The sequence below is a fragment of the Geotrypetes seraphini genome, chromosome 2 (assembly GCF_902459505.1).
Source record: "Geotrypetes seraphini chromosome 2, aGeoSer1.1, whole genome shotgun sequence".
Taxonomy (NCBI): Eukaryota; Metazoa; Chordata; class Amphibia; order Gymnophiona; family Dermophiidae; genus Geotrypetes; species Geotrypetes seraphini.
Genome location: NC_047085.1, coordinates 508314699 through 508386787, shown reverse-complemented (window position 1 = coordinate 508386787; position 72089 = coordinate 508314699). Strand labels below are relative to the sequence as shown.

At 44.4% G+C, this 72089-nt stretch overlaps 1 protein-coding gene across 1 annotated transcript; it reads right to left on the bottom strand.

The window, feature by feature from the left end:
- Positions 1 to 40581: 40581 nt before the first annotated feature.
- LOC117354601 (zinc finger protein 493-like) lies at positions 40582 to 65322 on the bottom strand. Its single transcript, XM_033932387.1, has 5 exons — positions 65176 to 65322; positions 59274 to 59400; positions 52569 to 52685; positions 44851 to 45213; positions 40582 to 42975 (listed from the first exon to the last, which is right to left on the bottom strand). Exons 1-5 carry the CDS (start codon positions 65197 to 65199, stop codon positions 40883 to 40885), a joined length of 2724 nt encoding a protein of 907 aa, XP_033788278.1. The 5' UTR covers positions 65200 to 65322; the 3' UTR covers positions 40582 to 40882.
- Positions 65323 to 72089: the final 6767 nt, after the last annotated feature.

Sequence of the window (72089 nt, the reverse complement as noted above, 5' to 3'; positions counted from 1 at the left end):
TGCTGCCGAACTCCCCGCTGGACTTAGGTATGGCAGGAGGGATGTCCACTCCCTCCTGCCATTGGTCCCCCTCCTGCCGAACTCCCCGCTGAACTTAGGTATGGCAGGAGGAATGCCCACTCCCTCCTGCCATTGGTCCCCCTCCTGCCGAACTCCCCACTGAACTTAGATATGGCAGGAGGGATGCCCACTCCCTTCTGCCAGATGTCTCCCACCACCGCCAATCTTAAATATGGCAGGAGGGATGCCCACTCCCTCCTGCTGTTGGGCCCCTCTCCCTCCTGTCAACCTCCCCATGCCTTTAAGTCAGGAGCAGAAGGGGTGCCTAGTCAGACCCTCCTGCTCCTCTGGCCTGCTCCTGTGCAATGTGGGCCTTAGGCCCCTTCCCGGTGCACTTCCAGGCACTTCAGGCTCATCTGGGTGGCAAGAGGGAGTGGGCATCCCTCTCCTGGCATTTTTTGGGTTTTGGGGAGGGGGCGCTGTCGGGAGGCTTTTTTTTTTTTTAAATACATGCAAAATACACGTAATACATGCAAAATATCTGTACCATTAAAAAAATAAAACCCCAAAACGGCAGAAGCCCTACCAGCAGCGAGAGGCTGCTTCTCCTGTCAATACTGTCAGGGCTAATACAGGGTATTCCTCAAAGAGATCGAGAGTATAAAGTTTCCAACTCTTCCGTAAACATCTGAAAACCTGGTTATTTTCAAAAATGTAACTCTTCCTCTCTCTGGTTACTCTGTCCTAAATTTTCTCTTCATTTTGTCTTTTCCCTTCACTGGAGTTCCTTTCTACCCTAACCCTTGTTGACCGTGTCGAGCTTTGCGAATGTAGAGATGATGCGGTATACAAACCTAAGGTTTAGTTTAGTTTAGTTTAGATATACTGCTTTATTTGAGAAATCCTGAGACAACCATTCCTTGCTTATTTGATTGAGAAATTTGGAAAATTCTCACGATACAAGATAAATTGGAGTAAATCAGAAATTCTTCCACTTAATGTCCATTGTACAAAAGGTTTGTTTGATTCATTTCCCTTTCTTAAGCATTTGGATCAAAAATACGCTGGAAGAAACACTGAAAATAAATGAAAAATTTTTATTACAGAAGGTAACAGAAATGTGTGAGCAATGGAATCCTTTACATCTTTCGTGGTGGGGTAGAGTCCAAACTATTAAAATGATGATTTTGCCAGTGGTTTGTTATCAGATGGGTATGTTGCCATTTTTTTTTCAAGGGTCCTTTTATCAAAAATTAAATAGCATTCTTACAAAATTTATTTGGCTGGGTAAAACTCCTAGAGTTGCTTTGATATCTTTACAAAAGCCAATTTCAGAGGGAGGGGTAAATTTTCCCAATTTTTATAGGTACCATCAATCCTATATTTTACGCCAGGGTCCTCTCAGAGCTCCCAGATTGGTTGTGGTTAGAATGGCAACTCATGTCTCCTATACGTCTTTACAACAAAGAACTTTTGCTTCAGGCCACCTTAAAAGTTAACGTGTCCTGAAAACGTGCTGGCTAAGTAATTTGATTTATTTAACCAACGTGGGGTGAATTTTTTCTAGCCCAGCGTAGTGTGTTCTACTACGAACCTACGACCCTTGAATTGGGTGGCTCCGGCTGGAGGTTTAGAGTATTAAGCTTCACATTCACGGAGTTTTAATTATGCTAATTTTTCCATTCACGTTTATTGTTTGACACATTCTGCATTTAGTTTGGACACTCAGATAAAGACTTTGTTCACTTTTTAACATCATTATTGGGATATGGACATTGATATGGGTTCTCTCATGGACTATGATTCTCTAACGGACGTTTTTTGAGTGTGTGATTTTTTTGATTATTACTTTCGTTCCTACTTTTTGATTTTTGATATTTTTTTTAGCCTTGTTTAATTTTTCCTCATTTTTGTTTGAGTGTTCTTCCGGAAGGGCTTTTTCTTTAACTTCATAGAAACATAGAAATAGACTACAGATAAGGGCCACGGCCCATCTAGTCTGCCCACCCCAATGACCCTCCCCTACCTTTCTCTGTGAATAGATCCCACGTGTCTTTCCCATTTGGTCTTAAAATCAGGCATGCTGCTGGCCTCAATAACCTGAAGTGGAAGACTATTCCAGCGATCAACCACCCTTTCAGTGAAAAAGAATTTCCTGGTGTCCCCGTGCAGTTTCCCGCCCCTGATTTTCCACGGATGACCCCTTGATGCCGCGGGACCCTTGAAAAAGAAGATAGCTAGATTGGCCATTGCCTCTCTGTGGAATCAGGTGCTCCCTCCCACGTGGGCCCTGGTGGAGCAACGCTTACTTAATTGGCAGAACCGTTATCACTTAACAGCTTTGCGTCATGGTAAATTACATGGCTATGCTCATATTTGGCGTAGTTTTCGGGCTTCTGTGGGGGTTTGTGGTAGGGGTGGCTAGGGGCTCTGGGTTTGTTTTGGAGTAGGACTGGATGGGCGATACTTGGGGGGATCCCATAACCATATTCCTTTTCACGTTTTGGTTTCTGTTTGGAATAGATTGTTTCTCAACCTTATTGAGAGATGTTGGTATTGTGCTCTGTCCCTAGGGGGGTGGGTGGGGGGGTATGGGCTGTGATTTGGTGGGTATTTTTGATTGCTCTTATTAGTCTGTGGGAATTTCACGTTTCTGTTGTTATTTTCGAGCGAGGTATTTTGCTCTATATATCTTTGTTCCTGCGTTTCCTGTGAAATTGTACTGTTTGGAGTGTATTTCAATAAAAGCCTTTCATTGAAAAAAAAAAGAAAAAGAAGATATCTTCTTCCACCTCGATGCGGCCCATGAGATACTTGAATGTCTTGATCATGTCACCCCTCTCTCTGCGTTCCTCGAGTGAGTACAGCTGCAACTTATCCAGCCGTTCCTCGTACGGGAGATCCTTGAGTCCTGAGACCATCCGGGTGGCCATTCTCTGGACCGACTCCAGTCTCAGCACATCCTTACGGTAATGCGGCCTCCAGAATTGCACTGTTACTCTTATATTTTCTCCCCATGGTCCACTCCGGATGTGTGTTTGCACTTCATTTTTACCAGCTTATTTATTTATAGATTTGAAGGTACAATGATGTACGGGACAGGATTCATTTAGACTCTGGTCTAAGTGCTTGTCACTTCATGAATACCTGGCCGGAGCTGTTGGTTACTGCGAGGGATGAATTAGGCCCGTATTGATTATTGCCTTTTGCTTCTTTAAAATATATATTTTTTCCTGGTGCTGGTGGTGCATTCTTCACGCCGTTGTTGTTCTGGTTAGAAGAACAATATATTGTAGTACCAATTTTTGTGACGTGGGTCCTTTAAAACAGGACATGAGACACCATATTTGTTTGTTGCTTGGAACCAACGGAGACGTGAGGTAAATAGTAGGGTGTGTGTGGATTTGAATAGTAGAGGTTTTAAACTGAATAGTAATTCTTAGCTTCTCTCGTAGGGTTGCAAAAAAATATATCCCTGATGCAGCGGGTTGTAAGCGAGTCCCGCAAAACGTAGGCCTTGTTGGAAGACTATAATTAATCTCAGCAACGGCTGCTGTTTAAAAAGAGAATATATTCGAGTGGATCTAAGCTAAGTAGATGAGAACACAGATTTGATTTTCTCAATCGCTAACATGAATTGATACTATTAACTGTGATAAATTGAAGTATTCTGCATATCCTTAACAGTACATCAAAAGCACATAGAAAGCAACTTATGAATTAAGTTATTTAATGAATTTAAGCATTGGGAGCACTTTATGAAATGAACGAAGATGAATTGCGATGGAATGAATTGAGAGAAATTGAGATTAAATGAATTGAGATGAACAGAAGTTTTTTATATATCTTGAGTAGTATGCTAAAGTACAAAAAAGCACTTTTAAGCATTGATACACTTTAATATTAAGCCCTTTAAAAGTTTTTATAATTTAGTTTTGTACAGCATTCTGATGGTCCCGAGTATTAGATTGGCAGGTAGATATGTATAAGGAAGATATGCATTAGATATTATTAAATTAAAATCTTTTTCAGAATATGTTTTAAAACTTTGAATTAAATAAATAGCTAATAAGATAAATTTAAAATTGAAGGAAATATAAAGAAGGAATATAGTAAGTTAAACGAATTAAATTAAGTTATTTGGTAGGGAGGTGGGTCGCAAGCCTATAATGTTAAAAGGAGTACAAGAGAGGATGGTTTCTTCTTTTTGGAGAAGTCCCCAAAAAATGGGAAAGATTGACTCCATGTTCTGAGGCTTGCCCCCATTGTTAAAATCTTAAATCTAAATTACTATAGGAATTTAATTTAGGGTCTACCCACCAGTCTAAGTATTTAATGGTTATATATACTAGTGTTAAAGCCCGTTATATTAACGGGTGCTAGAAAGCAGCCTCCTTTCCCTCTCCCCCTCCAGTTCCTCTGACTGTCTCTCCGTGGCTCCCCTTCTGTCTTCCTTCCAGCACACCCCTCCCCCAAAGCAACCCCCTTTCCCTCTCCCCCTCCAGTTCCTCCCTGGCTGTCTCTCCGTGGCCCCCCTTCTGTCTTCCCGCCCCCATGCAAAGCTGTCTGCCTCCCAGCACACCCCTCCCCCAAAGCAGCCACCTTTCCCTCTCCCCCTCCAGTTCCTCCCTGGCTGTCTCTCCGTTTCCCCCCCTTCTGTTTTCCCCCCTTCTGTCTTCCCGCCCCCCCCAAGTAAAGCTGTCTACCTCCCAGCACACCCCTCCCCCAAAAGGAGCCCTATTTCCCTCTCCCCCTCCCTGTCTCTCCGTAGCCCCGTTCTGTCTTCCTGCCCCCCCCAAGCAAAGCTGTCTGCCTCCCAGCACACCTCTCCTCCAAAGGAGCCCCCTTTCCCTCTCCCCCTCCAGTTCTTCCCTGACTGCCTCTGTGGCTCCCCCTTCTGTTTTCCCGCGCCCTCCAAGCAAAGCTGTCTGCCTCCCAGCACACCCCTCCCCCAAAGCAGCCCCCTTTCCCTCTCCCCCTCCAGTTCCTCCTTGACTGTGTCTCCATGGCCCCCCTTCTGTCTTCCCCCCCCCAGAAAAGCTGTCTGCCTCCCAGCACACCCCTCCTCCAAAGCAGCCCCCTTTCCCTCTCCAGTTCCTCCCTGACTCTCTCTCCGTGGCCCCCTTCTGTCTTCCCGCCCCCCCAAGCAAAGCTGTCTGCCTCCCAGCACACCCCTCCCACAAAGCAGCCCCCTTTCCCTCCCCTCGAACCCTCCCTTCCCGCAGTGTGGCCGGCTCCCTTAGTCCCTTGCTGCACCCTTCCCGCGGTCCCAACAAATGTCCTGACTCCAGCAGCAGCCACAGCACTCTAAACACGCTGCTTCGCGGCCTTCTACTGGCCTGATTTGCTTTGCCGTTTTGCATCCAAACTTGATAGTGAATCGATCGCTGTTTGAAAATGGGTCAATAGCGATTGAGTCGCTATCTTTAGTAAATCTGGGCCTTTGTATGTATGCTGTGTGATTGTTTGTTGGGGGTCAGCCAAAACTTTCATTGTATGTTCTATCTTTCTTCTCTGGTACTCTGAATGAAAGAAGGAAAAAAATATAGTGATGTGAGTGTTATTTTGGCCCCCTGTGGCCACGAACTCAATAACTGAACCTTCTGAATGGTTGGTTCTAGTGACCTGAGGCGGAGCCAAGGGCGAACGCGGTGCAATAGCATCAGGCAGGAGGAGCAGCAGAAGCAAAGAGGAAAGCAAGAGAGTCAGCAGGAGAAAGGGAGAAAAGCAGTTTTAAAGCTGTTTTAAGGCAGAGGAGGGAGACAGAGAAGAGCAGGAGGCTAGGGGCAGGGCGAGAGTTAGCTCCGCCCACCCCCACCGCGTCGGAGAGTCAGAAACCGAACTCCCTCATAAAAGGGGGCGGCGCCAATGGCGCCTTAGCGAGAGCGCCTTTGCGAAGGGCCTCAAGAAGGGCCAAGTCACTACACCCAAGAGCACAGGGAAGGACTGAAAGGTAAAGAAGCGGCAAGCACAGAAGGTAAGAATAAGCAGGAGCAGAAGGGACTAACACATTCAAGCAGCAGTAAGGTAAGGAAGAGAAAGGACAGCACACACAAGAAGGCATCAAGGCAAAAAGCAGATATAGAAGGAACAACCACACACAAGCAAAAGTTAGGCAAGGTTGTGCAAAGGCAGCAGGCACAGAAGGAACACGTAAACTTAACTGTTTTCTTAAAGTAGTAACCCCGATGGAAGCAGAAGGTAACCAGAAGATGAGCTTTCCAGTGTTCTGCGCGGACTGTCATATGTATGACTACCTCCCCTCGGGGAGACAGTCATACGTATGCAGTCGGTGTCAGGAGCTGAAAAGCTTGAGGAAAGAAGTCAAGCGACTTGAGGACAAGATACAGGAGCTAGAAGGAATGCACACCACAGAGGACCCTACCAGGGTATTTGAAGACTTCAAGAGTGAGAGACACATCGAGAAGGAAGTCAGGGAACTTGAGGAATTCATTGAGGAAGCATACAGGAGGAGGGTGGAAGAGAACGAACTCCAGAGGAGAGATGAAGTTACACCAACACCAACTTGGAAGGGGGAGCAAGAAGCAGGTGACCTCATAGAAGACACTCACAGAAGAATACCGCACGAGGGGGAAGAATTGGCTAGTCGATGCCCATAAGAAGAGAGAGTGAAGCACGCTGAGGACATTGACCTGAGACCGAAACGAAAATTGAAGAAGGGAAAGTCAACGATCCTGGTGGGAGACTCGATACTGAGGCATGTGGACAGCCACATAGCAGGAGGGAGAGAGGTTCGACTGGTGACCTGCCTCCCAGGAGCGAGAACCAAGGACATCGTGGACAAAATTGGGATGATCCTGGATGGAGCGGAGACGGAAGAGACCGCAGTAATGATCCACATTGGGACGAATGATGTCAGCAGGAGAGACTACAGAAGAGGCACGCTGATAGAACAGTTCAAGATTCTGGGAAGGAAGCTGAAGATGAGGGCCCAGAAGATAGTATTCTCAGAGATCCTACCGGTACCGAGGGCAGATGTGAAAAGGCAGGAAGAACTACAATCAATAAATGCGTGGATGAGGAGATGGTGTGAGGAAGAAGGATTCCTCTTCGTGAGAAACTGGACAACGTTCTGGGGCAAGAGCAAGCTCTACAGGAGAGATGGACTGCACCTGAGCGCGGCGGGAACAAGACTTCTAGCAAACAACATCAAGAGAGGAATAGAACAGGCTTTAAACTAAGAGAAAGGGGAAAGCCGACAGTCGACCTAGCGTCGATGATTCGGAAGAAGGTAGCCCGTGAAGATACTGAGGGGAAAAAAGGCAGGGAAGAAACAAGAGACAAATTACAGGAGTCAACTAACCCAGAAGAGGAGGTTAGAAAGATTGTAGCAAAAGAGAAGACACCAAAGACTGAAGCACAGGGAAAAGAAATGAAGACGACAAAATGCCAGGATCTAAACTGCATATATACTAATGCAAGGAGTTTAAGAAACAAAATGGGGGAGCTAGAAGCCATGGCCAATGCAGAGGACATAGACATCATTGGAATCTCTGAAACGTGGTGGAATGAGGAAAACAAATGGGATACAGCACTGCCGGGGTACAAGCTCTATCGCCGGGATAGGTCAGGTCAGAAAGGAGGAGGAATAGCCCTATACGTAAAAGAAAGCATACAATTGACAAGAATGGACACAGCGGAGATGATCAACAAACTGGAATCGCTATGGGTTAAAATACCGGGTAGGAAAGGGCATGAAATAAAGATGGGCCTATACTATCGCCCACCCGGGCAAACCGGAGATAGTGATAAAGAAATGGATGCCGAGATGAAGCGAGAATGCAAAAGCGGTTACACAGTTGTTATGGGAGACTTCAACTATCCTGGGATAGACTGGAGTCTTGGAAGCTCAAGATGCGCTAGGGAGACAGAATTCCTGGAGGCTATACAAGATTGCTTCATGGAGCAGCTTGTTAGAGAACCGACGAGAGGAAATGCCACTCTGGATTTAATCCTAAATGGACTAAGGGGACCTGCAAAGGAAGTGGAAGTAGTGGGACCGTTGGGAAACAGTGATCATAATATGATCAAGTTCAAGGTTGAAGTAGGCATACCGAACGGAAAGAGAACCATAGCGACATCTTTCAACTTCAGGAAAGGAAACTATGAAGCAATGAGGGAAATGGTAAGGAAGAAACTTAGGAACACTTCCAAAAAATGGCAAATAGTAGAACATGCCTGGTCTTTTTTCAAAGACACAGTGAGTGAGGCACAAAATCTGCACATCCCCAGATTCAGAAAGGGGTGCAAAAAGGGTCGAACAAAAGACCCAGTATGGATGACTAAAATAGTGAAGGAAGCGATAGGCAATAAGAAAAATTCATTCAGGGAATGGAAAAAGGACAAAAACTGAAGGGAACCAGAAGGAGCACAGGAAGTATGAAAAAGAATGTCACCGTGTGGTTCGAAAAGCCAAAAGAGAGTATGAAGAGAGGCTAGCCAGGGAGGCACGAAATTTCAAACCGTTCTTCAGATATGTTAAAGGGAAACAGCCAGCTAGGGAGGAGGTAGGACCGCTGGACGAAGGAGGCAGGAAGGGAGCGGTGAAGGAGGAGAAAGAAGTCGCAGAAAGACTCAACATGTTCTTCTCGTCTGTATTTACAAACGAAGACACAACCAACATACCGGAACCTGAACAAATCTTCAATGGAAATCAAGCAGAAAAATTAACATCAATGGAAGTGAGCCTTGATGATGTACACAGGCAGATAGAAAAACTTAAAACTGACAAATCCCCGGGTCCGGACAGAATCCATCCCAGGGTTCTGAAGGAATTAAAGGAGGAGATAGCGGAACTACTGCAGCAAATTTGCAACCTATCCTTGAAAACAGGCATGATCCCGGAGGATTGGAAGATAGCCAATGTCACGCCCATCTTTAAAAAGGGATCAAGAGGTGACCCGGGAAACTACAGACCAGTGAGTTTGACCTCGGTTCCGGGGAAACTGACGGAAGCACTGATTAAAGAACACATCGATGAACATCTGGAAAGAAACAAACTTTTGAAAACAACCCAACATGGTTTCTGCAGGGGGAGATCGTGCCTAACGAACTTATTGCACTTCTTCGAAGGAATTAACAAACAGATGGACAGAGGAGACCCCATAGACATCATATACCTTGATTTCCAAAAAGCCTTTGACAAGGTGCCTCACGAACGTCTACTCTGGAAACTGAAGAACCATGGAGTGGACGGAGACGTACATAGATGGATCAGAAACTGGTTGGCGGGTAGGAAACAGAGGGTAGGGGTGAAGGGCCACTACTCGGACTAGATGGGGGTCACGAGTGGTGTTCCGCAGGGCTCAGTGCTCGGGCCGCTGCTATTTAATATATTCATAAATGATCTAGAAACAGGCACGAAGTGTGAGATAATAAAATTTGCGGACGATACAAAACTATTTAGTGGAGCTGGGACTAAAGAGGAATGCGAAGAATTGCAAAGGGACTTGAACAAATTGGGGGAATGGGCGGCGAGATGGCAGATGAAGTTCAACGTTGAGAAATGTAAAGTATTGCATGTTGGAAACAGAAACCCGAGGTACAACTATACGATGGGAGGGATATTATTGAATGAGAGCAACCAAGAAAGGGACTTGGGGGTAATGGTGGACATGACAATGAAGCCGACGGCACAGTGCGCAACAGCCGCTAAGAAAGCAAATAGAATGCTAGGCATAATCAAGAAGGGTATTACAACAAGGACAAAAGAAGTTATCCTGCCATTGTATCGGGCGATGGTGCGCCCGCATCTGGAATACTGCGTCCAATATTGGTCTCCGTACCTTAGGAAGGATATGGCGTTACTCGAGAGGGTTCAGAGGAGAGCGACACGCTTGATAAAAGGGATGGAAAACCTCTCATACGCTGAGAGATTGGAGAAACTGGGTCTCTTTTCCCTGGAGAAGAGGAGACTTAGAGGGGATATGATAGAGACTTACAAGATCATGAAGGGCATAGAGAGAGTAGAGAAGGACAGATTCTTCAAACTTTCGAAAAATAAAAGAACAAGAGGACACTTGGAAAAGTTGAAAGGGGACAGATTTAAAACGAATGCTAGGAAGTTCTTCTTTACCCAACGAGTGGTGGACACCTGGAATGCGCTTCCAGAGGGAGTAATAGGGCAGAGTACAGTACAGGGGTTTAAGAAAGGATTGGACAATTTCCTGCTGGAAAATGGGATAGAGGGGTATAAATAGAGGATTACTGCACAGGTCCTGGACCTGTTGGGCCACCGCGTGAGCGGACTGCTGGGCATGATGGACCTCAGGTCTGACCCAGCAGAGGCATTGCTTATGTTCTTATGTCTCTTGAGCCTTCTGATTGTGTGTCTTGTGTCCTCTTTAGTGTTTCCTTATTGCCAGACTGGTAAGTTACATGAATGTAAGGGTTAGAGCCTCCTGCTTCTGACCCCCATAGGAGGCACCCTACAGTATAGATAAAAAGACTTTGGAGGAGAATATGAACCTGTTTCTATGTGGTTTTGATGAAGAGGTTACCATTACGAGCAGTTGGTTTCAAACTTCCAGGGTGTGGAGGACATTTCAACAAATCAGGATGCCAGTATGGGACAAACCTCCACAGCTATTTGTTAAATTTGTGACTGAGCAAGATGGGGGATGTGACTGTCTTCTTTCAGTTTCCTGTACTAGAAGTAGGGGTTACCGTGAAGGAACAACATGGGTGACCCTAGTTTTGTTAGTTGGTTGGTAAAGGGGAAATAGCATCACTTGTAGAATACACAGTTTATAGCCTTTAATGTGGGTTTTCTGGGAGGGGTTTGCAGCATGTAATATAATATGTGATTTATGGATTGAATAAATAGAACTCAAATATATTTTCACATAAAACAGACCTTTGCCCCATATATAAAGACCCGAGTATCTCTAGCACGCTCCGATGAAGATGAGCCAGGTTTGGAAATTAAGATTACAACTCCCCCCCTCATCTCAGCAGTTTTACCCCGTCCCCCTTATTACTGCACTCACCTGAGCAGCTGCTTCTCCCAGGTTCTCTTTCCTCTGATCCTGGCTCTTCCCTGATGTACGGCTCTTCCCCCCATTCAATGTGGGATATAATATCAGGAGTGACGGGAAGACTGCCTGTTCCTAGGGAAAGAACATTTTGATTTAGGTCTCCCAAAAGTATATACAGTACTCCCCCGTGAATTCATGGTCCACGGTCATTCACGGTATTTCCTGACCGTGAAGGGGAGGCAGGAGAGGGCAGCTGGAGTGCTGGCAAGTGAAGGAAATCACTTGCTGTATGCTCCGACCGTCTCTTCCTGTACTAAAGTTGGGCCTCACCAATCAGGAGCTGCGTGTCAAAGCAGCTCGATTGGTGAGGCCCGACTTTAGTATAGAACGAGGCGGTCGGAGCACACGGTGAGTGATTTCCTTCATTCGCCAGCGCTCCGGTTGCCTTCTCCTGCCTCTCTTGTCTCCCCTGCCTAAAAACCATATTCATGATTTTTCAACTTTCACGAGGGTTCCTGGAACGGAACTTCCCGCGAATATCAGGAGAGTACTGTATTATTGGATTCCCTTCATTCGCCAGCGCTCCGGCTGCCTTCTCCTGCCTCTCTTGTCTCCCCTGCCTAAAAACCATATTCATGATTTTTCAACTTTCACGAGGGTTCCTGGAACGGAGAGTACTGTATTATTGGATTCCCTGAAATTCAAGACTTAACACAATTTCCAGCCTAAAAGATTTCACCAACTTCAAAATACAAAAACACTCAAACTTTTAGACCCTGCAAATCTCAGTAAAATCACATAAACCCTCTTTATTCATCATCTTGATAGTGTTGTATATTGAGATCAGGCTTATTTCAATATGTGTGAGCTTCCTTATCCTTTATATAACAAGCAGGTCTCCATCTAATCCAGAACATCTGGAATAAGATGAAATAAACGCCCAGATAATGTTCAGACCAATATGAACACAGAGTGAGCAGGAAGGAAAAATGAATTTCCTATGTCCCAGAAAGCAATGTTACTTATCGTAACAATTGTTATCCAGGGACAGCAGGCAGCTATTCTCACTAATGGGTGATGTGATCCAACGGAGCCCCGATGCGGACGCTTCTTTGAAGAAAACTCGAAGTTTCAAGTTGCTCGCACCGCGCAAGCGCGCGTCTCCTCAGTTCAGATAGCTAGCAGAGAAGCCAACCCAGGGGAGGTGGGTGGGACGTGAGAATAGCTGTCTGCTGTCCCTGGATAACAACTGTTACGGTAAGTAACATTGCTTTATCCCAGGACAAACAGGCAGGTATTCTCACTAATGGGTGACCTCCAAGCTAACCATAGTGGGATGGTGGAAGAGTTGGCAACTTAGGAGAATAAATTTTGTAATACTGTTTGGCCAAACTGTCCATCCCGTCTGGAGAAAGTATCCAGGCAATAGTGAGAGGTGAAGGTATGAACCGAGGACCAAGTGGCAGCTTTACAAATCTCCTCAATCGGTGTCGATCTGAAGAAAGCTTCAGAAGCTGCCATAGCTCTGACCTTATGGGCTGTGATTTTTTTGTCAAGGGGCAATCCAGCCTGGGCATAGCAAAATGAGATGCAAGCCACCATCCAGTTGGAGATGGTGCGCTTAGACACGGGACGTCCCAACTTGTTCGGATCGAAGGAGGTGAAAAGTTGAGGAGCAGTTCTGTGAGGTTTGGTGCGTTCTAGGTAGAAAGCCAAAGCATGCTTACAGTCCAGAGTATGAAGAGCAGATTCTCCAGGGTGAAAATGTGGCTTCGGGAAGAACACTGGAAGAACAATGGATTAACTGAGATGAAATTCTGAGACAACTTTAGGAAGGAATTTCGGATGAGTGCGGAGAACCACCTTGTCATGATGGAATACTGTGAAAGGTGGGTCCGCAACCAAGGCTTGTAGCTTACTTACTTGGCGAGTGGAAGTGAGGCCAATGAGGAACACCGCTTTCCAAGTGAGATTCATCAGATGAGCCTTGTGAAGAGGCTCAAATGGAGGTTTCATAAGCTGAGAAAGAACAACATTGAGATCCCAAATCACTGGAGGTTTGAGGGGAGGATTAACATGGAAAAGTCCTTTCATGAATCTGGACAACACAGGGTGAGCAGAGAGGGGTTTCCCTTGAAGAGGCTGATGGAAAGCAGCAATTGCACTGAGGTGGACTCGTATGGAAGAAGACTTGAGGCCAGAATGAGACAGGTGCAAAAGATAGTCCAAAACCGAAGACAAGGGGGAGTGTTGGGGCTCCTGGTGCTGAGAAACACACCAAACAGAGAATCTAGTCCATTTTTGGTGGTAGCATTGCCTACTAGCAGGCTTCCGTGAAGCTTCCAGTACATCCCTCACAGGTTGTGAAAACTGTAGAGGGGTTACGTTGAGAGGAACCAAGCTGTCAGGTGTAGAGACTGCAGGTTGGCGTGAAGCAGAGATCCCTGATGCTGTGTAAGCAGAGATGGAAAAACTGGTAGAAGGTATGGCTCCCTGCTGCTGAGTTGAAGTAGAAGGGAGTACCAAGGTTTTCTGGGCCACCGTGGGGCAATCAGGATCATGGTGGCATGGGCTGACTTCAGCTTGACCAGAGTCTTTTGAATGAGAGGAAACGGAGGAAACGCATATAGAAAGAGATTCGTCCAGTCCAGAAGGAATGCATCTGCCTCGAGGCACTGGGGGGTGTAGATCCTGGAGCAGAACTGAGGCAGTTTGAAGTTGTGGGGGGCTGCAAAGAGGTCTATCTGAGGCGTCCCCCACAGAGAGAAGATGTGACGAAGGGGCGTGGAGTTGAAAGTCCACTTGTGAGGTTGCAGATGACGGCTCAAGCTGTCTGCTAAGGCATTGTCCGCCCCCTGAATGTAGACTGCTCTGAGGAAACTGTTGTTGCGAGTCGCCCAGTCCCACACCTTCAGAGCTTCCTGGCAGAGGGAGCCCGATCCCGTGCCTCCCTGCTTGTTCACATAGTACATGGCGACCTGGTTGTCTGTGCGAATGAGGACAACCTGGTCGCGAAGGAGATGTTGAAAGGTCTGGAGAGAATTTGAGATCGCCCTGAGTTCCAGATTGATGTGGCACTGACGGTCCATGCTGGTCCAGTGCCCCTGGGTATGGAGGCAGTCCAGGTGAGCCCCACAAGCATAAGTCGACGAGTCGGTCGTGAGGACTTTCTGATGGTGGGGGGTGTGGAACAACAAACCTCTGGATAGATTGGAGGAGAGCATCCACCAGTGAAGAGACTGTTGCAAAGCAGGAGTGACCCGGATGAGATGAGTCAGAGGGTCGGACGTTTGGGATACTGGGAAGCCAGGGTCCATTGAGGGATCCTGAGGTGAAGTCTGGCAAACGGAACCACTTGAACTGTAGAGGCCATGTGGCCTAGCAGGACCATCATTTGTCTCGCCGAGATGGACGGGCGAGAGGACACTGAGTGGCAGAGGTGAAGGAGAGCATCCCTGCCTGGAGGAGGGAGGAACGCTCTGAGTTGGGTAGTATCCAGAATCGCTCCAATGAAGGGAAGAGTCTGGGAGGGTTGCAGATGGGATTTTGGGAAGTTGATCTCGAATCCCAGATGTTGCAATAACCAAATTGTCTTCTGGGTCGCGAGAGCGACTCCCTGAGATGTGGAGTCCTTGATGAGCCAGTCGTCAAGGTAAGGAAACACCTGGAGGCCATGGTTCCTGAGTGCTGCGGCCACCACAACCAGGCATTTGGTGAAGACTCTGGGTGACGAGGCCAGGCCGAAGGGGAGCACTCGGTATTTTAGATGAAGGTGTCCCTCCCTGAATCTGAGATATTGACAGGAGGCCGGATGAATTGGAATATTGGTGTAGGCCTCCTTGAGATCCAGAGAGCATAACCAGTCATTCTGCTCGAGAAGGGGATACAGTGATGCCAGGGTCAACATGCAAAACTTTTCTTTGACCAGAAACTTGTTGAGAACCCTGAGGTCCAAAATGGGTCACAGATCGCCCATCTTTTTCGGTTCAAGGAAGTATCGGGAGTAAAACCCCTTGTTCTGTTGGTCCCGGGGGACCAGTTCGACAGTCCCCAGCTGTAACAAGGCCTGGGCTTCCTAAAGAAGAAGGGCGGTCTGGGTCAAGTTGGAAGGATACTCTCTTGGAGGGTACTCCAGAGGAACTTGGTGGAACTGAAGAGAATATCCTTCCTTTACAATGGAAAGGACCCAGAGGTCTATGGTGATAGTCGTCCATCGGTGGTAAAAAAGATGGAGACGACCTACGATGGATGGATTTATTGAGAAGGGCAAAACGATGGAGGTTATGTCCTCTTTGAGACAGTCAAAAGGTCTGAGGGGCCTTAGGTGCAGTAGATGGTTGAGGCTTATGCTGGTGTTTCTGCGGGTGCTGTCCCTTCTCAGGCTGTCTGCTGGGGGGGAGCCTGTTTTGGAGGATAACGCCGCTGGTATATCAACGGAGGGCGTGATTGACAAGGAGGAGCAGGCCTGGGCTTCGGACGTAAGATGGACTGGAAGGATTTCTCATGGTCTGAGAGCTTCTTGGTCACTGCCTCGACGGACTCGTCGAATAGGTCGGTGCCAGCGCATGGGATGTTTGCAAGCCTGACCTGGAGGTTGGGGTCCATGTCGATGGTCCTCAGCCATGCTAATCGTCGCATGGCTACTGAACATGCTGTTGCCAGAGCCACGAGCTCAAAGGCGTCGTAGGACTGCATCAACTGTACCCAGAGCTGGGATAGCGAGGCCAGCGCCTCTTGGTACTCGAATTGTGCCCTCGGGTCCACCTAGGGCCTAACTTCTGGAACACAGACAGGAGGATGTTGTGAAGTGGAAGTTGTAGTTCAGAACTCTCGAGGCCATCATGGAGTTCTGGTAAACTCCCCTGCTGAATCGGTCCATGGTTTTCCCCTCTCTGCCAGGCGGGACAGCGGTGTAGACTAGAGAATGACACGGTGGCGGTTTACCCGCGGCCACCGCATTTTAGCCGCGGGTCACCCGCCGAAAACGGGGAAGAAAACTAGCAGTCGCTGCGGCGACGGGGACAAGGCCATTCACCGTCCGCGGGGCGGTGAATGGTCTTGTCCCCACAGTGAGGCATGAAGGATCGCGCGGTCCCCGCAGCTCACACCCGCCTGCCCAATCGATTCTAGTGTTTAGCCAGCTCTCTCCCTTCTCCTCACCTTAGTTTGTAGATTTTCTTTTTCGGCGACCCGCACACTATCAGAGAGCCTCGCTCCCGCTGCTGCTCAGTTTCGATCTTCTGCTCTGACGCAACCGGAAACAGGAAGTTGCAGCAGAGCAGAAGAATGAACACTGAGCAGCCGCGCGTGCGCGGCTCTTTGGGAAAGCGTGCAGGTCGCCGAAAAAGAAAACCTATAAACTAAGGTGAGGAGAAAGGAGAGAGCTGGCTAAACACTAGGATCGATTGGGCAGGCAGGTAGTGGCTGCGGGGACCGTGCGATCGCTAGTGTTCCCGGCTCAAATTGGAAGGAGGGAGTGAAAGGGAAAAGGATTCTGGGCCAAGGGGATGAAGTCGGAAAGAAAAACCCACAGCAGGAAAGAAAGGGAAGGACTGGCAGGTGAGCCAGATGCTAGAAGCAGGGGGGGGGGGAAGAAAGAGGGAAAAAAGCTAGATGGGGTTGAAAAGAAGAGAAACACTGGTATGGAAGAGGAAGATAGGGGAAATCTGGACACAGGAAGGTAACAGAAAGAGGGGAAATTATGTGCATGGGGCATAGGGACAGAGACATAAAGGGGACATGCCATGGGGATGGTATATGGACACAGGGGGGGGGCAATGGCAGATACATAGGGGAGATATTAGAAATGGGGAAAATAGGAGCACAGAAGCGAGATGGTTTGTGGGGATGGGACAGGGACCGAGCTCGCAGGCTCCAGTGGCTTGCACAAATTACATTGTAACGTGCCATGAAAATAAGAGGGAGGAAGGTAGATAGATAGGCCACGCGAGAGGAGCTGAAGGGTGGTAGAAAGGAACAGATGGTAAAGGAGGGAGGGAAGGGTGGTGGTGGAAAGGAATAGAACAGACAATGAAGGAGGGTGGAGAGCAACAGACCCCCAAGGGAAATGTGGAAGACAGAGTGGGAAGAAGACAGATGCCAGACTATGCGAGAGCGGAGGGAAGAAGATGGGTGCTAGACCAATTGGGGGGGGGGGGTTTAAGGGAGAGGCACAGTAATAGCAAATGGAAGACGCAGAGAGAAGACACACAGTGGATGGAAGGAATTCAATGAGAAGATGTGGAAAGCAGAAACCAGACAACAAAGGTAGAAAAAAAAATTATATTTATTTATTTATTTTTTGCTTTAGGATAAAATAGTATATTAGTTGTGTTGATAAAAATTTATAAACAAAGCCCTGCCAGCTGAACATCTCTTTCTCTAGTTCAGCAGCAGGAACTTTGATTTATAAGAAAGGAATAAGCTAAATATTACAGTACTAAGGCTTATATGGATGCAGCGGGGACGGTGACGGGGCGGTGAATGGGATGGCAGTGGCGGTGACGGGGCGGTGAAAGGGATGGCGGTGACGGTGACGGGGCGGTGAAGGGAACGGCGGTGACGGGGCGGTGCAGAGGATGGTGGGCCGGTGACGGGGCGGTGACGGGGACAGATTTTTTCCCCGTGTCATTCTCTAGCGTAGACCTGGGAGGGGTGGGCCTACTTCAATGAGGACTGGTGGGAGAGCTGAGAGACGTCAAACTCTTTATGATGGACCGTGTGGTACCTGGTGTCCAATTTACTCAGCACAGCAGGGATGGAATAAAGTGTCTCGAGGCATCAAGGGAAGGTCTGGTCCAGGAGCTTGTGTAAGGGAAGCTTAAGGGACTCAGCAGGTGGTTGAGGGAGGCGCATAGTCTCCAGGTATTCCTTCAAAAATTTGGACCTTGTATCCAGGGGGATGTCCATGTCATCAGCCATCTGCCGAAGGAATGAGGAGAAGGACAGTTGGTCTGCTGTCGCCGGGCCTCTTGATGGACTGGATGAGGTCGAGGCCTCTGGGTCCAATGGGGACAGGGATCGAGATGGTGAGATAGATCCCATCGTGACCTCGAGCTCTGGCATGATTCAAGGTCTTCCTTAATATACCTCCAACAATTTGATCCACCCTATCACTGTGATATAATTTTTACCCTTTTATCTCAGTGTCCCATTGGTTATCTTCCTTCTACAAGTCTCAGAGATGCCTATCATATCTATCATTTCGTTCTATGCAATATATTCTAACTCTCCTATCTTATTTCTTAGACTTCTGGCATTTGCTTACAAACATTTCAAAAAATGTCATTTCTATTTACAACTTGCTCAGCAGTTGACATGGATAATTTGCAAACTTTAAAATTAGTCACACCTGGTCTGCTGTGGTCTCTATTGGAGCCTCGCTAACAGGATGTCCTGTCTTCCTTATTATCGTGATATCTTTTAAAGATATCTTGTTCGGAACAACAAACTTTTGCGTGACAGTAAGCCTTGCCCAGTTTCTAATTTAAAAGCTGTTCTATCTCCTCTTTAAATGTTGATGGCAGCAAACTGGCTTCACTCTGGTTAAGGTGGAGCCCATCTTTGGCAGCATAGACTCCCCCTTTCCCACAAGGTCATCCAGTTCCTAACAAATCTAGATCCCTCCTCCCTGAACCATTGCTTCAACCATGCATTGAGACTCTGGAGCTCTGCCTGTCCCTCCAGGTTCAGGATGTGAGCTTTCTAACTAAGAACTTAAATTTGGTTTCCAAAACATCCCTCCTACACAGTGACATGATAATGGGGGGGGGGCCGCCCTGCCCCAGTTGCCATCTTGATAGGGGCGTCAGCACCCATTCTCCTCTCTGCTTCTCCCACACCCCCACTACTGTGCACGCCCCTTCCCTTCCCCCGTATTTCTTTAACGTTCGGTGTGACATCAGAGGAAGAGCCATCGCTGGTGCGAGCAGCAGGCTGGGTTTGCTGCTCACACCCCGAACGTTAACAAGATGTGAGGGAAGAGAAAGGGTGCGTGTGTGTGCGGCAGAAGGGGAAGGTGCAGATGGGGTGGGAGGGTGGAAAAGAGAGAAGGGGAGGGGGTGCCAATCACCCTACAGGAAAGGGGTGCGAGTGTGCAAGGAAGGAGGGGCAAAGGAGCAGATGGGATTAGAAGGTGAAGAAGAGAGCATGGGCGCCAATCAATCTGGGCGCCGCTGCTCCCACATTTTCCTATGTCACTGGTACCCATATGTACCATGACAACATGCTCCTCCCCAGCACTATCAAAAATCCAATCTAGATGACGCATGAAGTCCATCAACTTCACTTTAGGAGTATAAAGATTTATCCAAAACTAGGCTCCTTTTACTAAGCCACGTTAGGGCATTAATGCACAGAATAGCGCGCGCTATATTACCACACGCGCTAGACACTAACGCCAGCATTGAGCTGGCGTTAGTTCTAGCCGCATAGCGCAGGTTTAACGTGCGCTAAAAACGCTAACACAAATTAGTAAAAGGAGCCCTAGGTGTAGACTGAAATATCTTGACTTTTAATCCGTCACTCCATTTGAGATATTTGTTCCAGTAGGTGTTGGTGAATAGGTTATAAGAGTGCTTTGAATGTACCGACCACCTCAAATAATATTTTTTAACGGTGATCTGTTCTGGAGTAAGTCCAAAATTCTGGGAATTTGTGTTGATTTCATTCTTTGCTTGCAAGCTCATGTTAGAAATGTTGCTTGGATTTATTTTGTTAAAATTGTACATTTAGAGTTGCAGTGAAAAACATATTTTAATATTCGGTAGAATACAAATAATGAAAACTATTTGGTTGAATACCGAATACAAACACTGGGTATTGAGCATTAAAATAACAAATAAAAAGAAGCAAAGTGAAATCAGAGGTGAAGTGTTTATTTTAGTAGGATTTAGCAAAGTAGATTTGATGATCATTTTAGTCCAGCCCTTCATTCAAAGATCCATTCAGCCTGGCATCGTGATTGCTGCCAAGACCTCATCACTGACCTTTAAAATGTTACTTTTGGGGTCACCACAACATTTAGATGATAAAATTATATTCCACCAAGGCCTCTGTTTTCCCGTTTCAGTGGTGTTTAGGGGGTAAAGAACTTATGTGAATGACAGAAGAGCGGGACTTGGGTGTGATTGTATGTGATGATCTTAAGGTGGCCAAACAGGTTGAAAAGGTGACAGCAAAAGCTAGAAGGATGCTAGATTGCATAGGGAGAGGAATGGCCAGTAGGAAAACAGAGGTATTGATGCCTCTGTATAAGACTCTGGGGTGAGACCTCATTTAGAATATTGTGTACAATTCTGCAGGCCACACCTTCAAAAAGATATAAAAAGGATGGAATTGGTCCAGAGGAAGGCTACTAAAATGGTGTGTGGTCTTCATGATAAGGCATTTGGGGACAGACTTAAAGATCCGGGAGATTAAAGGCTGGTAAGCTTGACTTGAGTGAGACAGAGTCAGCATAGGTTCAGCCGAAGGAGATCTTGTCTCACCAACTTGCTTGACTTCTGTGAAGATATAAATAAACATGTGGATAAAGGTGAGCCGGTTGATGTAGTGTATTTAGATTTTCAGAAAGCTTTTGACAAAGTTTCTCATGAGAGGCTCCTGAGAAAATTAAAAAGTCATGGGATAGGTGGCAAAGTTCAGTTGTGGATTAGGAATTGGTTATCGGATCAAAAACAGAGGGTAGGGTTAATTGGTAATTTTTCTCAATGGAGGAGCGTAACAGTGGAGTGCCGCAGGGGTTGGTACCGAGACTGGTGCTATTTAACTTATTTATAAATGATCTGGAAACTGGAACAACAAGTGAGATGATTAAATTTACAGATGACACTAAACTGTTCAAAGTTGTTAAATGCATGCGGATTGTGAAAAATTGCAGGCAGACTTTATAAAATTGGAAGACTGGGCGTCCAAGAGGCAGATGAAATTTAATGTGAACAAATGCAAAGTGATGCACATTGGGAAGAATAACCTGAATCACAGTTACCGGATGCTAGGATCCACCTTGGGGATTAGCGCCCAAGAAAAGGATCTGGGTGTCATCGTAGACAATACGATTAAATCTTCTGCCCAATGTGTGGCAGCGACCAAAAAAGCAAACAAGATGCTAGGAATTATTGAAAAAAAAAAGAGATGGTTACAAGACTAAGAATGTTATAATGCCTCTGTATTGCTCCATGGTTTGCCCTCATCTGGAGTATTGTGTTCAATTCTGGTCTGCTTATCTCACAGTTGCTAATGCAAGGAAACAGACCTTTTGATACTTTCCCCCAATTCAAACCTAGGCCAGGGCTCTGAAAGTCCTCGTATCGGGTGAGGATAGTATATTTAGGTAAAGTCTGCACGTATGACCTAGTTTAAGGATTAGTGTTACTACTGCCCAATGCCTGGTGTCAGGTAATACTGAAGCTGTCTTCAAGCGATTGAACGCCTTGATTAGTAAAGGGGCTAGAAGCTCTTGTAAGGGCCATTAGTAAAGCCGTCCAATTCTGGAGAGGTGCCTACATGAAGGCTCTCCGACTTATTCTACCTCTAGTTGTGTAATCAGGAGAGAGAGCTGTGAGTGTTTCCCTTCTGAGCTAAAAAACAGTCTCATCTCAAACTCGGATGTCGTCGTGTCCTCTGCCCTATACACCCTTTTATAATAGGCTAAACCAGCCTTTCCAATAAACTTTGATAAGGACAAGATTTTCCCCTCACTATCTGAGATATGATAAATCATGTGCTATGCTTTTTGATATTAGAAGCCAATAGGCTTCTGGCTGCCCATAATCGAAAGAATCAAGTTTAAATTAGGAATCACTGCCTTTAAGATTCTGAAAAGCAAAACAGAAAAAAATGATTAACATAGCATTATCTGTGAATATGGATAAAGTTGGGTTTGAAAGTATTTCCATTATTTATGTAGTCTAAGCATCTGTGACTGATAGGTACCAATTTATGAAGGGAGACTGTCAATTGCTGTTTTTTCACTGATGTGATCAACTGAGTGTGCCGGTGCTTCTACATAACATTATTTTTGAGCATTACCATAACAAATTTTTTTGCTGTGTGATTTTTTTCATCTTTCTGCATTTGCTTTTTGGCTTTATAATGATGTCTCATTACTGATTTTAAAAAAATGTAATATCATCCCTTACCCAGTGAGATCAGGGTCTGATAATTCTCCTTCATCACCTCCCTGTAGAGCTCCTTCTGCTCTTCATTTAAATACTCCCACTCCTCCTGGGAGAAAGAGACAGCGATGTCCTCAAACTTTACAGGCATCTGAAATACAAAGCGGAAACACACTCAGAATCTTCAGCATTGCACAGACCTCCAGATCTCCCAATGCTGGTGCCCATTGGGTTAGGGAAAAGTTTGCATAAGACACTGTCCCATAATGGGGTTACATTTCAGATCCCCCCAGGACTGGGGCTCAGCAGAGCAGAAGAACATATTTTTGTGAGTATATAATTCAGTGTCACATAACACAGGCTCAGAGTAGGGTGATATTTATTTGAAGAGAGATTTGTGTCCCAGAAAAGGAGCAGAGCAACTAGACAAGAGGCCCAAAGTGCCAGTGTCCAGCCCCAGGACTGCTTAGGATCCCAGATGAGAAAAGTGCAGCAGGGGCAGGATGTTAGGGCCAGTCTCCTACCTGCGCAGAAGCTCCTGCAGGCATTTTCAAGACCTGGAGGCTCTTTTTCTGGCCTCTTGCAGCGCTGGAGTGAGGGAGAGAAAGGCAGAAACTGTGATATGGAGCTGGAGATCTTCGGTTTATCTGCAAACGAAAGGAACAAAGAACGAAACACGAGGTTTCCTGTTGGGTAGAGACTCGTTCTCACTGGGGGCTGAGTGACGCACGGTCTCCAATCGCTTTCAGTGCTGATTGGTCAGAATGGTCCCTGGGCGGGGAGAGTCATAGAAGGGTCCGCCCTCTAACTCTGATTGGGGGAGAGGAGAAAAGAAGGCGTCACTCTCAGCTCCTTCTGCTACTCATAACCAGGGCTGGACATGTTGCTGTGCAGATGGGCGGGAAAATGGCTGCAGGGTCAGCCCTCTAGCCCTAATTGGAGGAGGGGAGAAAAGAAGGCGTCACTCTCAGGTCCTGCTGCTCATAGCTAGGGCGGGAGGAGGAGCCAGGGCTGGACATGGAGCTGTGCAGATGGGCGGGAAGCAGATACAGAAGCAATCATAGTGGCAGGAAATGGGCAGCAGTTTCCCCTCAGGTGAACTCAAAGGCTTTGGTCACTTTCTCAGACCATAAATGCACAATTATATCCCCTGAGTTAAACATCAGGATTCACATCTGCTGCTGAAAAGTTCTCAGCCCAACCAAGAAGAGAATCATGTAGAGCCATGAAACATACAAGGTATTCCATACTTTTCCTGACACGTTTCATTTCATATCACTGAAACGAAAAGTTTGGAATAACTTGTACGTTTCTTGGTTCCATATGATTCTCTTCTTGGTTGGGCTGAGAATTTTCAAGCCACCCCTCCTATAAAGATATTCATTTTGTGTAGCATTTTCTACTGGAGGGATTAGTGGAGGTCACCCCTTAATTTCTCAAAGCTTTTTGTCCCTGTCCCTCAGAAAGCAATACTGGCTCTTTGACAGCTTGGGGGAAAACACAGGTCTGGCAGACAAACATGTATATTTGCAAAATGGGTGCTGCCTAAGGTGACCATACGTCCTGTTTTCAACAGGACTGTCCCGTCATTGGACCGACCGTCCCGTTGTCCCGACCCACCACTTCGGGATGCCAAAATGTCCCATTTTCAGGGACAGCGTCCCAAAGCTGTGCATGGGGACAACGGACCAGCGATTGCTACCCCTCCCTGCCGCGCTAAAGCATCCCTCCCTCCAGCGCTGATTCAGCCTCCCCCTCCCCCACCCCCACAGCCACCTGTATCGTCACCGCACGCGTCTGGAATTCCCATCTCGTGTAACAATGCCCCGTAGAACGGAGCTTGTACGGTAGCTTTAAGAAGTGGAATGGCGGTGACACCAAGGACTGGTAATTGAGTGAACCCTTCCTTTTCCTGGCCTGCCACGGCGTCGTGTCTTCTTTTTCATCCAGCTCCAGCTGCACCACCATTCTTGGGAGAATGGCAGCGTCGGTGGTGGAGAAGTCTTCCAATAAGAAGAAGACAGAGAAGAAATCTGCGGCGCAGGAAGAAACGAAGTTGGGGCCAGCTTCATGGGGGTGATGAACAGCATGCGCAAACAAGTGAGATGGCTCTGGCGGGGGTGGAAGGGCAATTTGTCATCTTTCATGTATGGCCTGAATAATAAAAGCCGTTCCGAAGAAATTAGAGATCTGACTGCCCACACCGCATTTGTCATCCAGAGAGCCCATTCGCTGTAAACCCTTCTTCTGTGTAGTGTTAGTTTGGCTTTAGTCTCGGAGTCCTATTGTAGGAGAGGTCTGGAGAGGGTCGTACTCTTATCTTGAATACACTCACTTTCTCTTATGTTTTGATGTTCAGACCTCGCTCCTGGTCCCGTACCATAGATCTCATTGGGTGTAAGATACAGATAATTCATTTAAATCGTAACATAAGAACATAAGAATTGCCACTGCTGAGTCAGACCAGTGGTCCATCATGCCCAACAGTCCGCTCACGCAGTGGCCCTCTGGTCTAAGACCAGCACCCTAACTGAGACTAGCCCTACCAGCAATTGAAGGGACAATGCTTCACAACGTTGTTGTTGTTCATGTGAGCCATGGTAGAAGGATGGCACTCCCTGGTGCTGTGTCTGATTGATTTTAAAGCAAAGTGCAAATGAATATGGCTTTCTTCCCTGCCACTGTATGTTCCTATAATGTAGGTGATTGTGTTGGGGAAGGGGTACAGAGACGTGGGCACTACTGGGGTCTGAAATGGGTCACTGGTTATTCACAGTATGTTTGTATTGAAGGGGGGGGAGAGGAGTGCTGACTGCAGTGTTATATATAGCATAACTGGGATATGTCGACATCTCTGTCTGAAAGCTCAGCCAAGACAAGCCGATCCTTAGATTGAAAACGATTGGGAGAGGAGAGAAAAAAAAAAAAGTCTGATATTGGTGTTATCTTCCTTCATCCCCTGACCCAGATCTACTTCTCTACACCAGAAAATTTTACAAATATCTAGCCACCAACCCCCCCCCGATCTCCTGCAGCCACTGCTTCTTGACCCTTCCCAACGTCAATTCTGATGTTAGAAAGGAAGTTCCGGCCCAGCCAGGCCGCGATTGGCTGGCCCAGAACTTCCTCTCCGATGTCAGAATTGACATCAGGAAGAAGGCTTCTAGATGGCAAGAAGCAGTGGCTGCAACGGACCCGGGGAGGGGGGTTGAATCAGCACGGCAGGGAGGTAGGCAGGCTTTGGCACGGCAGTCAGGTAGGTAGGCTTAGGGAGACAGGGTAGGACAAAGGCTGGAGGCACAGAGGGCACTAAGGACATAGGAAGGAGACACTGGGGGCACTAAGAACATAGGAAGGAGCCACTGGGGGCACTAAGGACATAGGAAGGAGAGAATAGAAAGGGACAATTGTTGGTCCTGAGTACAGAAAAAAAGAAAGAAATGAAAGAAAGGATGCACAGTCAGAAGGAAGTGCAACCAGAGACTCATGAAATCACCAGACAACAAAGGTAGGAAAAATTATTTTATTTTAAATTTAGTGATCAAAATGTCACTAATAAGAAACCCTAACTGGATCATAGCCAATAAAATCCAAAAAGTAATTAGGGTGCAAAGAAATTGGCTAACTCACCTGATCCTTGGGGTGAAAAAGTCTAAGGAGATGGGGCGAATCTACAGATTAGTAAATAAATAAATAAATAATGGACATCAGTATGAGCCCTTCGTACATAAACGAACGTAAACCTCTGGCTCGGGCAGTATCTCAAGAGGTGACCAGCACCAGACCGCAGTCTAATTGAGAATAGCCTCATACATCATATAGTCCATATGTGTCTGAAAATGCAAACTGCATTACACCATCTCCCAAAACTAAATAGACTTTTTTACACCAAGGAAAAGGGGTTTAGATGGGCAACACATACATACTGTCCCTGAATACACACCTTGTGAGAGAACATATACACACAACAATAAATATAATAAATACTATGAATATTGTGACAAAACCAGGTCTGTTTCGGGTTTTGGCCAAAACAAACCCGAATCCGTACCGGGTTTTGCCCCAGTGATCAGGAGTATTCACAGTGCACCTAGATGCAGGAGGGCTGATCAGGTGACCTGCCAATTGATTGATGAAGCTGACTTCTGCTCTGATTCTGACATGTAGGTAGAAGAGACAGGGCAGGATAAGATTAGGAGAAAAAAAACAAAACCTACACTCCATGCAGACCTGCCACTGTCAGAAAGCTTATTCAGTTTGAACAGCCTGTTAAAATCAGGGCTAGGGAGAAACCTGCCTGTAATAGCAGGAAGCAAGCCGGTGTGTGGAAAACCCTTCCCCCCACCTTCTCAGAGGGGGAGTGGTTATCCACAGGATATAACGAGGCACAGGGGACACATGAGGGGGAGAGAGGAGAGACGGGAGAATGGGAAGCTGAGAGGAGGCAGTCTCTCACAGACTGTCCTATGCTTGAGGCAGATGAGTTACCTCCTGTCTGGGACACTGGAGTACAGCCAGAAGGGGCAGGAAAGCTGTGTAGGAGCTGACACTCTGCCAACACCCATGGAGACCCAGTAAGCCTAAGATTGGGATTTAATTTCTTTATGCTGCAAGCTTGCCTCTTACCCGTTTGAAGCCAGTGAAGCTCTCCTGGGAAGCCACATTTTTGAGGTTTTCTGTAAAGCAGGAATGTGTGTGTTTTCTGACAAACCCTTTTGAATGTATTTCCTGTATGATGATTCAGCTGGGAAATCTCGATGGTCCTGCACAGCTGTGCCTGATTGCTACAGCAACGTTTAGAGGGAAACGTTTGCTTGATTTTGAACTCTGAATAATGCTGTGATTCTTATGTGTTCTGGACTGTTGGATAAAAGCATTACTTATCTGATTATTACTGCTCTGGTGAATAGAACTGTATTTCTTGACTGATTAAAGTTCAGAAGCAGGGGACTGTACACAAGGCAGTGCTGACCCAGATTCAACTGCCTGATTATATTATTTTGATCCTTTGTATTTCATGCAATATCAGTCCATCTTGAACTACAAGGCTGTTGCCTATATTTTTGATTTATTCAACCAGTGGTTGAAATAAAGTTTATTTTTGCTTTGCCATTTCTGACTAAGATGCCTTTATACCTTGCATGCTGATAAGTTTAGAATGTGCCTGTTTTAAAGACCTGAAGGATCCCTTAGTGAAAAGGGACATGCCGGGTTCCAGCTTCGGTCACATTCCCAGGTGCTCGCTGCGCCTTACAGGAGCCCGGGGTGTGACAATATACGTATAAAAGAATATATGAGAGATGTAACAGAGTCTGTGTGTAAAGTGCGAATGAGAAAGATAAATACGTAAATGCTCAATAAATAATTAATAAATAATGGTGCAAGGTGCTTCATAAAGTGCAAAGTGTGTGACTAAAAACAGACATAAAGTGCAAGTGCAACCTATAGCACCATAATGAAAAATACCTGGTCAATAGATGTCACAAAAATATATATAAAGTGCAAAAAATATGGCAAAAATAGAACATAAAGTGCAAATACAGTCTATAGCACCAAATAAACACTTATACATACGAAGAGGAATCTAAATATAAAGTACAAATACAGATCCCACTGTTTAGAATGCAAGTGCAGTTTCTCGCTAACTATAAGTTATAAGCACCACAAACACACACACAGAGGCACCAAGCAAAAATAATAAATGATGGATACTTAACTGGCAAAATGCTAAACATTCACACATGTGCCACACAAATACACAAGTACACTCACTCATACACCGGCTCAGATGGAGCCCAATCAAACAAATGTATCACTACTTAAGAAATCACTCATGAATATCACCACTCGACAAATGTGTCAGTTTTGAGAAGTTATATCTGCTGTGTATATTTTGCACTATATTTGTCTATTTTTCTATAGTTACTGAGGTGACATTGCATATTTTAAAGTCATCTGCCTTGACATCTTTGAAACCCCTCTAAATATAAATGATAATTAACATTTTCGTATAGTGTGCTTTGTGGGTTTTTTAATTTTATGATTACCATTATGAATTAATAAGATATTATGTGTACATGAAAAATGAATGGAAGAAATTGGGGGCGGGACTGACAATTAATTGATGAAAAAAATAAATGTTCAAGTTAGTGCTGCCTCCACATGTAGCCAGCACATAAATGTTCATTCCACACATGCTCTAAAAAAAGACTCTACATTGGTGGATATACTAGTAATGAAATGGCGTGGTGTCCATATTAGTCCACTTTCCAAGGTAATATATAAACCCCCCCAAAAAAAAACAAAGGAAATAAGGTAATACCTTTTTTATTGGACTAACTCAATGCATTTTATGATCAGCTTTCAAAGGTAACACTTCTTCAGATCAGAAAATACTAGGAGACATTTATACATCCTGACCTGGATGTCTCAATGTCAATTTGCAGGCGGACCTTAGGAAATTTGAAGATTGGGTGTCCAAATGCCAGATGAAATTTAATGTGGACAAATGCAAAGTGATGCACATTGGGAAGAATAATCTGAATCACAGTTACCGGATGCTAGGGTCCACCTTGGAGATTAGCGCCCAAGAAAAGGATCTGGGTGTCATTGTAGACAATGCGATGAAACCTTCCGCCCCATGTGCAGCGGCAGCCAAAAGAGCAAACAGGATGCTAGGAATTATTAAAAAAGGGATGGTTAATAAGACTAAGAATGTTATAATGGCCCTGTATCGCTCCATGATGCGACCTCATCTGGAGTATTGCGTTCAATTCTGGTCTCCTTATCTCATGAAAGATATAGTGGTGCTAGAAAAGGTTCAAAGAAGAGTGACCAAGATGGTAAAGGGGATCGAACTCCTCTCGTATGAGGAAAGACTAAAATGGATAGGGCTCTTCAGCTTGGAAAAGAGATGGCTGAGGGGAGATATGATTGAAGTCTACAAAATCCTGAGTGGAGTAGAACGGGTACAAGAGGATCAATTTTTCACTCCGTCAAAAATTACAAAGACTAGGGGACACTCGATGAAGTTACAGGGGAATACTTTTAAAACCAATAGGAGGAAATTTTTTTTCACTCAGAGAGCTCTGGAACGTGTTGCCAGAGGATGTGGTAAGAGCAGATAGAGTAGCTGGTTTTAAGAAACGTTTGGACAAGTTCCTGGAGGAAAAGTCCAGTCTGTTATTGAGAAGGACATGGGGGAAGCCACCGCTTGCATGGAATATTGCTATACCTTGGGTTTTCACCAGGTACTGTGACCTGCATTGGCCACCGTGAGAACGGGCTACTGAGCTTGATGGACCATTGGTATGACCCAATAGGGCCATTCTTATGTTATAATTATTCAGACCTCATACATCCTGGACATTACTCAAATCACTTTCATGCCCATTGCTGGGATAGTATAGTCATCATCGGTCTGCTGTGCATTGACATAAAGATGTGCATTTAAAGTAGTGTAAATATGAAGAAGTGCTTAACTTAAGCGGTGACCTGTCAAAAACGTGCCAACAATCCCACGGCAACATTTGCGCACAGGACTAATGCACGCCGCCGCTTCTGCCGGTTTCAGGCCTTCAGGTTTGCGCTCTGAGGGGGGGTGTTGAGGGGAACCCCCAATACACTTAGAATTCCTTATGCTCCCGTTGGGGGGGGACCCCCCACTACACTGAAAATTCCCATTCTCCTTCAGGAGTTTTCAGTGTAGTAGAGGGGTTCCCCTCCAAGCCCTCCCCCCCCAACGGGAGCGCCAGGACTTCTAAGTGTACTGGTGGGGGGTTTCTCCCCCAACACCCCCCCTTAGAGCGCAAGCCTGAAACCAGCAGAAGAGGTGGCGCGCATTAGTCCTGCATCCAAATGTCGCCACGGGTTTGTTGGCACGCCAGTGTCTGGCGCGCTTTAGTTATGGTACCAACTTAAGCCCGACGGTTACTCAATCATTTCTCATTAGTTTCCTCAGAGGCCGTGCCACTTCATTCACAAGAGTTCTTCATCACACCGCACATCAGCCCTTAATTTACATTTGCAGAGCGTGGCCGGTTGAGACAGGAGGGATGACCACAATATACAGGGACAGATCCAAACAGAGCAGTTAGGTAGAGCTCCAAATTCCAGAACATTTCCATCATTTTAGATATCAACCAAACCCACCCCCGCACGCTCCCAGTACGCACAAAATAATGACCAACAGCCAAAATTAAAGAAAGTTCAGAACTCTGCTTCATGCAAGATGTGGCATAGAGTCCCGGAAAGGTTCCCAAGCCTGTTGAAACAGTTGTCGTTTCGAGGAAGGCAGGGACTTTAACATCCTGTCGTTCCAGTGTCAAGAGCGCTTTCACACAAGTACGCCATACGCTTTACTGAGATACACGAGTAGTCAACCAGTCGAGTAAGATCACTTTCTTCCCTACTGTCGCAGCTTTATAAAGGAATCTTTGCAAGCCTTTAGAGATGGGCCTTATTCCGCCAGAAGACCCACACAGGAGAGCAAGGGACTCCACCAGTCTACATTTCCAGTGCTGGTGTATAAAAACTAGCATAGCAGACCAAAAGCCCAAACCGCTCAGCAGTGCCAGAACATATGACACAGCAACAGGAGTCACTAGGTTGGTAGGAAGCCACATAAGCTTGACAAAGTGATATATACCATCACCATGACGACTTTGTATTGTATTGCCCACCTAAGGGAGCCATCTGGGATAGCGCAAGCACACATACCTGAACAAAATCTGGGATCTCTCCTGGTGCAATGGCTGCAAAAAGAACTGCCGCTGCCAGCTGGCATGGGTCCATTGTGCCTGGAGCGTGCACAAGGAATAGGCTGCCAAAATGACGATCGGCTGAGACTTCGTGTCGAGGTAGTGGAAGTCTACAACTACCTCCACAAAGCTGATTGCTACACAGCTATCGGGCGACATGGGATGTTTTATATTATGAGGATGGTCCCATTAAGATCTTTTAGGATTATTCTCCTGCCCTGCAGGCCCATTAGAGGACATTTCACCTACTGTGTTCCTCTCTTGTTGAAAGGAAAATTTGAGGTTTTCTTTCTGCACCCTGCACAGGTGGGGAGGTAAAAGGAAGGGAGAAGGCCTGCTGGATAGGGGAGGCAGTGATGGGGTGCTGCTGGACAGGTATTGATGGACAGGGGGAGCAGGGAAGAGATGCTGCTGGACAGGGGGGAGGTTAAAGTAAGGTAGAAGGGCTACTGCTGGAAAGGGGGAGCAGGGAAGGGGTGGTGGTGGACAGTCGAGGAAAGAGAAAGAAAGAAAGACAGACAGCAGCCAAGGAGAGAGAGAGAAAGACAGACACACACATCTATTCTAGCACCCGTTAATGTAACGGGCTTAAAGACTAGTGTATTAATAATGCTCTTACTGAAAAAAATTATCTCTATTAGGGTGTCACACAATGTATTGGAACCTCTTATTCTGGCTATTGAGCAATCATGTAGCATTATAGGAATATCTTACAGAAATGGTTTGTACAACATCTCGGCTTATGCTAATGATCTTTTATTGTATCTTACGGAGCCAGAAATATCTGTACCAGCGTTAGTAGTTGATTGATGCCTTTGGAACCTTTTCCGGGTATAAGATCAATTGGAGTAAATCTGTAGTTTTGCCATTAAATGTTCATTGTGTGAAATCTCTATTAGATCCACATCCATTCATCTGGAAACCTAAAGGCATTAAATATTTAGGAGTAATGCTTTTGCTAACTGTGGGTGACACTATGTCCACTCATGAAAACTGTCTTCTTTCTCAAATAGAAGGGTTGTGTGAGAAATGGTGCCCTTTGCATCTCTCCTGATGGGGTAGGCTTCACACTGTGAAAATGATACAGTACCATATGAGAAGAGCACCTAGGATTCCACTTGCAACATTACAGAAAGCTAAAGAGTTGGGGGGCGTCAACTTTCCTAATTTCAGATTATACCATCGTGCTTATATATCGAGACAAGGTGTGGAGGTGCCAGATGATTACTCTCCTGCTGTAGAAGCGTCGGGATGTGCTGGACTTCTCCTCGCTCCTGGGCCACTTTTTTCAGTGCACCTGGGAGCCCTTCTGGACTACTATGACTTCAGTGGTTCGTAGCCGCTTACTTAACTGTTAATATTCTTTTATATTGTCGTACTCTTTATATGTGCACCTGCCTCTTCTTGCAATGCAGTTCGCTACTGGGGATTTGCTTGGAAGAAGGACCTGGGGTGATGGAGTTGGGGGGGGATGTTGCTTGGTGTGGGTTTCTTGAAAATGCCTTGAGCTTGTTATCGCTGTTATGTGTATTCTTATCTGTTTCATTCCTTTTGCTGAGCTCAATAAACTATATTTTACTATATATTGAGGCAAGGAATGTATTGGATATTGCCAGGATGATATGAACAAGTGCCTGATTGGCTATGTTTAGAGTCTGCTTTGATGTCACCACTCCTGCTTAGCCATTTGATGGGTATACGAATTCCACATACAGAGAGAGAATGAAATTTTTAAATCTACTTGGCAAGTTTGATCTTTTTTGGATGATTTGCTTCTTACTCCAACTAAAGGCTCTACACAAATATCTCTATAGTTAAACCCTGCAATTACCATTAACGGCTCCACGATTCTTCGGAAAACCTGGATACAAGCAGGTATTAGAACCAGGGCTGTGGAGTCGAGAAGTTGGAGACAATTTTGGGTACCTGGAGTTGATAAAAATGTACCGACTCTGACTCCTGATAAATTTAAATTATAATTTAAAAAATACAGCAAGTTCAAATGTCCCATTTCACAAACAGTAGTCATAATTAAGTACTTCTCTGATGTAAAAATAAAGCCCAGTGCATAATTGTATTTCTACTTGTGTGAAGTTCATCTGAGCTATTATGCAATCTGTCATTAACATTATTGTAATCTGGATTATGTACATTACAAAAAGTGTTTTCATTTTATTTCAGATATAATGTGTTTAACAAGTTCATTTGAGTGTAAACAAGTATAATGCTGTAGTGAGTGCTATGGCCGGCTGTGTGTTCAGATGTCCTGTCTGCACTCACCATATATGCTTCCATCCAGGGCTGAATATCATTTTTGCACACCACCTAATACTAGGAAATACCAAAGAATGTGGTTCATATTTTTAAACTGGTAAAGTTCCTGTTAGACAATGGCACAGTGGCTGTTACCAGCAGGTAGCTGCAGGTAAGACTAAGGTAAGTAAACACCAATCTGGGTCAGGGGAGAGTATACACACTTTCGAGTCTGGGGTTGGCTCACATTATAATTCTGGGTCACATTGTAATTCTGGGTCTAAGGGGAGTACACATTGTAATTCTGGGTCTAGAGGGAGTACACATTGTAATTCTGGGTCCAGCGAGAGAACACACATTGCAAATTGTACTAAAGGAGTTCAAGTAGCCCAAGCGAGAATACTCCCCCAGGGTACACACATTTCCAAGTCTGGGATAGGAACACAGTGTAGTTCTGGGTCTGGGGAGTCCGGAATAGGTGCACGTTGTAACTCTGGGTCTAGGGAAAGTACAAAACATGCGAATAATGCTAAAGGTGTCCAAGTAGCTCAAGCGGGAACATCCCCACTGAGACATAACAAACATACAACATGGAGGGCTATGTACGTAAACGCCCACAGTCTGGGAAACAAGATCCTGGAATTAGAAACAGAAATGAGGAATGCCGACCTGAATGTGGTGGCCATATCTGAGACCTGGCTCACGGACTCCCAAGGGTGGGACATGTTCATACCGGGTTACAACTTGCTTCGCCGGGACAGGGAGGGCAAAATGGGAGGAGGTGTAGCATTATATACTAAAGATGACATTAAGGTCACCAGAATCACAGATGTCCACTACACTGGGGAATCCCTTTGGGTAAATTTGGCCAGAGGGAAGGACAAATGCCTGTATCTTGGCGTAATATACAGACCCCCAAGACAACAGGATGACCTAGATATGGAATTAATCGGAGATATAGAGAATATCACCTTGCGTGGGGACACAGAATTGTTAGGTGACTTCAACATGCCTGATGTGGATTGGGACACGCTTTCTTCTGCTTCCGGCAGCAGCAGGAGGCTATTAAACTCTATGAAGGGAGCAAGACTTAGGCAACTGGTGTTGGAACCAACAAGGGATCAGGCAATACTGGACCTGATACTTACCAATGGAGAAAGTGTCACAGAGGTCTCGGTGGGCGACACATTGGCCTCTAGTGACCACAACATGGTATGGTTCAATCTCAGGAAAGGTTTCACTAAATCTACCACACTGACCAAGGTCCTCAAATTCAAAGACACAAACTTCAAAGAAATGGGAGGCTTCGTTCACCAGGCGCTACAAAGCCAAGCAGAAACCGATAACGTGGAAGAAATGTGGTCAACTTTGAAAGCCACCATACAAGAAGCAACAAACCGCTATGTTAAATCAGTAAGTAAACGGCGAAGGAACAATAAGCCACAGTGGTTCACTGCGGAGATTTCGGACCTCATCAAGGAGAAGAAAAAAGCATTCATCTCTTACAAACAATCAGGGAAACAGGACTCTAGGGAAGTCTATCTGGCCAAGTCAAAAGCCGTCAAAACAGCAGTTAGGGAGGCCAAATTCCTCATGGAGGAGTCTCTAGCGAAGAACATCCAGAAAGGAGATAAATCCTTCTTCAGGTATATCAGTGACAGAAATAAGAACTCAGGCAGGATAGTACGTCTTAGGAAACCAGACGGAGACTATGTAGAAGCGGACTCGGAAAAAGCCCAACTGTTAAATGAATACTTCTGCTCAGTCTTCACCCGCGAGGCGCCAGGACTCGGCCCTCAGCTACAGACAAGGGTTGACGCAGATAACCCGTTTAGTAATTTCGAGTTTACACTCAGTGTGTCTACTGCGAGCTGTCAAAGCTTAAGGTTAACAAGGCAATGGGGCCTGACAACCTACACCCCAGGGTGCTCAGGGAGTTGTGTGATGTCTTGGCGGAACCGCTATCCACGCTCTTCAATCTCTCCCTTAGTACGGGTAACGTCCCATTGGACTGGAAGACGGCTAACGTCATTCCACTCCACAAGAAAGGCTCCAAGATGGAGACAGCAAACTACAGACCGGTGAGTCTCACATCAATAGTGTGCAAACTAATAGAAACTCTAATCAAACGCCAATTGGATACGATCCTGAACGAGGAGAATCTAAGAGGTTCCCCGTCAACATGGATTTACTAAGGGGAGATCCTGCCAATCCAACCTGATCAGCTTCTTTGACTGGGTGACGAGGAAGCTGGATGTTGGGGAGTCCCTGGACATCGTATACTTGGACTTCAGTAAAGCATTCAATAGCGTACCACACCGCAGGTTGCTGAGCAAGATGAGTTCTATAGGTTTGGGCGACACATTGACAAAATGGGTTGGGAACTGGCTTGGAGGTAGGCACCCCCTCCGAAATGACGGAGGTAATCAGTGGAGTGCCACAGGGCTTGGTCCTGGGCCCGATCCTATTCAACATCTTTATAAGAGACTTGGCAGAAGGGCTGCGAGGTAAAATAACATTATTCGCCGATGACGCCAAACTAAGCAATGTAGTGGGCAAAAGCACAACAGACATAAATTCAATGTCCGACAACATGATGCATGACCTACTCCTACTGGAGCGCTGGTCTAGGTCCTGGCAACTCAGCTTCAATGCCAAAAAATGCAAAGTCATGCACCTGGGCAGCCAAAATCCATGCAAGACTTACACCCTTAATGGTGAGATCCTAACAAAAACTGAAGCAGAACGAGACTTAGGGGTGATCGTCAGTGAGAACATGAAGACTGCCAATCAAGTGGAGCAAGCTTCATCCAAGACAAGGCAAATTATAGGTTGCATACCCAGGAGTTTCGTCAGCCGTAAGCCTGAAGTCATTATGCCATTGTATAGATCCATGGTGAGGCCCCACCTGGAATACTGTGTGCAATTCTGGAGGCCGCATTACCGTAAGGATGTGCTGAGACTGGAGTCGGTCCAGAGAATGGCCACCCGGATGGTCTCGGGACTCAAGGATCTCTCGTACGAGGAACGGCTGGATAAGTTGCAGCTGTACTCACTCAAGGAACGCAGAGAGAGGGGTGACATGATCGAGACATTCAAGTATCTCACGGGCCGCATCGAGGTGGAAGAAGATATCTTCTTTTTCAAGGGTCCTGCGGCAACAAGGGGGCATCCGTGGAAAATCAGGGGCGGGAAACTGAACGGGGACACCAGGAAATTCTTTTTCACTGAAAGGATGGTTGATCGCTGGAATAGTCTTCCACTTCAGGTTATTGAGGCCAGCAGCGTGCCTGATTTTAAGGCCAAATGGGATAGACACGTGGGATCTATTCACAGAGAAAGGTAGGGGAGGGTCATTGGGGTGGGCAGACTAGATGGGCCGTGGCCCTTATCTACCATCTGTTTCTATGTTTCTATTAAATACAGGGGAGTCGGAGTCATGGGGACCAGAAACTGAGGTGTCGGAGTCGAAGGATTTATCTACCGACTCCACAGCCCTGATTAGAACCTTGCAGGATGGGATGCGTCAAGGACATCTGGTGACTTTTCAGACTCTACAACAGAAATTTGCTCTGCCTTTCAATGGCTGCAACTCCAACATGCTATTAAGGCCGGTTTCTCATCGCTTAACACTCTGAAGGAACAACCAAGTTTGCCTGTGGGATTTCAAGGTCATGAAGCTTCTAGCTGGTATAAGCTTTTATGCTCATACTTACTTAAGAAACCTCACTCTGACCTTCAAGTTGTTTGGTCTAGAGCAGGGGTAGGCAATTCCAATCCTCGAGAGCCGGAGCCAGGTCAGGTTTTCAGGATATCCACAACGAATATGTATGAGATGGATTTGCATGCACTGCCTCCTTGAGATGCAAATCTATCTCATGCATATTTATTGTGGATATCCTGAAAACCTGACATGGCTCCGGCTCTCGAGGACTGGAATTGCCTACCCCTGGTTTAGAGAACTGCAGTGTACTGTTTCATCTAAGAATTGGAAGAAGATATGGAGCGTAAGTTGGAGGACTTTCTTAAGCAGAATTTTGATGTCACTGCCTTAGAGGTCCAGGTGGCCATATGTGGTGGTATTGTGGCTCGGGCCGTGTTTTTCGGTGCGCCGAGCATGTCCTTGACTGTGAGTCTGCTGACTGGTCCTTAATGGATCAGGAGGTAGCAAAAATTGAGATGGCTGCCTCTTATCTCTTGGTTGCCTTGTATGTCTTCTTGCGGACATCGGCCAAATCTATGTTGCTCAGGTTGGCCGCCTGTCGTATCTTGTGGCTTCGTGTTTGTGGGGGCTGATGCAGCATCTAAGACTACATTGACAAAATTTCCCTTTCAGGGATCCTTTTTGTTTGGAGAGGATTTTGACACGTTGGTTCAGACCTGGACGGATTCTAAAATGCCCCGCCTGCCTGAAGACTGTGCGGGGTGGCACTGCTCGGAGGCATTTGCGTGAGTTCCGCAGATATCACCCTGGTCGAGGGGCTGCTTCTTTCCCAGCCTCTAGGGTGTCCTGGGGTCACTTCTTTCAGAGCATGCAGTCCTTTTGGGGGGGGGGGGGACATGATTCCTCTGCCGGCCCTCTGCACCCATCCTGCTGGTACCTCCTTTGGTTCCAGTAGGCGCCTGCCGGCAAGCATTTTACCAGTTGTGGGCAGAGATCACGTCGGTGATTCAGGACGGCTATACTCTGGAGTTTGCCTGCTCATTGCCAGACCATTTTCTCGCTTCTCCTTGTCATGTGGCGTGGAAGAAGGAAGCTTTTTGCCAGACACTTCCACGATTGCTAGATCTCTCAGCAGTTGTTCCAGTGCCCCCTCCGGAGTGTGAGGTTACCGGAGTATTATTTTCTCCCGGACACCTGTGAAAGTTTCCGGTCAGGTACAGAATCTGGGGGATACTCCTGGACTCCTGCCCGTCTTTTAAACCACAGGCTCAATTAGTGATTCATAACTCCCATTTCAAGTTGTGTTTATTGAGCAAATTGCAGCCTCTGCTGCCTCGAGATGACTTTGTAAGAGTTTTGCAAGCAATGGCATTGAGTGGGTTGGCTTATTGCAACATTTATCGGGGACCGTCAGCTTCTTGTGTCCGCTCACTGCAAATTGGGCAGAATTCTGTGGTGCATGTATTGTACGGTTTGACAAATTTTGAATATGTTAGTTTCTCTTAAGTGACTGAATCGAATTTAAGTTGTTATTTATTTGTGCTCTTTACTAGAATTCCTCTGCAAGCTGGGACTATCTTGCTATTTCTTCGGGCATTAGTTGAACAATGAACTACGTAATGAGGCAAAGTGGTTCGAGCCAAAGCCTCAGCACCCTGAGGTTGTGAGTTCAAACCTTGCACTACTCCCTATGATCCTAGGCAAGTCACTTAATCCTCCACTGCCTCAAGTATATTAGATAGACTGTGAGCCTACAGGGACAATTACCAATAGGGAAAATGCTTGCAGGTAAACCTCTTTGAGTGTGGTTGTTTAACTACAAAAAGACAGTACTACTCGAAAGGGTCCAGAGAAGACCAATTAAAATGGTTAAGGGGCTGGAGGAGTTGCTGTACAGTAAGAGATTAGAGAAACTGGGCCTCTTCTCCCTTGAAAAGAGGAAACTGAGAGGGAACATGATCGAAACATTCAAGATAATGAAGGGAATAGACTTAGGAGGTTGTTCACCCTCTCCAAGGTAGAGAGAGCGAGAGGGCACTCTCTAAAGTTAAAAGGGGATAGATTCCGTACAAACGTAAGGAAGTTCTTCTTCACCCAGAGAGTGGTGAGAAACTGGAACGCTCTTCCAGAGTCTGCTATAGGAGAAAACACCCTCCAGGGATTCAAGACAAAGTTAGACAAGTTCCTGCTGAACCAGAACGTACGCAGGTAGGGCTGGTCTCGGTTAGCGTGAGCGGACTGCTGGGCACGATGGACCACTGGTCTGACCCAGCAGCGGCAGTTCTTATGTTCTTATGTATATAAGTCCCATTCCCTTTCACAATGCATGGGCATTTTTTCGCCTTGATTATGCCTGGGGTAATAGATTTCATGTTTATTCATGTATATTCTGCCTTTATCCAAGATGGATAACAAAGTAACATAGATAATTACAAAATGTACAAACTCACAATATACAGTATAAATCAGCAAAGTCCAAAAGTTGAAGCCTCCGCAGGCCGCTATGTCATTTTGAATTTCTTTTTGCCTTTGATGTTGTAATTATTTCTACATTTCTATTTTTATTCTATTTTTTATAATGCTCGCTGTTGTACTTACACTGTGCCAAAGAGAGATTCTTTCTGGAGTTCATCACATGTAACTAATCCAGGTAAGGTGGAAACTTTTTTTGATCAAACCAATGGGAAATATATCTGTATCTTTCCGCCACATTTTCTTAGTCTCAGGCTGCATTTTTTGGTACACAAGGATCTTCCCTCTCTCCACACAATTTACAGAGGAATCACTTGGAACCACCTCCTCTCTAAGGAATGCCATTCTGTTGTTTTTCTGTTACGACTGTATCCAGTTTTCCGGCATCCATTTTTTTTAAATCAGTGGGATGGGGAAGTCCCAGGTGATAAACTAAACTAAACCTTGGGTTTATATACCGCACCATCTCCACGAATGCGGAGCTCGGCACGGTTTACAGGAAGAAAGATGAGAGAGGAACTACAGTGGAGAGATTAAAGAGTTAGGTGTAAAGGGGGAAGGTGAGAGGCCTAAGAGGGGGGAAGTGTTACAGTTTTGAGAATAGCCAGGTTTTTAGGTGTTTGCGGAAGAGTTGGAGGGAGCTTGAGGTTCGGAGAGGGGAGGTGAGGTTATTCCAGATCTCAGTGATTCTAAAGGGGAGGGATGACCCAAGTTTGCCTACATGGGAAATACCTTTTATAGAAGGGAAGGATAGTTTAAAAATTTGGGAGGATCTTTTCCACAGTTCTTTTGGGGTCATGATTCCAATGCTTTTCCAGTATACTACTTTATTTGTAGAGGCGTTTAAATGAATATTAATACTTTGTGGAGGTATTATAGAAAATAAAGACAGTTTTTATGGAGATTTACATTTTTGTATGTTATTGTATATATGTAATGTAATGTAATTTATTTCTTATATACCGCTACATCCGTTAGGTTCTAAGCGGTATGTCCTAATATTGTGATTGTATTTTGTAAGTGTAAGCGGGTAAGAAATTTAAAAAAATAAATAAATACAGATATTGTAATGTTTACAGAGTTTCCAATGAATGAGACATGTCACCTTGTTGGTGGAAAAGTTTTATACAGAAAGGCACATCAGCACTTTGAAGCCAGCCATGAGATGAGTAAATGTTTCTAGCTCTTTCTTGCAAAATCTACAGGTCTGTTTCAATCCTTGCTGTAAAAACGATCTCGTCTATAATCCACAGTCATAGGCTGCAACTATCAAATCACTCATCTTTAGGTTTCAATTCACCTCACCATAGCCATTCATGTGTATATTCTCTTGTTCCTTGTTAAAGCTGAATCCACATAAAATCTTTTACCATATTCTGGACGTGAATGTGGTTACTCTTGGAAGAAATTACTGCCTATATGAATTCTCTTATGCAATTTTAAATGTGATCACTGATTATAGTTTTTACCACATTCTGGACAAGCCTATAGTTTCTATTCAGTATGAATCATCTTGTGCAGTTTTAAACACAATTGCCAAGTAAAATTTTTATCACATTAAAGACAGGTAACTGGTTTCTCTTTGGTATGACTCCTCATGTGCAGCTTTAATTTTAATGACTAATTAAAACTTTTACCATATTCTGGACAGATATATGGTTTCTCTCCAGTATGAATCATTTTGTGGACTTTTAAAGCTGAGGGATCACTATATCTTTTCCCACATTCTGTACAGGCATATAGTTTCTCTCCAATATGAATCTTCTCATGTCGTCTTAAATGTGATTGTTGACGAAAGCTTTTCCCACATTCTGGACAGGTATATGGTTTCTCTCCAGTATGAATCTTCTCATGTCGTCTTAAAAGTGATTGTTGACGAAAGCTTTTCCCACATTCTGGACAGGTATATGGTTTCTCTCCAGTATGAATCTTCTTATGTTGTCTTAAATTTGATTGTTCATTAAATCTTTTACCACATTCTGGACAAATATATGGTTTCTCTCCAGTATGAATCAGCTTGTGGACTTTTAAAGCTGAGGGATCATTATATCTTTTCCCACATTCTGGACATGTATATGGTTTCTCTCCAGTATGAATATTCTCATGTTGTCTTAAATGTGATTGTTGACTAAAGCTTTTCCCACATTCTGAACAGGTATATGGTTTTTCTCCAGTATGAATCTTCCCATGTCGTCTTAAAAGTGATTGTTGACTAAAACTTTTCCCACAATCTTGACAGGTGTATGGTTTCTCTCCAGTATGAATCCTCTTGTGGTTTTTAAATGTTGAAGATTCACGAAATCTCTTCCCACATTCTGGACAGATATATGGTTTCTCTCCGGTATGAATCTTCTTATGTTGTCTTAAATTTGATTGTTCATTAAAGCTTTTACCACATTCTGGACAAGCATAGGGTTTCTCTCCAGTATGAATCATCTTGTGGACTTTTAAAGCTGAGAGATCACTATATCTTTTCCCACATTCTGGACAGGTATATGGTTTTTCTCCAGTATGAATCTTCTCATGTCGTCTTAAATGTGATTGTTGACTAAAGCTTTTCCCACATTCTAGACAAGTATATGGTTTTTCTCCAGTATGAATCTTCTCATGTCGTCTTAAAAGTGATTGTTGACGAAAGCTTTTCCCACATTCTAGACAGGTATATGGTTTCTCTTCAGTATGAATTTTCTTATGTTGTCTCAAATTTGATTGTTCATTAAAGCTTTTACCACATTCTAGACAAATATATGGTTTCTCTCCAGTATGAATCATCTTGTGGACTTTTAAAGCTGAGGGATCATTATAGCTTTTCCCACATTCTGGACAGGTATATGGTTTCTCTCCAGTATGAATCTTCTCATGTTGTCTTAAATGTGATTGTTGACTAAAGCTTTTCCCACATTCTGGACAGGAATATGGTTTCTCTCCAGTATGAATCTTCTCATGTCGTCTTAAAAGTGATTGTTGACTAAAGCTTTTCCCACATTCTGGACAGGTATATGGTTTCTCTCCAGTATGAATTTTCTTATGTTGTCTTAAATTTGATTGTTCATTAAAGCTTTTACCACATTGTGGACAGGCATATGGTTTTTCCCCAGAATGAATCCTTCTGTGTACTGTTAAATATGATTGCTTATTAAAGCTTTTCCCACATTCTGAACAGGTATATGGTTTCTCTCCAGTATGAATCCTCTTATGCACTTTTAAATCTGAGGGATTACTATATCTTTTTCCACATTCTGAACAGGTATATGGTTTCTCTTCAGTATGAATCTTCTCATGTTGTCTTAAATTTGAAAGCTGATTAAAGCTTTTTCCACATTCTGGACAGGCATATGGTTTTTCTCCAGTATGAATCCTCTTGTGTACTGTTAAATGTGATTGATGATAAAAGCTTTTCCCACATTCTGGGCAGATATATGGTTTCTCTCCAGTATGAATCATCATATGCACTTTTAAAACTGAGGGATTACTATACCTTTTACCACATTCTTGACAGGTATATGGTTTATCTCCAGTATGAATCCTCTTATGTACTGTTAAATGTGACTGGCGACAAAAGCTTTTTCCACATTCTGGACAGGCATATGGTTTCTCTCCGGTATGAATCTTCTCATGTTGTCTTAAAATTGATTGGTAATTAAAATTTTTGCCACATTCTGGACATGTACATGGCCTCTCACTTTCATGGATCCTCTGAAGACATTTTAAACCTGTTTAAAGATAAAAAGTTTTATCTTAATAAAAAGACATAGAATGTTTCTCTCCCATTTGAATTATTTTGTGTATTTTTAGATATCATAAAAAGAAACATCACAGTCTTTAGATAATAAGTTTTATTCCTGCTTGTTATTGTTGAATTGTAATTGGTCAATATTCAGCTGGGGGCACTGCTAACTAGATTAGTCCCAGATAGTCGATGCTGGGTCATATCCAGGCACCGGTATTAAAAATCTGGTTCGTGGGTGATGGTTGGAAGTTATGTGGGTACAGCTGGTGTTCAGTGCAGTACCCACAGCTAACTAGGCACAGCTAGGACTGGTATTTAAGTGGTCTTAGTTGCCCAGCTAGCCATCCAGGTATCGGCATTGAATATCTCCACTGTCCTTCTGCATAATTTCAGGATCTGACCAGACTCCATTGTTACTGTTGCTTCTGATTAAATATTTACTAGTGATCGCTGCTCTGCTCCTCTTTTTTTCAGTCTTGAATGTTGCCGGACTTTCCCAAGCGCGGGTCATGTGACCCAAATGTGCCCTCTCTATTTGCCAAAGTGATTATAAAATTGAATCGGGAACTGCAACCCACTCCTTGGAGTGAACTTCTGAGGGCAAACTCTCGGGAGGAATTGGGACTTTGCCTTCCCAATACCCTGGTCTGATCACAATGGATATTATTCTGGCTGTCTCTCACAGGTTTTTCATTTGGATGTATTTATATGTTATATCAAAAATGTCTCTCTATATCACTAAGATCCAGTAGCTCCTAATCTAATTCCTTTGCAATGCCCGATGACTCCGAGATAACCATTTGCTTCTCAATCCTGAAAAGACGGTAACATGCTGGGTCTCAAATCACATTCCGCCTCCATCTGTAGTTCCCACCCTTTTTGGTTCTCCGATCCCTCCAATGACTTCTTTCAAATGTCCCGGTGTAATTGTTGATTCACGTCTGAACGTTTCAGAACAAACTTCCTCTGTACTATGGTCGGGCGCTTTTAAATTTTACGTCAACTTCACTGTGTCCAGCCTTTTCTTACTACAAAGACCCTGCACACCTTATACCATGCCTTTGTAACATCTCGCTTAGATTACTGTAACGTAGCGTAAGCAGGTCTTCCACAATTAGCACTCAAATAGCTACAATCCCTTCAAAATACTGCAGCATGTTTTCTATGCAGAGCTAGCAGGTATGATCATGTGATCCCATTATTCTCCCAATTACACAGGCTGCCTATCGCCTACAGAATACATTTCAAGATCCTGATTCTGACTTTCAGAGCACTTAATAGAGGGGATCTCAGAATATCTGGTGAAGGAAATTATACCCTACCTGCCCTCAATGACCATCAGTTGGCCATCCCATTGCTCGCTTTTTTCTTTCATGTCCCCACTTTGTGGAATGCTTTGCCCCCGGGGCTTCTTTCTGAACTCTCATTAGGTCAATTCAATGTTATCCTTAAGGATTATTTGTTTTTGAAAGCTTTAAGGACAGCCGGAGCACGGCAGCAATCGCTAGTTACATCTGGTGTATTCTGGTTTGCCATTGTACACGTGTGACCCTTTGGAGAACCATCAGAAATAGTGTCCCTTTTTTCATAACAGCGTGCCCTATTTCCAAATAGTTCACCTCTTGGTGATATTGCTCTTGAAACAAAAATGAAGATGAACTAAAATAAAACAAGAAATGAAACAAAACTTTTGGGGCTGTCCATCCCTAGGAATTACATTCAATACATGAAAAAGTTTCACTTCAGCATGTGTTCTCTGTTGTATTTCAGGTTCACCTTTCATTTGAAACCTTTTCTACACTGAAAACATGAAAAGTGAGGTGGATTCTCTTGGGCAATAATAAATGATATATCTTACCAAGGCTTTTTCCACAGGTGTCACTTAGAATGGATTTCTTCCCTTTCTTCTCTCCCTGGTGGAGTTGGTCACTGGTTTTATTTCGTAAGGGTCTCTCTTCTTTCAGCTGTCTCTGGAGCTCAGGGATGTTTGTGATTTCCCTGTCACTTTTCTCACACTCAGTGACTGCATCCAGGGAGTCTCTTGCAGGGTCTATCGGTTCCTTCTCCAATTCCTGTTGATAATTCTTCGTGTTTCTACTCTCATTCCTCTGTGAAATATTCTCACCGATATTTCCTGATTGTCTTGGGATGTGTTCAATTTCTAGAAGACATTTTTCTTGATTCTCTTCCCTCTTCGTCTCCTGCATTACCTCAATATCTGCTGGATAGAAACAAAAGACGGTAATCATGTATTACTAACTATGCGCTACTAACAATGAAGAAACACGACTACACGGGATTTCTGATGTTCAGAAATTCTATGAATTAGCACGTAAGTCTTCAAACCTCTCTCTTTTTTCAATTAAGTTATGAAGCTAATTTTCAAATAGCAACAAAGGCAAAAATAACAATCAAAGAAAGGTATAAGAGCAGCAAATACAGCCCACAAAGACAGCCAAAGTCTTGTTCCTGCCTATAACCACCTCTGATCGCATGATCCCTCTCTAAGAAAATTTTGGGCTTATATGGGATCCAAAAATATATAAATACACTCTGTTCTAAAAGCAAGTCGAAAAGTTATAAGATCATTTCAAAGAAAGAACCCAAAACATAAGAAAAAGAAAAGATTTAAATCTAAACATATTATTGCCAGGCTGTTTTTAATTCTTTTCTAATATTGATTAATTATACTTGACATTCTTGCCCTTCTGTTAGGGACCAAACAGCACAGTTTATAATAATAGTTTAATACAATATAATGAATAACACAAAAGACAAATCAACCATGATACAGGAAACAAGAGGATTGATCACACAGTTATCCATAAAACTCTATCTTAATATTAGAGTCCCCAAAACGCTAAAGAATAAAAATGAGTTCAATCTAAATGGGTTTCTAACCGTAAATGCTGGGGCTGAGAATTCCACATGGCTGATGGCCTATAAAAGAAAGACAATCCAATTTTGCTCAAAATACAGACAGGATAAGACAGTTCTGGGGCTAAGATCTTAAAGTGGGACGATAAGAACATAAGAATAGCCTTACTGGGTCTGACCAATGGTCCATCAAACCCAGTAGCCCATCCTCACAGTGGCCAATCCAGGTCTCTAGTACCTGGCCAAAACCCAAGGAGTAGCAACATTACATACAGAATCTCAAAGAATAGCAAGATTCCGGAATCCCAGAGAATAAGATTCTAGAATCCCAAAAAGTAGCAACATTCCATACAGAATCTCAAAGAATAGCAAGATTCCGGAATCCCAAAGAGTAGCAAAAGATTCCGGAATCCCAAAAAGTAGCAACATTCCATACAGAATCTCAAAGAATAGCAAGATTCCGGAATCCCAAAGAGTAGCAACATTCCATACAGAATCTCAAAGAATAGCAAGATTCCGGATTCCCAAAGAGTAACAAAAGATTCCGGAACCCCAAAGAGTAGCAACATTCCATACAGAATCTCAAAGAATAGCAAGATTCCGGAATCCCAGAGAATAATAAGATTCTAGAATCCCAAAGAGTAGCAACATTCCATACAGAATCTCAAAGAATAGCAAGATTCCGGAATCCCAAAGAGTAGCAACATTCCATACAGAATCTCAAAGAATAGCAAGATTCCGGATTCCCAAAGAGTAACAAAAGATTCCGGAACCCCAAAGAGTAGCAACATTCCATACAGAATCTCAAAGAATAGCAAGATTCCAGAATCCCAGAGAATAATAAGATTCTAGAATCCCAAAAAGTAGCAACATTCCATACAGAATCTCAAAGAATAGCAAGATTCTGGAATCCCAAAGAGTAGCAAAAGATTCCGGAACCCCAAAGAGTTGCAATATTCCATGCTACCGATCCAGGGCAAGCAGTGGCTTCCCCCATGTCTCAATAACAAACTATGGACTTTTCCTCCAGGAACTTGTCCAGACCTTCCTTAAAACCAGCTATGCTATCTGCTCTTACCACAGTCTCTGGCAACGTGTTCCAGAATTTAACTATTCTCTGAGTGAAAAAATATTTATTCCTGTTGGTTTTAAAAGTATTTCCCTGTAACTTCATCGAGTGTCCCCTAGTCTTTGTAATTTTTGATGGAGTAAAAAATCGATCCACTTGTACCTTTTCTACACCACTCAGGATTTTGTAGACCTCAATCATATCTCCCCTCACCCTTCTCTTTTCCAAGTTGAAGAGCCCTAACCATTTTAGTCTTTTCTCATATAAGAGGAGTTCCATCCCCCATCTTAGTCGCTCTTCTTTGAGATTTTTCTAGTTCCGCTACATCTTTCTTGAGATAAGGCGACCAGAATTGAACGCAATACTCCAGGTGAAGTCGAACCATGGAGCGATACAGAGGGATTCCGAGTCTTGTTAACCATCCCTTTTTTAATAATTCCTAGCATCTTGTTTGCTTTTTTGACCGCCAGCACAGAAAGTTTCAGCATATTGTCTAAAATGACACCCAGATCTTTTTCTTGGGTGCTAAACTGCAAGGTAGACCCTAGCATCTGGAAACTGTGATTTGGGTTAGTCTTCCACATTTGTCCACATTAAATTTCATCGGCCATTTGGACGCCCAGTCTTCCAATTTCCTAAGATTTGACTGCAATTTTTCACAATCTGCATGCATTTTAACAACTTTGAATAGTTTAGTATCCTCTGCTAATTTAATCACCTCACCTGTCGTTCCAATTTCCAGATCATTTATACATAAATTAAATAGCACCGGTCTTAGTACAGATCACTGCGGCACTCCACTGTTTAATCTCCTCCACTGAGGAAAAATGACCATTTAACCCTATTCTCTGTTTTCTCTCCGATAATCATTTCCTAAAACCACAACTGAACTTTGCTTCCTATCCCATGACTCTAATTTTCTCAGGAGCCTCATTTAAGGTACCCAAGCACTGCAAGAAATCTCAGTAAAGAATTCTGTATGTCAGAACTAATATCTTAAATTTGGCTTGATAAAAATATGGTAACCAACGGGCCTTCAAAAGTGAAATAACTTGGTGCGACGCATGTCCCTCGTCTGGCTGAGTCACCAGGATCCACTCTGATCATCTCCGGTCACTGTCTCAGGTTTATTGAGGGTTAGGCCAGAGGTCCACATTCATCCCCTCGAGGGTCACCTGCAGGAGCCAGAATGCTAAGAAAATACTCAGAGATCAGTCTGAGAAAAAAAGCTAAAACCATCCAAAGGTCCTTCCTCAATGCTCCTTCTACAATTAGGGTGAGAAAAATTCAAAATTTGGGTACAGTCTTTCAGCCCTCTTTACCCTGATCCCAGGCTGCAATTGCTTCAGAATACGTCTGTATGTTTAATTTTTAGAGCACATAAATATGACCATATTACTTCTCTTCTGAATCAATTACATTGGTTAAAGATCAAGAAGAGACTGAATTTTAAGTTAGTATAAATTGTTCCAGGGAATGGGGCCAGAGGAGGTAAACGCCCATGGGAGGCACGAATTTGGGATGTGGAACAAAGAGGATGGACGCATTGGGACATGGAAGGAAGGAGGGACATGTTTGGAGGGACAGGAAGGGAGAAAAAAGGGGAGCGTTGGCACAGAAAGAGAGAGGCAGTACCCCGGTTCGTAAGTACAAGTTCTTAAACCAATAGATAGAGTTACTTCCCGGTATAGTCATTGAAGCTTGGCTACTCAATAAGTTCATATGGTCGTTTGAAATCTTTGGTAAACAAATCTTTTGAGTTTATCGGAACAAAGTTTTGGAATGATCTTCCAACAGAATTGAGAAAAATTTCTTATTATATTTTTAGAAAGATGTTAAAAACTGTTTATTTTTAAAGGATTGTAAGTGAATAGTTTGTTTGATATATTGGTTTTTAACTGTTGTTATCTGCCTAGAATCTATTATGAGAATAGTGCGGAATATAGAATATAAATAAATAAGAACAGAATAGAGTCAAACTTGTTAGTCCCCAAACTCTCTAAAGTCCAAAATTCCTTTTAAACGGCAATTCTCTCCATGAAGAAAATATATGCAAATTAGCATTCAAAATAGGTCCTTTTTGCTCAGCAGTAGAAAGCACTTAGTCAATTCTAAGTCTCAGGGAATTAATTGCGGGATGGGATACTCCTGCCACCTTCCACATAGCTTCCCCTGACTAGCTAGTTCCACTCGCTGGCAGAGCGTGGAACCCCTCACCCCAATAATAAAAAGAACCTATCCAGACCTAGCCTCAGACTCAGTCAGTTCAACGGGAGGATCTCGGGGCTCAAGGGTCTCTCGTACGAAGAGAGACTAAACAAACTGCAGCTCTACACTCTGGAAGAACGTAGGGAGAGGGGGTACATGATTGAGACATTTAAATACATCACGGGACGTATCAAAATGGAAGATATCTTCTTTCTCAGGGGACCCTCGGCCACTAGAGGGCATCCGCTCAAACTCAGGGGCGGGAAATTTCATGTCGACATCAGGAAGTATTTCTTCACAGAAAGAGTGGTTGAACGTTGGAATAAGCTTCCAGCGCAGGTGATCGAGGCCAGCAGCATGCTGGACTTTAAGAATAAATGGGATACCTATGTGGGATCCCTATGAGGGTCGAACTGAAAAATCGGTCACTAGGTATAGACTTAAGAGGATGGGTCAGCAGACTTGATGGGCTGATCGAGACCAGCATCGTGCTGGACTCTAAGAATAAATGGGATGCCTATGGGGATCCCTACGAAGGTTGATTTGAAGAATTGGTCACTAGGTATAGACTTAAGAGGAAGGGTCAGTAGGGTGGGCAGACTTGATGGGCTATAGCCCTTTTCTGCCATCATCTTTCTATGTTTCTATGTCTTTGTATATGGGTTTCCCTAAGGGAATTCTCCCTTGGACGTATCGCATCCCATGATGGGACGTATACCCTATCACACATGATTAAATCTGCCAGCCCCTACAAAAATCTTAATAGCTGTATTTTGAATGTTTTGAGGCAGTTAATAGTATATTTGGGGGTCCTTTTATCAAGCTACGGTAGGGGTTTAACACGCATTAAACCGCCTGCCGCGCTAGCCGCTAACACCTGCATTGAGCAGGTGTTAGTTTTTTAGCCGGCCGCAGGGGTTAGCGCGTGATGAAACGTCCAACACGCTATCCCCGCTAGCGTGGCTTGGTAAAAGGACCCCTTGGATGGCTCAACAAACAAGGCGCTTCAATAATCAAGTCAACTCAAGAAAAGGGCATGAACCAACGTGTAATGAAGACTTGTCAATCAAAGGCCATAATGCCCCAAAATATCTCTGAACTGTTGATGAAATATGGGGCTCAAAAGTTAATTTAGGATCTAATGTAATTCATAAATTATAGTTCAAAGATAATTATAGTTATAATTAATTATAGTTCAAATCTAATTGCAATAACTGAGGTGCACAATCAGGAATATCTAAGTTATCAGTTATCCAAATATCTTTGGATTTCATAATGTTCAGTTTCAGACGGTGACTCTCAAGCCAATCAGCAATTCTCTGTAAACCAATATTAAATGATGACAAGTCTGGGTAGATGCTAACTGAATATCATCTGCAAAGAAGTGCACTGAAACGCCAAGTTCTTGGGTGAGAAGAGCTAGAGGGCTTGGGAATGGGTTAAATAATAGAGGAGATGACCAGAACCCTGGGGCACCCCCCACGATAATAGCTTTAAAGCAGAGTCTCTGTAGCTAGAGATTATTTCCCACTTGCAAGGACTTTATATCCTTTTTCTTTGCAGAGAAACAAAATTGTCATATATAACATGTATTCTGCATGTTCAGCAGGATATAATTTCTCACAAACCCACTCACTCTCCTTGGGAGCTGCTTCTCTATTAAGCAGTCGACAGAACGGAGGTGCTCATGCAGGAAGAATTAGGTATTCAAGGTCTGCAGCTCACAAAAACTCTACAAACTTCTTTGGCTTTACAAACTTTGTAGTATGCTGGGCTCCATCAGATACAACCAAAGAGTCGTGAGGAGGAGATGTCAATAATTCAGCCACGGGCGTGTAGGTCAAAGTTCACTTTATTGATAGTAGCACTGTGAGGACTTGAAGACTCGACACTGACTCTTACCCTGTATCAGTGGTCTCAAACTCGTGGCCCGCGGGGCACATGCGGCCCGCCAGGCACTATTTTGAGGCCCTCAGTATTATAAAGAATGATTCTTTATGGAAAACTTCTGCCTTAAGTGCCTGGCGGTCGCGTCCGCAACCGCCTTCAGCGCTCATCTCCAGCACGAGATTACGTACACACGCACAAGCTGCACTGCCTCCAATGGTTACCTTACATTCTGGAATGTTCCCCGCCTCACTGCTGTAACCTCAAACAAGCGCTTTCCTGCAACTGTATACGATTGTGAGATGGAGCAGAGAGCTGAAGACGGTTGCGGACGCGACCACCGGACACTTAAAGCACAAGTTTGCCATAAAGAATCATTCTTTATGATACCGAGGGCCTCAAAATAGTACCTTGGCTCTTGCAGTTGATACTTTGATATTTTTTCACTTTCTGCATGTTGCATTGCTTTCAGCTGTGTATACCTGAAATTATCAGAAGCAATTAAGGAAAGATTTATAAACTATAAAGAGTTTTAACCTCATGCAAAGTTGTCATTTCTTTAATAAGACATTAACTATTTTTTTTTTTTGCGGCCCTCCAAGTACCTACAAATCCAAAATGTGGCCCTGCAAAGAGTTTGAGACCCCTGTGCTATATAAGCACATAAGCTTTGCCTCTGCCGAGTCAGACCATAGGTCCATCATGCCCAGCAGTCCACTCCTACGGCGGCCCCCCAGGTCAATGACCTGTAGTGATCTATTACTCTACTATTCTTATTACTTTACAGCCTTTTGTACTGAATAGTAACCCTCTAGTTGTACCCCTGGATCCCCTTTTCCTTCATGAACTCATCCAATCCCCTTTTGAACCCCAAAGTCGTACTCTGCTCTACCACCTCCTCTGGAAGTGCATTCTAGGTGTCCACCACCCTCTGAGTGAAGAAGAACTTCCTGGCATTTGTTCTGAATCTTTCTCCCTTCAATTTTTTTGAGTGTCCTCTAGTTTTTGTTGCCCCCGCCAGTCTGAAGAATCTGGCCCTCTCTACCTTCACTATTCCCTTCACGATCTTATAAGTTTCTATCATATCCCCTCTAAGTCTCCGCTTTTCCAGGGAAAAGAGCCCCAGCTTCTCCAGCCTTTCAGCATATGAGAGGTTTTCCATGCCCTTTATCATTTTTGTCGCTCTCCTTTGGACCCTCTTGAGAATCCTTCTTATATTATCCTTCTTATATCCTTCTTATATCTATATATTATCCTTCTTATATTATCCTTCTTAAGGTACGGCGACCAGTACTGAACGCAGTACTCCAGATGCGGTCGCACCATTGCCCTATACAGTGGGAGGATAACTTCCTTGGTTCTGGTAGTGATACCTTTTTTGATGATGCCTTTTTTGAGGCCGCTGCGCACTGTGCCGCTGGTTTCATTGTTCTGTCCACCAAAACCCCCAGGTCCTTTTCTAGGTTGCCTTCCCCCAGTACCATCCCCCCCATCGTGTAGTTATTACTCAGTTGGATTCTGTATTTGTTACTCACCCGTGTACAAATGTCTAACTTCTCTCTCTCCCGACTCCTGGGGATCCTGGATATTTGGCTCTCCCTCTTGTTTGATCCATGATAAGAGATCAGGATTTATCCTTACATAGCCTGTTTCTAGAAATAAACATACATGAAAACTGAGTTACACTTCCCTTTTATTCAAAGAAAAATATGCAACAGGAGTTCCCAAGGGATTGGCTACGCCTTTATGTAGAGATTCAGCAGTGTGAATTTTTTGTTATCAGTTAGATTGTTTTGCTTTTACTTGTCGTTCAGTACTATATTATACTGTAAAATAAAAAGAAATAATGAATACTATACAGTGCTCCTCTGGTCATTCGCGGTCGGCGATTTACAGTCTCAGTCATTCGCGGTATTTTCCGACCGCCTCATCCTGCACTAAAGTCGGGCCTCACCAATCAGGAGCTGCTTTGACAGTCCCGGCGAGAACATTATGGATTTAGCTAGACGCTAAGGTTTTGAACTGTTCTGTATTCTCCATCCCCATCCCTGAGGAGGAATGAAACGCGTCGGTGGGAGATTAAGGCAGAACTGTTCTAAACTAAGTGGCAACTTAATAAGTTTATTATGAAGCTAGGGCTATTTATTTATAATTAAGAACTGGCACTTTATCACAAACAGACACAATCAATATAAGAATGTCCAAGAGAAAACTTTATCTTATCAAGTAGAAAACTTCACCATATATAAGTTCCTATTAAGATATCAACAGATTTAGTGTGGCTTTCTGAGGAACATGGTGATGGTAGATATTGCAGACTAAGTCAAAAATAGGAGAGGTGAGGATGATTATACAAACAAAATTTTCAGGGCTGAGAAGTCAAAGCAAAATATATATAACACAGAAAGAAGACTACTCAGAAAAGAGGTCACAGACTGATTTTTAGAAAAAGATTCAGTTACTGTAAAGGACACTTAGGCATCCACTCAGAATATGTGTAGTCCGACCAAGAGCCAAAGCTCCCCGTCCCATCACTGTGTATGGCTAGTAAGTGTTGAAAATGAGGTGTTCTTCTGAAATATCTGACCTCCTAACAAATTTAAGTTAAGTAGTAATAATAATAACTTTATTTTTGTATACCGCCATACCCAGGGAGTTCTAGGCGGTTCACATCAATTAGTCAAGGTTACAAACCATGAAGTCATAGAAGTTAATAGGAATATACAGGAATGTACAATAGGAGGTCTGATAGGGGAAAACAGGAATGTATAATAAGAAGGTCAATATATACTGGATAATACAGGTTGTTGAGGTTTAGTGCGATAGGAGGGAGAAGGTGGAGATTCGTGTGCAAAGATTGGAGGGGGAAGGGGGGAGAGTTAAGTAGGATTTCTTTATCCTTCCTGCCATTGAAAAATTCAGTCAGATATTTCAGAAGAACACCTCATTTTCAACACTTACTAGCCATACACAGTGATGGGACGGGGAGCTTTGGCTCTTGGTCGGACTACACATATTCTGAGTGGATGCCTAAGTGTCCTTTACAGTAACTGAATCTTTTTCTAAAAATCAGTTTGTGACCTCTTTTCTGAGTAGTCTTCTTTCTGATGGCAGATATTGGACATATTTAAGGTGGTAACTAAAGTATTAATAAGTTGTTTAATTAGAGACTTTGTGCACATTTGAGTGTTGTGGATATCCCATACAGAAACATAGAAACACAATTCAGTTCACTTTTCCTGCCTAATAGGGCATTTTTTTCAAGATCCTGGCAGGATTATTTTGTAGCCTCTTCACCCACCCATTCAAGATACTGAAGGGAATAGACTCAGTAGATAAGGACAGGTTGTTCACCCTCTCCAAGATAGGGAGAACGAGAGGGCACTCTCTAAAGTTGAAAGGGGATAGATTCTGTACGAACGTAAGGAAGTTCTTCTTCACCCAGTGAGTGGTAGAAAACTGGAACGCTCTTCCGGAGTCTGTCATAGGGGAAAACACCCTCCAGGGATTCAAGACAAAGTTAGATAAATTCCTGCTGAACCAGAACGTACGCAGGTAAGGCTAGACTCAGTTAGGGCACTGGTCTTTGACCGGAGGGCTGCAGGGCACGATGGACTACTGGTGTGACCCAGTAGCGGCAATTCTTATGTTCACCTCCATTTGCCTTCTCTAGCCCCATGCCAGTGCTGTAGTGTAAACAAAAATAAACCTCACGCTCCCTGTCTAACACCATCTCTGACAGGATACACTTTTCAAATCTGACATATTGTAATCACAAAAAATAAAATTATTTTTTCTACCTTTTGTTGTCTGGTTATTATCCAAATCATGTTGGTCCCAGGCATGTCGTTCATCCGTGACGCGGTAGAGGGAAGGTCCCGGCCCTGATTGACTAAAATGGTATATAATCTGTATTCAATGTTATACGCATTGAAATATGATCTTGCGTAGATAACAAATCTTAATAAAACTTGAAACTTTCTTTATGCTGTGGGTCATTTGCATTTATGCATGCTGTGTGCCAGGCTGTATATGCCTTAACACGGGAAATATTGTCACTTTAATTCCTCTGATCACTTTGATTATGGATTTTTACACATTCTTCAGGCACACAGGATTACAGTTCTCACCTCTAGGGTAGATTCCTGGACTAGAGGACAAGGCAGCCTCTATTCAACAATGATTTGTTCACAATTTCCTTCCGATAATTCATTATGTTTGATTTTGCTGTATTTACAGTGAGATGTAGCAGGATATACAGTATGGTTTTCATTCATATGTTCTTCCATTCATATCCTTTATCTTCTCTCATTAATATGGCCTTTTCTGGTTTCTTTATTAATGTGTATGTCGTTTCTGACTTGATTCACCCTTTGTTGATTAGACTCATGCAGCCATAGTTTTGGCTTAGCCACAGCCACGTAGTTTTTTTTCATATCTGTACAATTATATTACCCCAACTGGGCAATATTTCACCTGTATTTGCATCGGACCAATAGCATTTCATTTCAGTGCACCATCTTTTGTACCACCTAGCACTGGATCTACATTTATCTAATTTGAGGCACAATACATGGTTATCCTAAGCGCACATGGAACAAACACTTCTTGCCTTTTCTCTGATTTTCTTAAACTTTATTGTGCCATGCAATCTATATTGTCTTGTTTTCTCAAGGACAGATTTTTGCAATGAATGATTTTAATTTTTTTTTTCCCATAATAAGATAATGGTTAAAGAAGGGAGGGAGGGAAGGGGTAAGGAATTTATTCTCTTTATTATACATTATAAAAAATATATCATAATGAATGAATGATAGTCCTATGAGAAATTAATGTGATAAAGGGAGAGAAAAGGGTTCATAATTAAATAATAATTGATAAAATCATTACAATATATATGTTATATAAATTCATAAGAAAAATAATATAAAATATGGTTTATATAAAATACATTATAGAAATATCAAGTGTATTGTTAAGATAAATGTATGGAAAATTTATAACACTTGTTGATATGTGAAAAAATCAATAAAAAAACTTAAAAAAAAGGACTCCTGGGGAAGGCAGATTTTGCCAAAACACGAGACCGTGTTTGGTCCCAGTACACACCATTTAACACGGTGATATTTTAATAAACACAGTATGTATTTTTTAAATACGTTTCATGCTATTTTCCCCACGGCATCTCAAAAGCCCCCGTCCTGACCCTGTCCCATTCCTGCAAGCTCTGCCTTAATCGCACAAGCCCTGAACACTTATGATTTTAAACTGTTCAAGGCTTCTGCACGTGAGGACAGAACTTGCAGGAATGGTGCAGGGTCAAGAACAGAGCTCGCAGGGACAGAACAGGGAACAGAGAGATGGCAAAAATTTGTCCCCGTGTCGTTCTCTAACTGTGACTTGCTCCATTTTTTTTCGGTTGCTGGGTTTTTGTGTGGTTACTTTACTCCTTTGTTTTTTCGTTACTCATAAGCAATGCAAACATGTGTTCCTACTTTTGCTGACCTTGACGAAACAAGGTTTCAACTAAGAAAGTCCAAAGAATAAACAGGTCTTCTCCCCAACATTCATTTTTCCTTACCTGGCTGTGCTGCTCTCCTGACTGGTCAACACAGGCTTTACCTCACTTGTTTCCCATTTAGCTTTCTTTAGCTAAGCTTTTGATTTTTGTCTCTACTTTTGCTCTTTGCATACCAACTGAGCTTTCTGCTCCCAACTAGCCCCAGTAACTGCTGGACGGAGGCCCTGTCAATAAACCTTCCCTGTTATCTTGGAAATGTGTCGGTGAAGACTGGCATTCCTTTTCACCTTCATGAGAGCTGTCTACAAGAGAATGCATAAAGCTTTGATTCACTTACATTTATTTTTGGCTTTGGGCTTCAATAGGAATCTATTTTGCTTTATGCTGACACCAGTTTGAATGACGTAGTGGTGGTACTTAGAATTTTATGAACTTTCTAAGAAATTTTAGTACTGAACCCTATTGATCTCTCTCCTTTCTAAAATCCAACAAATTCAATCCCAAAATAAATATTCCATCAATTTGATCTGTCTGCAGCATTTGTTGTGGTTCACCACGATATCCTTCTTCAGCTGCTTTCAAATATAGGTCTCCATCAAGTAGTCCTGGACTGGTTTTCTAGATTTCTTTTGTGATGTTCCTATTCAGTGAACCTTGAAGGTAATACATCTGCTTCATGGCAACCTTCTTGTGGAGTTCCTCAAGGCTCTCCACTTTCACCGATATTATTTAACCTCTATATGACCACTCTTAATATTTTTAAGATGGCTACATGTGAAACCTTACTCACGCTGATGACATTTTTATCCTAATAGAGATAGATCCGGATACTACTGATTTAGTGCCTAAAGTAAATCTTTGTATCTCGAAACTTCTAATGTGGGCCCAGTCTGTTCGGATGAAATTGAATGCGTCTAAGACGAAACTGCTGTAGCCCAAAATTGGATTGTCTCCCTATTTCTGTAGTACTGGCTTCTGGATCCTCCCTACAAATTGAGTTTTCTGCTAAGATCCTAGGAGTCCTTCTCGACTCCTCACTTTCCTTCAAGGGTCAAATCAACTCTGTGATTAAGAAATGCTTTTTCAACTTACGCATGCTGAGGAAGATCAGACACCTTTTTCATCAACACCATTTTTCCATCTTGGTTCAGTCGATTATTTTATCTCACCTTGATTATTGTAATGCCCTTTACCTCACTATTACAAAAAACTGTATTTCTAGACTACAATTGGTCCAAAATACAGCTGCTAGATTGATTTTCGGGAAATGCAAGTGTGATCATGTGACCCCACTGCTTTATAATCTCCACTGGCTCCCTGTATATTTTAGAATCCAATTTAAATGTGCCTGTGTCACTTTTAAAATCCTCTGTGGTATTTTTACTCCCCTAGTTCCTTTATCTTGGAACTCTTATAGATTCTCTTTTGCAAGGGATGATCAACAATTCAAGCTGTCCTGTCCATCTAGCAAAGGTATTAAAAGAACTCTTGGTCAATCTCTGCCTTTTAAGTTGATTCGACTTTGGAACAACCTTCCACTTCGCTTAAGAAGTTCTGGTTCCCTTCCCTTTTTTCGTAAGTCTCTGAAAACCATTCTGTTTACTAAACATTTTGGAAACTAATCTTCCTTGATAATTCTCTATGTGCCCTTATTGGCCTAACTTAATCATTGTAAACCGAGTCGAGCTTTCCTGGATTGAAGTCTCGGTATACAAAACTAAGCATTAGATTAGATATGCTTTGTAGCTGAGTTAGCTGTTTGCCTACAATAAAACCAGAAGTTGCCTTCTTTATAGTTCCTGCAATGTTGTGATTTATACAATAAATTTTCCCCGAACCTCAGCTCAAGGTGGTCCTTTTCTCAGAGAACTTGGAGTGCTAATTGGGAGTCATATTTGGTGTCTTAGCAGTGTGGTTAAGCCAACTCTCCCACTCTTCACAGAAGGGAGGACAATTTATGGAGACAGAAGGGAAGAGCAATGAGCTGGTTCAACACCAGTCAATTCCAGGGAATAGGGTCAGATATTTTGGCCCTATCACAGTGAACAGAGAATCAAGTCTCAATGTTTCTCTCTAGAGAATGTTGTAAATCCTCCAAAGAGCTGGTGTGATGCAGGAGCCAAATTATCAGCCTACAGAAGTTTCATTCCAAGATGTGTGAAAGAAGAGCAAGATAAAGGTTGAAAAGGGGAGAAACTAAGACTGGCCCTGAGGAGGGCAGGGGAGACAATTTTTTAAGGGCCCGACCTGATGTTCTTCCCTCTAATACATAGAAATAGAAGTTGGTGAGGATATCTTGTATTATTCTTATCACAAGGTGCTCCCGGAGACAATTTTGCAGCTTTTGGAACAGTTCACAGTGTCAGACAATGCTATAGGGCAGAGATCAATGACCACAGCACCTTACTTTTCGCTGGTGTCAAAGACCGCTTCCAGGTACAATATAATATTTTGCAGCCAGATTCTGACCATTTGGGCTACTCTGACCATTCATTTTAGCTCTTCTTCAAGAAACAGAGAATAATCCGTCTCTGATTTCAAAGGGAAAAAAACTTGTAAGACCCACAAGATAGACTTATGGTCCCTCATGCTGTCAGCTTAAGATAGAGGTTAATATAGAGAGATCCTGATAACACTTGGAAGTTTCTGGAGCAAAGGAAGTACAGAAAATTGTCTCACATTAGTTGAATATTTTAGATGCAGATAAAGTAATCCTTACCTAGGGAGATCAGAGTCTCATAATTCTCCTTCATCACCTCCCTGTAAAGCTCCTTCTGCCCTTCATCTAAATATTCCCACTCCTCCTGGGAGAAAGAGACAGCGATGTCCTCAAATGCCACCTGCATCTGAAACACAACCCAGAAACACACTCATCACCATCAGCCATTATTGTATACATGGTGCACGTAAGTTGCTTAGTATGCAACTGCAAGGGGAGGCGTACTTATGGGTGAAGCATGGATGTATCACCAAGTGACCTGTAAGTATTATAGAATGCTATTAGCTGAGCATTATGTATTAGGCACACCAACTTACACCGGCCATTGACAAGATTTCATGCCTGTATTTCAGTGTGCCAAAGTGACTTTGTACTATTTTCTATAATGGCTTAAGCTCACATCTTGGTGCCAATCTATACAATTGCCCAGAAGTCAAAAAGATTTATTGGGCCTCTCTGTAGGGTGGACTGCAGCTCTCTGTCTTAATGTGGTATAAATTCTGCACTTCTCCTGCTATATATGGAAATGGAGTAGATATCACACTGTTCACAGAAGAAAGTGTTTATGAACAACTGGAAAAACTAAAAGTGGAAAAAGCTATGGGACCATTTGAAATCCATCCTAGGGTATTGAGGGAACTCGGAGAAGTTCTTGTGAGACCTCTTACGGATTTGTTCAATAAATCTTTGGAGAGGTTCCAAGGGATTAGAGAAGAGTGATTGTGGTCCATCTTCACAAAAATGGTAACACAGAAGAAGTCAGAAACTACAGGCTGGTAAGATGATAAAGGGGATGGAATTCCTCTCATACGAGGAAATACTAAAATGGTTAAGGCTCTTCAGCCTGGAAAAGATACGGCTGAGGGAAGATATGATTGAAGTCTACAAAATCCTGATTGGAGAACAAGTGGATCGATTTTTCACTCCGTCAAAAATTACAAAGACTAGAGGACACTCGATGAAGTTACAGGGAAATATTTTTAAAACAAATAGGAGGAAATATTTTTTCACTCAGAGAATAGTTAAGCTCTGGAACGTATTGCCAGAGGTTGTGGTAAGGGCGGATAGCGTAGCTGGTTTTAAGAAAGGTTTGGTTTGTTGTACTACTGGTATTCTCGATCTTGTTGAACCATTGTTTTGTTTTGTGTATTTACTGATTGTGCATCATAAAACATGATTTACATTAAGAAAGGTTTGGACAATTTCCTGGAGGAAAAGTCCATAATCTGTTATTGAGAAAGACATGGGGGAAGCCACTGCTTGCCCTGGATTGGTAGCATGGAATATTGCTACACCTTGGGTTTTGGTCAGGTTCTAGTGACCTGGATTGGCCACCGTGAGAACGGGCTACTGGGCTTGATGGACTATGGGTCTGACCCAGTAAGGCTATTCTTATGTTCTTAAGCCTCACTTTGGTGGTTGGAAAGAACATAAGAATAGCCTTTCCGGGTCAGACCAATGGTCCATCAAGCCCGGTAGCCCGTTCTCACGGTAGACAATCCAGGTCACTAGTTACCTGGCGAAAACCCTAGGCATAGCAATATACCATGCTACCGATCCAGGATAAGCAGTGGCTTCCCCCATGTCTTTCTCAATAACAGACTATGGACTTTTCCTCCAGGAAATTGTCCAAACCTTTCTTAAAACCAGCTACACTATCCTCTCTGCTGCAAAAAGAATAGTGAGCTCCTGGAATCCAACAGGTAACAAGATCTGAGACAACATGGTTTCACCAAGGGGAAATCATGCTAAACAAATCTGATCGATTTCTTTGACTGGGTGACCAGAGAATTGAATTTTTGCAAAGCTTTTGACATGGTTCCTCATGGGAGGCTCATCAATAAACTTAGCGGGCTGAAGTTAGGATCCAACATGGTGTTCTAGATTAGAAAATGGTTGACTGACAGATGCCAGAAAGTTGTGGTGAATGGAAGTTGTTTGGAAGAAAGAAAGGCAAGTAGTGGTGTGCCTCAGGGATCAGTAATGGGGCCCATTCTCTTCAATATATTTGTGAGTGATATTTCCAGAGAGTTAGAAGGAAAAGTGTGTCTTTTTGCAGATGACATGATGATTTGCAATTGAGTGGACACGCCGGAGGGAGCAGAAAACATGAGATGCGATCAGCAAATGTTAGAAGAATGGTCTAATGTTTGGCAGTTCAAATTTTATGCAAAAAAGCACAGAGTGAGGCACTTGGGACGTAAAAATTCAAAGGAGCTATAAACACAGGCTAAGTCACGGGCCAGACCCCGCCCCCATAATAATACTAATTATAACACCATTTTTTCCATTCATTTTTCATACACACACAATACAATCTTATTAACACATAATAGTAATAGTTAACCACAAAATTAAACTACACAAAACACACTGTATGCTTCTCAACATTCATTCCTACCAGAACACAGACAACCCCTATGCAAATACAGGACCAAAAACTAAAAGTACTAATATATTTTTTAAAAACACCTTAAGATTCAAGATTCTGCAGGCAGTACAACAACCCCCAGAGAAAAAGAAACAAATATATTTGTTCCTGAGCAGATAGACAGGAGATTAAAATGCTCAAAACTGACACAATTCTAACTTGAAAATAAAACTATTCCCCCTACCTTTGTTGTCTCCCTCCCTCTCTCCCTCCATGCTGTACCTCCCTTCGGCGGGTGTCTAACCTTCTGGCCGGCTCCAACCTGGCCATTTTATGCGGCCCGCAGTCCGATGCCCCCCCCCCCGGTGTCATCTTGTGGCCGGCTCCCTCGTCCTCACAGCCGTAGTGTGCATGGAGCTGCGTGCAGCAGCTCCTTGTGCGTCCTGCACCTGAACCGGAAGCCTTCTTTCTGACATTGCAATGTCAGAGGGAATGCTTTTGGAAGAGGTGTGGGACGCGCGAGGAGCCGTTGCACGCATCTCCGTGCACATTACGGCTGCGAGGAGGAGGGAGCTGGCCACAAGGTAAAACTGGGGGCATTGGACTGCGGCCTGCATAAAATGACCAGACGGGCCGGATTTGGCCCGTGGGCCTTGAGTTTGATACCTGTGTGTTATGGCAGTGGTTCCCAACCCAGTCCTGGAGGACCACCAGGCCAGTCGGGTTTTCAGGATAGCCGTAATGAATATGCATGGAGCAGATTTGCATGCCTGGCACCTCCATTATATGCAGATCTCTCTCATGCATATTCATTAGGGCTGTCCTGAAAACCTGATTGGCCTGGTGGTCCTCCAGGAGAGGGTTGGGAACCAATGTGTTAGGGAGTGAGAAGCTGATATGCACGGACTGGAAGAGAGATCTTGGGGTGATAGTGAACCAGTGTGACAAAGTGGTGGCCGTAGACATAAGGATGCTGGGCTGTACAGAGAGAGGAATCACCAGCAGAAAAAGGGAGGCCCTACTTGGAATACTGTGTTCAGTTCTGGAGGCCGTATCTTGCTAAAGGTGTAAGAAGATGTGAAGCGATCCAGAGGAAGGCGACAAAACTAACATTGAGAATGTGCCGGGAGCCATATGAGAAGAGGCTTGAATTCCTGAATATGTATACCCTAGAAGAAAGAAGAGATAGAGGAGATACGATACAGATATTTAAATACTTGACTGGTACTAATGTACAACCAAATCATTTCCAGAGACCAACAAGCAGGAAAACTAGAGGGTAGAATATGAGGTTGCGGGGTGGCAGACTTAGAAGTAACGTCAGGAAATATTTTTTTCACAAAGAGGGCGGTGGAAGCCTGGAATGTCCTTGCAGTGGAGGTGGTGGAGAGAAAAACAGTGACAGAGTTTAAAAAAAAAGTGTGTGATAGACACAAATAGGGAAAGGGATTGTAACTTATATACCGCCTTTTTGTAGTTTTATGACCACACTCAAAGCGGTTTACATACTTCCAAGCATTTTCCCCGTCTGTCCTGGTGGGCTTGACAGATGAACAGCTATAACTTCCTTTACGATGCACAGGAGGAAGCAAAGTCAATGCTGGACAGACTTCTACGGTCTGTATCCCATGTGGAGCAGGTTTTGACAGCAACTCCGGTAGCTGGGAAGTGGGGGACAGTGCAGGGCCGCCTCTTTTACCCTCTGAGCCCTGAAAATGGCAAGGATGGATCAGGAGCAACTACAGTATTACATTAGAGATTTCTATTCCGCCATTACCTTGCGGTTCAAGGTGGATTACAAAAGAGTTACAGAAGGTGGGTTACAAAAGAAGATCTCTGGACATTTCCAGAGCGAGTAAAGAGTAGATCAGGTTGATTCGGGGGGTTGGGAGGAAGGAAGGTACTCGTAGTGTTAAGATGTAAAACTTCAGATTTACTCCAAATGATGTTATACCCGGAAAAGGTTCCAAAGGCATCAATCAACTGTACTAAAGCTGTAAGATATAATAAAAGATCATTATGTGCATTCATGTTGTCTGAGTACAGGTCTTGCATATCTCGGAGGTGGGGAACTTATCAACTAAAATGCAGTAACATTCTGGATTGTTGGCTCAAGATTGCCTCGATAATGAATGTGACTGTTGGGCAGACTGGATGGACCACACAGGTCTCTTTATCTGCTTACATTGGAAAGTTGGTCCTCAACCTGGCAGCTAGGCTTCAATGCTAAGAAATGTAAGGTCATGCACCTCGGAAGCGGAAATCCATGCAGGACGTACTTCTTGAACGGAGAAACTTTAACTAGGACTTCAGCAGAACGAGATTTAGGAGTAATCATCAGTGTAGACATGAAAACTGCCAATCAAGTGGAGAAGGCTTCATCTAAGGCAAGGCAGATATTGGGTTGTATCAATAGAAGTTTCGTCAGCCGAAAGCCTGAAGTCATAATGCCGTTGTACAGGGCCATGGTGAGACCTCATCTGGAGTACTGTGTGCAATTCTGGAGGCCACATTACAGTAAAGATGTGCGCAGAATTGAATCGGTTCAGCAGACGGCCACCAGGATGATCTCGGGGCTCAAGGGTCTCTCGTACGAAGAGAGACTGAACAAATTGCAGCTCTACACTCTCGAGGAACGTAGGGAGAGGGGAGACATGATCGAAACATTTAAGTACCTCACGGGACGTGTCGAAGTGGAAGATGATATTTTCTTTCTCAAGGGACCCTCGGCCATAAGAGGGCACCCGCTCAAACTCAGGGGCAGAAAATTTCATGGCGACACCAGAAAGTATTTCTTCACAGAGAGAGTGGTTGATCATTGGAACAAGCTTCCAGTGCAGGTGATCGAGGCAGACAGCGTGCCAGACTTTAAGAATAAATGGTATACCCATGTGGGATCCCTACGAGGGTCAAGATAAGGAAATTGGGTCATTAGGGCATAGACAGGGGGTGGGTAAGCAGAGTGGGCAGACTTGATGGGCTGTAGCCCTTTTCTGCCGTCATCTTCTATGTTTCTATGATTCTATTCCAGGGCAACCAATATTTCTCCGACTCCTTCATCTTCATGAGGGACTCTGCCCCTCCCACCCCCCTTCCAGATGAGAGCAGGATGAGCCCTACTGCCAGGGGTGGCAGCTGATTCTGTAATGTGCCAGTTGAGAAAGGTGCAACAATGTTCACAGAGAAAGAATAAAAAGTAGTGGTTTCCCCCCCCAATACTCCCCCCCCCCACCTCTATACCCTTCTCCTCTCCCGCCAACTCCTGTCTCCATCCCTTCCACCTTGCTGCGCCACATGCTTGGGAACAACCTGCCCGGCTCGCTCCGTCGCTGACGGTATTCGAAGCCAGACTAAAAACCTACTTATTTGAAGCTGGATTGAAACACTGACCCAACCAACACATCTGTCTGTCATTCCCTTAATAGTTCCCTACCACCTTTCAGTGCTCTCTGTGTGTCTGTCATGAGACTGTCAGCTCTTCTGAGCAGGGACCACCTCTTGTGTGGTGGTGGGGGGAGGGGTAGCTCTTACCTGACCAGAAGCTCCAGCAGCCATTTTCAGGCTTCTAAACAGATTTGAGGCTCTTCCTCTAGCTGTGGGGGGGGGAACAAAAGCTGAAACTTGGGACTTAAAGTGCCCAGAGGAGCTGCACCTCCCAAGATGGACGACGACTGTTTCCTGCTGCTGACGTACAGGTGACATCACAAAGAGGCGGAGCTATACTGTACTGCATTTTCCTGGGCTCCACCCCGAACATAGTCTCCTCCTCCTCCTGGACGGGGCGGAGCTTGTTCGGAACCGAGACAACCTTGGCAACACTAGACAGAGGCTGAACCAGCCAATCCCAAAGCTGCTCCTCGGGAGGCTGCGCGAGGAGGGAGGAGCCGGGGCTGGAGGTGGTGCTACCCCGAGACCATTCTGACCAATCAGAATGAAAAGAGATGCGTCTCGGCCTTCCGTATGAAGCTCCGCCTTCCCTTTGTGATGTCATTAGCCCGTGTCCCAGCAGGAGGCTTGGTGTTTCGTTCGTCTTGTGTTCCTGTCGTTTGCAGATCTCGGCTCCAAATCTCCGTTTCTGCAAGAGACAAATCCTGGGGCCAGAAGTTCAGGAAAATGCCCGCAGGAGCTTTGGGGCAGAGAGGAGACTTGTGCAAATAGTGCTGCAAGCTTCTCATCCGGGACCCCAGACTAGAGAGTTGTGCGGGGACAGAAATCCCACCCGTCCCCGCCAGGATCCTCTCCGTCCCCACCCGGATCCTTTCCATCCCCGTCAGGATCTTCTCCGTTCCCACCCATCCCCACCCGGATCCTCTCCGTCCCCACCCATCCCCATCAGGATCCTCTCCGTCCCCGTCTGGATCCTCTCTGTCCCCGTCTGGATCCTCTCCGTCCCCACCCATCCCCACCAGGATCCTCTCCGTCCCCGTCTGGATCCTCTCCGTCCCCACCCATCCCTGTCAGGATCCTCTCCGTCCCCGCCAGGATCCTCTCCATCCCCACCCATCCCTGTCAGGATCCTCTCCGTCCCCACCCATCCCCGTCAGGATCCTCTCTGTCCCCACCCGTCCCCGCCAGGATCCTCTCCGTCCCCACCCGGATCCTTTCCAACCCCGTCAGGATCCTCTCCGTCCCCACCCGGATCCTTTCCAACCCCGTCAGGATCCTCTCCGTCCCCACCCATCCCCACCAGGATTCTCTCCGTCCCCGTCTGGATCCTCTCCATCCCCACCCATCCCTGTCAGGATCCTCTCCGTCCCCGCCAGGATCCTCTCCATCCCCACCCATCCCTGTCAGGATCCTCTCCGTCCCCGCCAGGATCCTCTCCGTCCCCACCCATCCCCGCAAGGAATTACCTCCATCCCTGCCCGTCCCCATAAAAAGCAGCAATTTCTTCTCACAGGATCATCAATTCCACAGTTTCTTCTGTGTTTGCGCTGCTGTTTTCCTTGTGGAATCTCTTTGGTGGAACCCTTTTTTTGTTTTCTGTTCAGGTAATTAACTTATAAACCCCCTCTTTTACTAAGGCTGACGTGTCCATTATATTCTATGGACGAACCCTGCTTCCAAAGCCTTCCATCCCCGTGGGAGTCCCATGGGCCAGAGGGGGGTCCCCGTGGGTTAGGGGGGGAGATTCCCGCAATCCCCGTTCCCGTGCAGACCTCTACCCCAGACAGGCCTGGGGCTGGAGCACAGCACTTTGGTCCTTTTCTGAGAGATTACAGGACCCAGAATCTTTGTTTAACTGCTGCTATGTTTCTCTTCTGGGGCTGTAAATTTTATAGACACGCAGATCTCTCCCTCTGCTGAGCCCCAGCACTGGGAAGTCTCCTGAAATACATAATATGACCCTACTGTGACAGTTAGGGCTCCTTTTACTAAGCTGCGTTAGAGTTTTTAGCGCACGCGGGATTTTAGCGCTCGCTAAGCCCTCGCTATGCGGCTAGAACTAACGTCAGCTCAATGCTGGCGTCGAGGTCTAGCACTCGCGGCAATTCCGTGCACGCTATTCCACGCATTAAAGCCCTAACACAGCTTTGTAAAAGGAGGCCTTAATTATATAAAAGGAGGGTCCTTGTACCCCAGCTCTGGGAGGTTTGAAATATAAGAGCTGTGGAGAGGGGCATTTTCAATAGGACGTCGTCTGAGTTTGGACTTCTGGGGAAAGACGTCCAGAAATCCAATAGAGAAAATGACCATTTTCAAAACAGCAAAACTCCTGTTTGGGTTTATTTTTTTTAAGACCTCTCTAGATGATTTGGCCCTTAGTGTATCTATCTTTTTTTGACAATCATTAATAGTAAGAAAGCTGAGTAACCTTCAAAAATTTCTTTATACCAACTCATATATATTTTTGGGATCATCGGAATCCCTTGCAGGAATCCTTCATTGCTTCGTACAGAAAAACTGCTCCTGAATCGTCATTGATCCTTTTAGTTATTTCATTTATTAAAATTATATCTTTTTCTTATTTCTTCTTATCTTAAAACTTAGTTACAGCAGTTAGCTTTTCAGTTAAATCACTGTCGGCCGGGGAACTCTTGCCGAGAAGTTTCACCTATTCAGGCGTTATCAAGACTGTCCCCAAATTCTACGCAGTCCACCATACGGTCTTTCTTTTTCATTGTCTATCTTTTTTTGGCCCTTTTCACGTACAAAGATGTCCAAATGAAAAAGAAAATCGCACAAAAACAAGCAGCCAGCATTTTTAATAGTAGTAATATTCCCATCTTTCACAGGCTGGGGTGGCAGCTCCAGCCATAAAACTGTGTTGTGAGGGTAGTTAGAAGGAAGGCATGTGCAAGAATTTAAGAGCAAATGGGATGCCCATGTGGGATCCCTTAGAGGGTTAAGTCAAGGGAACCTGCCACCAGGAGTGGGATCCCTAGGATAGTAGACTTGGGAGTGGGTCAATAGAGTGGGCAGACCTTATGGGCTAGGGCCCTTATCTGCCGTCATCTTCTATGTTTCTATGTTTTGTGGTGTCAGATCTTGGGCTGTGACTGTTGTGAGTTTTGTTGTTTACGGGGTCTGTGTACGGCAGGGTCTCTGGATGTTGTCCAGCTGATGTGCACACATCTGTTCCAAATATACAGTGGCTGGCATAAATGTGCATGTGTTATGTGTCAATTTGAATAAGTGTGAGCTCCGGCCAGGCCCCTCCCCTCGGATTTACATACTACTGTGTGCGTGTTCTTTATAGAGTAGCACTGAGTTCTGCTAGCACTTATTCACGTCAGTGCACACTCGCCCTCATGATTCCTACTGCTCTGTACATTTAGCTTGTCCGGGGGAGAGGGCTTTTGAGAAATGGGCTTCTACAGTGACCGTTGCACCTGCACAAAGGAGCCTCTTGTCTTTGTGTAGTGAGATTTGTCAGTGTTCCAAACAGTTCCCAGGTCATGACCAGGATAAAGTTAAGACAGCCTTTTTGTTGTCAGTAGATGGTTACCCAGGTCTCTCTTGAATATTGTTGATAAATCCCAGTTCCACTCAAACTCCTGCACCTTAAACCAGTGTTTCTCAACACACAGTACGCTTGCCCTGGGGGGTACACGGCCTGGCCGCTGCTAGGGATCCCTCCCTGCCCACCTCCCGCTGCTGAAGCCACTGCTGCCAGGGATCCCTCCCTCCCTGCCTGCCCGGTCACCGCACCACCCCCTGCTCCCGAAGCCAGCCCTGTTACTTCGTCGGAGCCGGACTGGTTCCCTCCTCCCACAGCAGCACTCCATGAAGGGACGCAGGAAGCGATATCAGAGAGAACCTTCTCTCTGATATCGGAATTGACGTCAGAGGGAAGGCTTGTGGGCCAGCCACGTGCAGCGTGTGAATCGCTGCATGCGCTGTCCCTGCATGGAGTTGCTGCTGGGGGAAACTTGGTCAGTACAGTTGAAAATATCCAGATAGGTGGCTCATCTCCAAAACTCATTTCCTCTCAATATCAAGGCAGAAAGAAAAATCATACATCAGTCTAATTTCAACCCGTTCAACCAGAGTGTTGAGGAACAGCAAGTGGTCATCTCCAAACCCATTCCCTTACAATCCAGAATCTTCTTTCTGCAAATTCCTCAAAATGTCTGTCCCAAATATATATAGAAGAGGAATGTCGACACAACACGCAGCCATAGTTACTAGAGCGTTCAAGGTACAGAGAGACAACGTGACTATAGACCGAAACCAGATCAAAACACGAGCCATAACGTGTGAGAATTTCTGTTGTGGAGCACAGTTCTTATCTCAATAACTGAATGCCGTCATTCAATATTGCAAAAGGTGTGGACCGGGCTCCAAATCTTAGGCTTAGATCAGCTTGTTGTATCACATGGATATTATTGTATGCCTTTCATTGATATGTTCAACATGTCTGTATCTTGCCTCGTTAACATTTCTCTTTCTGTATTAACGTACATTGTATATTAAAATCAATAAAATATTTGAACTAAAAAAAAAATGTCTGTCCCATCCCAGAACAGGGGTCGTGTTAGTGGTACAATGAGTGTTCTGTCAGAATTCAAACATTTGGCCGACAGCTTCTGCATACCCAGCTACTCGTGGATTAGACATCCAACACATTCTCTGGATATCTGAAGTATCTCAGCAATTATTTTAGCCGATATTTGCCATCTGCCAAAATCAGGTCACGGACATGGTCAACAATTTCAGGAGATGACACCGCTTGAGGCCTCACAGACCTTGCCATATCTTCAGTCTCAAACTCTCCACGCTGAAAGCTTGCACCTACTTTTTTACTGTAGGATGGGCATTTATCACTCAACGTTTGCATCATACATTCATAGATTTCCTTTGGCGTTTTATCCTGCAAGAACAGAAATTTCATAATGACTCGGAGTTCCACACTTGAAAATTTCACACTTTTTGTCGACGTGGTTCAATCAATGAGCTGAAACAATGTCATTACGATTCTGCAAATTGGCACTTTGTAAAATAAAATGACGCTTTTTTCAGCTACAGTAACAAGATAACACTCAGAATTTAGGACGTTGGTTGGGTTGAGAACCTTTCAGCACCCTCTCAGAGTAACTGGCCATTAGAGTTCGTGTCAATGATGACTGCTGGCCAGACGGGCTGGACCATGCAGGTCTTTATCTGCCATAAGTGTGCACCAAACCCACATGCTTTTGAAAACGAGTGGTTACAGAATATTGGCATTTTCGTGATATGTGTGCAGAAACGTGTCAGTATCCCGGTATTCTGATTATTAATGCGTGTATTCAGTGCAGAAATATTAGCACCTGCTTTCCAGAATGACCTCCTTAGGGACCAGAGTGATCTAAAGGCACAAATAGGGTAGAGATAATAACACTTTCCCTTATACTGTCTAGAGCAGGGGTGCCCACACTTTTTGGGCTTGCGAGCTACTTTTTAAATGACCAAGTCAAAATGATCTACCAACAATAAAATAAAAAAAAAAACCACAAAGCACACTGTACGCATAGAAAATGTTAATCATCATTCCTATTCCAGGGTTTTTCAAAGAGGTCAAAGCAGATGACTCTAAGCACTATCACCTCAGTAACAACCATACAAAAATAGACAAATATACCCCCCTCCCTTTTTACTAAACCACAATAGCAGTTTTTAGCGCAGGGAGCTGAATGCCCAGCGCTGCTCTCGACGCTCATAGGCTCCCTGCGCTAAAAACCTCTATTGCGGTTTAGTAAAAGGGGGCCTTAGTGTAAAATATAGACAGCAGATATAAATTCAGACACATTTTGATCACTAAATTTAAAATAAAATCATTTTCCCTACCTTGTCTGGTGATTTCATGAGTCTCTGGTTGCACTTTCTTCTTCTGACTGCATCCAATCTTTCTTCCCTTCTTTTAGCCTGTATGCTTCCTCTCCTCCAGACCTCATTCCTTCCCCCAATTTTTCTTTCCTCTTCCCTGCCCTTTCTTTCTCTCTGCCTCCCTTTCATTTTTTTTCTGTTTCTCTTCTTTCCTTCTGTCTCCCTGCCTGCCCTTTTTCTTTCTTTCTCCCTGCCCTCCCCCAAGCCACTGCCACTGCCATTACCATCGGGGACCAGGACCCAAACGCCACCAATAACAGGCCCCAAGCTCTCCCTGCTTCGGCCAACCAGCATTCCTCTCCCCGACGTCAATTCTGCCGTCGGGAAGAGGAAGGCTGATCAGCCCAAGATCGTGATCAACCTATTGGGGGAAATGCTGCCGGGTCCTGCCTTTGCGGAAACAGAAAGTAGGCAGGACCCGGCAGGAACAAGAACAAATGCTTCACTAACCTGTCTCCCGCATTAGCCCGTAGCGAACGCTTGCTTCAGGGCTCTCAACATGTGCGTGCCGGCTTCCCTTCTCCCCCCCCCCCGACATAACTTCCGGTTTCGGAGGGAAGAGAAGAGAAGCCGGCACGCACACATTAGAGCCCGGAGCATACGTTCGCTACAGGCTGAAATCTCCAAGCCGGTTTTTTGGGTTTTTTTTTAATGTTCAGCAGCGGCAGATGACAGCTGGGCGGACCGCCCAGCTAAAAGGCCCTAGGGAGAACACTGGAGAGGAAGGCTGATCGCCCGTAGATCAGGACGGCAACATGAGTCTATCACGGAGCCCGGGATGGGCTCCGCGATCGACTCGAGTTGCCTTCCTGAGCTACTGGTCGATCGCGATCGACGCGTTGGGCACCCCTGGTCTAGAGAATGACACGGGGACAAATTTGTCCCTGTCCCCGCAGGAACTCAATTTCCCCATCCCGTCCCCATGGATTTTGTCGCTGCCCCTGCCCCATTCCTCTAAGCTCAGCCTTAACCGCACAAGCCTCAAACACTTATGATTTGAAAGTGTTTGAGGCTTGTGCAGATGAGGTCAGAGCTTAGGCATTGGTGGAATGAGGCATTATGACATCACAATCTGAGCTCTAGAATGTTGCTACTTAGGATTTGGAAGTGTTTGAGGCTTGTGCAGATAAAAATATAAG

Excerpts from the sequence above, each read along its gene's own strand:
- LOC117354601 (XM_033932387.1), bottom strand. The coding sequence starts at position 65,199 with ATGGCTGCTGGAGCTTCTGGTCAG. Across the intron at positions 59,401-65,175 it reads CTGCTGGAGCTTCTGGTCAG|ATGCAGGTGGCATTTGAGGA; the intron begins GTAAGAGCTACC and ends GTTGTGTTTCAG. Across the intron at positions 45,214-52,568 it reads AGTTAGACATTTGTACACGG|CAGATATTGAGGTAATGCAG; the intron begins GTGAGTAACAAA and ends GTTTCTATCCAG.